General features: G+C 32.4%; 5 protein-coding genes, 2 long non-coding RNA genes and 2 pseudogenes across 9 annotated transcripts in view; 6 read left to right on the forward strand and 3 right to left on the reverse strand.

The window, feature by feature from the left end:
- Positions 1-1749: 1749 nt before the first annotated feature.
- On the forward strand, positions 1750-3576 carry LOC149059948 (uncharacterized; annotated as a pseudogene).
- Positions 3577-5053: 1477 nt separating this feature from the next.
- LOC107172777 (uncharacterized) lies at positions 5054-8878 on the forward strand. The gene is made up of 2 exons (XM_089227020.1): positions 5054-7456; positions 7601-8878. Exons 1-2 carry the CDS (start codon positions 5054-5056, stop codon positions 8876-8878), a joined length of 3681 nt encoding a protein of 1226 aa, XP_089083146.1.
- Positions 8879-9247: 369 nt separating this feature from the next.
- LOC107168892 (uncharacterized) lies at positions 9248-10222 on the forward strand. Its single transcript, XM_015518440.1, has one exon. The coding sequence runs from the start codon at positions 9248-9250 to the stop codon at positions 10220-10222; it is 975 nt and encodes a 324-aa protein (XP_015373926.1).
- Positions 10223-15263: 5041 nt separating this feature from the next.
- Positions 15264-34257, forward strand: LOC107168897 (uncharacterized; annotated as a pseudogene). The gene is made up of 10 exons (XR_016189371.1): positions 15264-15789; positions 15991-16185; positions 16668-16739; positions 16851-17055; positions 18183-18441; positions 25319-25482; positions 26736-26828; positions 26915-27227; positions 27434-28164; positions 33732-34257. The product of XR_016189371.1 is annotated as an uncharacterized LOC107168897 (transcript).
- A 945-nt stretch (positions 34258-35202) lies between these two features.
- On the reverse strand, positions 35203-37518 carry LOC149059949 (uncharacterized). The gene is made up of 4 exons (XR_016189372.1): positions 37380-37518; positions 37240-37305; positions 36828-37081; positions 35203-35370 (listed from the first exon to the last, which is right to left on the reverse strand). It is a non-coding gene; the product is annotated as an uncharacterized LOC149059949 (long non-coding RNA).
- Positions 37453-41263, reverse strand: LOC149059950 (uncharacterized). Of its 2 annotated transcripts, none has more exons than XM_089215823.1 (8): positions 39615-41263; positions 38688-38890; positions 38471-38593; positions 38234-38368; positions 38039-38161; positions 37873-37968; positions 37691-37804; positions 37453-37590 (listed from the first exon to the last, which is right to left on the reverse strand). In XM_089215823.1, exons 1-7 carry the CDS (start codon positions 39731-39733, stop codon positions 37731-37733), a joined length of 873 nt encoding a protein of 290 aa, XP_089071949.1. In that variant the 5' UTR covers positions 39734-41263; the 3' UTR covers positions 37453-37590; positions 37691-37730. The 2 variants fall into 2 exon arrangements, with proteins under 2 accessions (XP_089071949.1, XP_089071950.1); XM_089215824.1 differs by having other exon boundaries at positions 38948-40430.
- LOC149059951 (uncharacterized) lies at positions 41262-46652 on the forward strand. Its single transcript, XM_089227033.1, has 3 exons — positions 41262-41432; positions 41933-42214; positions 43344-46652. The coding sequence occupies exons 1-3, from the start codon at positions 41262-41264 to the stop codon at positions 44169-44171; spliced, it is 1281 nt and encodes a 426-aa protein (XP_089083159.1). The 3' UTR covers positions 44172-46652.
- Positions 46653-62556: 15904 nt separating this feature from the next.
- On the forward strand, positions 62557-64521 carry LOC149059952 (uncharacterized). The gene has a single exon (XM_089217124.1). It carries the CDS (start codon positions 62557-62559, stop codon positions 63391-63393), a length of 837 nt encoding a protein of 278 aa, XP_089073250.1. The 3' UTR covers positions 63394-64521.
- Positions 64522-67398: 2877 nt separating this feature from the next.
- The window catches only part of LOC107170558 (uncharacterized), a 15786-nt gene continuing 11095 nt past the window's right edge, over positions 67399-72089 (reverse strand). Inside the window, exon 6 of the long non-coding RNA XR_016189624.1 lies at positions 67399-69087. This is a non-coding gene — a long non-coding RNA (uncharacterized LOC107170558). The remainder of the gene's footprint in view (positions 69088-72089) is intronic.

The raw sequence follows: 72089 nt of genomic DNA on the forward strand, positions 1-72089 counted from the left end.
AAGAATATCAATATACGATTCAATACAAGCCGGGAGCAAGTAATACTAATGCCGACGCTCTTAGTAGAATTCACAGAGTTGTCACTAGAGCAAAACAAAACACTAACACCACTGACTCTATTCAAAACATCGAAAATCAAGTAATACCTTCAGAAATCTCTATTTCATTCTCAGAAACTCAATCAGAACTTCCAGAACATTCAGAGTCTTCACAGTCACAAGGAACAGATGAGTACAATAGTTTCTTAACAGCTGACTCAAGTAAAAAAAAATCTACGCCAAATGTTCTCGAAATCCAAGGGAATATTTTTGACGGAAAGCTGAATACATCTCTAGTAATAGGTGTATCGACAGATTTTAAAATGACACAAGGATTAGCGTTAGCTGTGCGAAGAAAATTCGGGAACATCACCCAACTACGTAATCTAAACAAATCCGTCACGGAAATTGCCTCATTAGACACAGAAAATACATCAATATTTTATCTAATCACAAGACAACACTATTGGCAAAAGTCTACATACCAAAACGTGTTTCAAAGTCTCATAAATCTCAAGAAAATATGCACGGAACGACAAATTCTACATCTGGCAATGCCGCGTTTAGAGTGCGGTCCGCAAGGATTGAAATGGGAAACCATTCGCTCCATGTTATGCTATATATTCCGGAATTCTTCTACTACTATATAAGTGATGGTAAAAGAGCAGCCGACACAAGAAGAACAGCTACAAATACTGAAAGAGTTCCACGAAAATCCTATGGGTGGACACCAAGGAATTACTCGTACTTATCGACGAATATCTCAACAATATCAATGGAAAGGTATGAGACGGATGATCAAAGACTACGTCTTATCATGTACAGTTTGTCAATTTAGCAAGACAACTAGCCGAACAATCAAAGAGCCTATGGTGGTCACGACCACTGCATCTCGTCCTTTTGAAAAAATATTCATGGACATTGTTGGTCCATTACCTAAGTCAGCCAGCGGAAACACATTTATCCTAACATTACAGGATGACTTATCAAAATTTGCATGGGCAGTCCCCATGTACAATCACGACGCCAATACTGTGGCACATCATTTCGTTACTCAATTCGTATGTCTGCATGGACTTCCACAGACTCTAGTCACAGATTGCGGAACTGAATTTCTGAGTAAAGTCTTTAAAGAAGTATGTAATCAGCTAAAGATCAAACAGACTTCGACAAGCCCTTATCACCCACAGAGCAATGGATCATTGGAAAGGAGTCACAGAACCTTAGGCGAGTACTTGCGTAGTTTTGCAAATAAAGATCCTCAGAATTGAGACGCACATGTTCCATTTGCTATGTTCTGCCACAATTCAACAGAACACTCTGCTACGAAATTCCAACCCTACGAACTAGTCTATGGAAACAAACTCACAGTTCCAAACTCATTTACTCGGAGCCCGGAACTCCAGTATAATTATAATGATTATTGTCATGAATTAAAGAAAAATATGCAAGAAGCTCATCAATTAGCTAAGGCACAACTACAAACTAGCAAGATTGAATCGAAGAATCGTTACGACCAAACGCTAAAATCTCTAAACATAAACCCTGGTGACAAAGTAATGATGCAAGAAAAGCAAAGCAAAGGGAAACTAGCGCCGAAATGGCTAGGACCCTATATTGTTATAGAATCTCACCCAGACTCTCTAAATCTAACAATACAAAAAAGGAATAAACTAGTCACTCTGCATAAAAATTTATTTAAAAAGTTTCATGAAAGGAATTAAACTATGTTTCAGAATTAGCATGATCACTCTACAACCTATACAATCTTCAATCAAGAATCTCGAAATGAGTGATTTTAACAAACCATTCACACCAATGTTTAATGTAACATCCTTTGGAAACAATCAAGGACTGTACTATGAGTCACATGGAGATATCAGATTATCACATCTCAGTTGGAATTTGGTAACTTACCTCGATCTCGATACATGCATTTCGAAATACGCCATGATAATGAAATACTACGAAGCAACTAAAGATATTTGTAAGAAAATGACAGAAAATTTTGAAAGCGTGGAAATATCTAACACTTGTGAACTATTCATACAACAGTTTTCTCGAGCAACATTACCCTACTTAAATGAAATTGACGCAAATCATCGTAGTTTGATGTTAATCATTGGTTATAAACAGACAGAAGACACTAGGATTCGCCGAGGATTGGGATCTGCCTTTAGGCGTGTGGCCAACGTTCTACATGGAATATCCTCAAAAATCGATATTGAATTCATAATAAGCAAAATAATGGAGTTAAATAGAGCCAAAACTAACAGCCTAAACTTGATACCAGAGAAGATAAGAATAGTACAAACAGAAGCAAATCACACTACACAGCAAAGTGAAAAACAACAACAAAAGCTGGAGGAAAACCTTCAATTCTTACAACAACAAACAAATAATAGTATTCAAAACATTAATAAACTAGAATTTAAAACCAGAATATTAGAACAAGTTTTTACATTTGAAGTAATATTGAACGAGTATGCATATGAAACTCAGAACCTCGTAGCCGTATTATATGCAGCAGTAGACGGAAAATTACACACTAGTATGTTCACACCACAAAAGCTATACAGAGAATTGTTAGAAATAAAAATGGAAATACCTGTCAGAAATACTCTTCCATTGGAAGTTAACACTGAAACTCTAATCGAATTTTACAGAATATCCGAAATCACCATAATTCACAAAAACAATTATTTAATATATGTTATGGAAATTCCTTTAATTTCCAGCGATGAGTATACTATGTATCAACCGATACCATTACCGATACAATACAATGGGAATACAATAATACTAATCGATCCAGAATTAGACTATATAGGATTTAGCCGAGACAATGAACATTTCCTAACGCTAAGATTAGAACAATGGGAAAAATGTATACAAGCAACACCCTCCGGGTTATGTGCTATCTCACTACTCACAAATCATCAATCAAGCTCGAATAATTGCAAAGTCAAGTTTTTATCCCTACATTCACCAATTCGGCATAAATTATCTCAAACTAACTCCTGGATATATTATAGTCAAACCGAGATAGGAACTATAACTTGCCAGAATTCACCACAAACATCTAAAATTGAGATTTCAGGGGTAGGAAGGCTGACTTTATCTCCCTTATGTAAAATCCACATAGGAAATTCTATACTTTTCACAACTAATCGACCCATTAAGAATACCCAGTATGATATTATACCAGATAATAATAAAAATAACTTAATGAAAAAATTGGAAGAATCTGTTAAGAATGTTTTGCCCCAGAACATTACGAGCAACATCCCTATTAAAAATCTTAACCATTTAGCAAACATAGCATCTGATATTAGTAAGCTTCCACACGTTTCCTCAGAACCACTATTAATATTAAGAATTGAATTTTATGTAATAATTATTTATGTATTTTCTATATTTTTAACCATAACAATTAGCATAATAATTTATAAATTAAGAATTAATCGTATTAAAACATACAACCCTGAGATACCAGATAATAAATCAAGTAGTAGTTAGGTTGAAATTCAAGTATAAAATTAATTATTTGTAAATTTTATTTTTTTTTTTTCTTACTGTAATGCACTGACCTCCTCAGAACATTTCGGATCCTCGCAGACACTCAGGATTGGGTGAAACTCGGTGGTCATAGGACCCCCGTGTTTCATTTAGTCTGGGGGGTGTTACGAACCCCTGAATCAGATTATTATAAATATGAATAATATTACAATATAATATTATTCTACATGATATTTTTAAGACCATCAGGAATAGTGTGTGTTGTACGACGGCGAGACCGTGGAATCCGCTGACATAGGATTTTGATTGTGACACGGAGCGTCGTCGCATAATACACTATACGGGAGGCCAGTCAGTCTTATAATTACGTCTGAACCGATACATTGTTATTAGCCGTAGTAACTAATAAAATATAATTTTTATTTAATTATTTTGCGTACGTTATTTTATTTTGTTGTGTAAAATCATAACAATACCTTGGTTCAGCTTTTCTCATAAGTTCTAAAAATGCAGGCTCTTGGACAATAGAATAAGCATGGCAACCTTGAATGATAAACCTTGATACACTATCATTAAGTGCCTTTACATTTGGATTTGTTTTTGCCCGTGCTTGAGTTAGGTTTATAATTTGTGGCATTGTCGGTTGAGACATTTTAATTTTTTTAGAAGCATTTTCAGTCACTCATATCATTAAACTTTTCAAATATTTTTTTATGTATTTTTAGATGATTTATCATAGATTTAGTTTGACTACATTTCCTTTTTATTTGCACTCCACACTCTAAACATTTACCTCTTTCAACACCAGACTCATCTTTGTCACCAAGTGTGAAAAACTTCCAAATTAAACCTTTTTGTCGTTTATTTACAATAAGTATAGATGCATTTTCTGTTGACTGATTAAATACTGGATGCATATTATTAGTCGATGTTGATGCAACTGATGTATCTAATTCCTCATCAGACATATCAAAAGGCACACTTTGAGACGACATAGTGAACTAAAAATATTAAATAACTGTTTGCGCTCGAACTACTCCCTTATCATTATTATTCTGGTTATTTATTTTTGTTATGTCGGTGGAAGTGGGCTTAGCAGCAGCAGCTGTGCGACCTAACCTTTAAGTCCACAAATTGTTTCTGTTGTTCTTTATTGTATTCTACCAATATTATTTTATTACATTACAACATAATTATTATATTTTATCATTTTATTATACAGTCCATTACCAACTCTAAATTTGTATATTTATTCAGTGGAGTAACCCTGAACTATATTAAAGCTATATAGTAGGCTACGCCCCACCATTTGGTCCTACGGGTAGCCGGATATTGAATTTTCTATTATAAAGTTGTATGTAATTGTGCTCATTCAATAAAAAGATCACACTTGTTTGTACCTTTAATTGATTTAGGTTGTTTATAATTATTTTATTCTTTTTTATTATTGTGAGATAAGCACTTGGTGCATTCCTATAAGTTGTATACAGTAACGATGGAGGCAGCGGCGAAGAGGTTAAAACTGGCCAAGAAGAAGTTAAATCAAGTCAACCGTGAACTATCTACAACAACACTTTTCGGCACCCAGTATGATGCTACATCTTGTAACATAAATGAAGTACGCATTCGGTTGGAAGCATTAAATACTTTAGCTGAAAAATATGAAATGGCTCAAGTTGAAATTGAAGAGCTTGATGATTCAGTGCAGGATGATCAACAATGTGATGAATATATAAATTTTAAAAATAAATTATACCATGCCAAAGCATTATTAATGCAGCTGATAGAAGCCAATGCAAATAATACATCAAGTAGTCCTACCTATAGTGAGCTTACCAAATACAAGACTGAAAATACAATGAGGTTACCACCAGTGGAGATTCCAAAATTTGACGGTGATTGGCAACATTGGACGTCATTTATTGATAGCTTTAATATTGTATTCCATAACCATGAGAATCTAGCTCCTGTTCAAAAATTTCATTATCTCAAAGGTTATCTTGTTGGTCAGGCCAGTGATGTTATTCGGTCAATTCCCACCACGGGTGAAAATTATTTACAAGCATACAATACATTAATGAACCGGTATGATAATAAAGGTGTAATCATTCAATCTCACATCAGATCATTACTCGATACACCTAAAGTCCTAATAGCATCGGCAACAAATTTAGAAAAGTTACAGCATCATGTCATGTCCAATGTCAATGCGCTCAGAGCATTAGGACAACCCATAGAGTCTTGGGACGCATGGTTGGTCACACTCATTTGCAGTCGTTTGGATAGTGCCACAGTGGGGGAGTGGCAACTTCAATACAATAAAAAAGAATTACCAGTGTTTTCTGAAGTTGAGGCATTTTTACTCAATCGCATTGCAGCTTATCAGGCAGGAGAAATGAATGTTGTATCTACCATAGAAAAGAAAGCTGTTGGAAGAGTGTATAATCCTAAGTTGCAAGAAAAAAAGGCCTTCCTTGTAGCACCAGCTCAAAAACCAATTTATACAATTAAATGTATTTTGTGCAATGAAGGTCACAGATTGTACCTGTGTAAACGATTCGATAAATTACCTGTTCATGAGCGACGTGATGTTGTCATGAAAAATCATTTATGTTTTAAATGTTTAAATGTTAATCATCAAGCAAGGTTCTGCAAATTTTCAAACTGCTCTAAGTGTGGAAAAAAACATAATATTAAATTGCATTTGGAAGAGAGTGACGGATCCACCACGTCTGACCAAGATGATGCATCTGGTACACTTGAGCAGCCACTGTGTAACGCTGAAGGTTTAGCACAAGTAATGCACGCATCTGGTGACTCGGTAATGTTAGCCACTGCTATTGTGCTTATTAATGATATAACAGGTGTATCTAAGCGTTGTAGAGCACTGCTGGATTCAGGGTCACAGATCAACTTCATCACTGACGCTTGTGCTCAATCTCTTAAATTACCAAGAACAAACTGTCATCTACCAATTGTTGGAATAAATTCAAGGCGTTCAATGGCTCAAAAATTGGAACCGGTGTTAATGTTTTCACGGTTTGAAAATTTTAGCACTCTAATAGATTTACATGTACTTCCATCCATCTCAAATACATTACCGACACGGCCCTTAAAACTAGATCATTTTAAAATTCCAGAAAAAGTGAGAGATCAATTGGCAGATCCCAGTTGTGGAGATCCTGGAGACATACAATTATTGCTTGGTGCAGAGGTGTTTTATACTCTATTTAGTGGTGAAAGGTTTGAAATTGAAAATAGTTTAATATTTCATAATACGGTACTCGGATGGGTTCTTACCGGCAAGGTATCTGATAATCAGTTTAATCATATCAAAACATGTATGCATGCTTGCTTCAGTGAAGGAAGAGTTGAACCAGCATTGGCATTATTTGTCACTAAATCAAGAAGTCGTCGGATTGATGAACAGAAGGTGGAAAAATATTTCAATGATACTCATTACAGGGATGACTCTGGAAGGTTTGTTGTGCGGCTTCCAATAAATGCTGATATTGGCACACTGGGTGATTCCAGTTATATGGCTCAACGTCGTTTTTTAAATTTGGAGAGGCGATTGTCTAAAGACAAAAATCTTGGTATTGCATACCATAAATTCATGTCGGAATACTTAGCCATGAATCATATGGAATTAGTATTAGCTCCAAGTCCTGATAAATGTACCTATTACCTGCCGCATCATGCTGTAATGAAAGAATCTAGTATCACAACCAAATTGAGGGTTGTTTTTGATGGATCTGCCCCATCTAGCTCTGGATTATCCCTTAATGATATTTTATATCGAGGTCCCAAGGTTCAGCCAGACCTATTGGATATTCTATTAAGATTCAGAATGTATTCTATAGTCATATCGGCTGACATTGCTAAGATGTACAGGCAAGTACTTATACACCCTGAGGATCGCTCGTTACAAAGAATTTGGTACAGAGAAACTCCGGCACAGTCGTTAAAGTAATTTGAGTTGCGTACAGTCACTTACGGTACAAAGGCTGCATCCTTTCTTTCTATACGGTGTCTGTTGCAGTTGGCCACTGAAGTTGAAGATCCAGATCTAAAACGTGTCATATCTAGCGACTTCTACGTCGATGATTTGCTTACCGGTTGTGACACTGTGGATGCATGTTACTCACTTTATGAAAATATTAATTTAGTCTTGGAATCAGCTGGATTTCCGCTTCGGAAGTGGTGTTCCAATTCAAGTTCATTAATGTCTCGAATTCCTACAGATACGGATGATGCTACATATCGGTTATCTTTAACGGATCAAGACACGGTTAATACACTCGGTTTAACTTGGCAGCCCAGCACAGATACTTTTCACTTTTCCCTTGGGCATTGGAATCCGCCAACACACATGACAAAACGTTCCCTTCTGTCTGATATTAATCGTATATTTGATCCCATTGGACTCATCACTCCTATATTAATAAAAGGCAAGATTTTCTTGCAGCAATTATGGTTGTTAAAATTAAGCTGGGATTCAATGCTGTCAGCAGATCTACAAGCACGTTGGATTAATTTTTATTCCAGTCTTAAATCGTTGGACAAGTTGTCTATTTCTCGGAAGGTCATAATCGATGGTGAATCTACTATTACATTGCATGGGTTCTGCGACGCCTCACAAGCAGCATATGGCGCTTGCGTCTACATTCGAAATCAATCTTATGATGGTTCTACCAATGTCAATTTATTAATGTCTAAATCCAAGGTGGCTCCCATGTGCACAACTACCATTCCACGACTTGAGCTGTGTGGTGCTCTCCTTTTATCAGAACTCATCGTTGAAATTCAAGCAGAACTGTCAGCCATAAATGTTAAATTTAATTCATCGGACATAGTGTTGTGGACAGATTCCTCAGTGGTGCTTGGATGGATTCGATCAGCTGTTCAACTAAAGTCGTTTGTTGCTAATCGAATATCACAAATTTTGGAGAATACTGAGGCCAAAATGTGGCGTCATGTTCCCACCTCTAGTAACCCAGCAGACTTGATAACTAGGGGGACCAACGCAAGCACTTTAGCTGATCCTAATCATATCTGGTGGATTGGACCAAGTTGGATAGTAAATACAGAGGATTCCTGGCCGGCTGAAATACCTCTTCAAGAAGATCTTCCAGAGATACGTCCAATTAAATTATCACTGGTGGTTACACATGTTGATGCAAATTTTATTATTGATCGCTGTTCAAACTGGAGGAAGTTAATGCATGTAACTGGGTATGTGTTACGATTTTTGTTCAATTGCAAAATACCCAAGTGTAGAAAAGATGATCGTCGGCTTGGTTCATTAAGTGTTTGCTGAACTTGATGAATGCCAGTTATTTTGGCTACTTCGATCTCAAACACAAGATTTTGGCTCGGAAATAAGTTCACTGACACTTGGAAAAGAAGTTAATCGTCGAAGTTGTCTTAAATCACTAAATCCATTTCTTGATGGTCATAATTTAATACGTGTGGGAGGCAGATTGGCTTATGCTCCAATACCTTAAAATCAAAGGTGTCCAATTGTTCTGTCATCGAAAAATCCAATTGTCAAAATGTTGTTTCAACATGAACACATTCGACTACTTCACATCGGTCCTCAAGGACTCTTAGCTCATATCCATAGGAAATACTGGCCTATAAATGTATAATTTGTTTTCGGTCTAATCCACAGATGCTCCAACCTGTCATGGCTCCCTTGCCTTCAGTTCGTGTTACCAGATGTCGGGCATTTGAAAATGCTGGTGTTGACTTGTGCGGGCCTATCAACATTCGTAGTGGATTGAGGAAGGTCACGCCATTAAAACATTATATAGCCACCTTTGTGTGCATGGTTACGCGTGCAATACATTTGGAGCTTGTTCGAGACCTGTCTTCAGATGCGTTCATTTCTGCATTATTCCGGTTTATCGCCCGTCGAGGTCAGTGTTTAAAGTTATATAGCGACAATGGCACTAACTTCATTGGCGCAAAGAAGATACTTTTGTCGTGGGCATCTAACTTAACTAAAGAGAGCAAATTCAATGATCAGCTGTCTGAATTGGGCATTGAATGGCAGTTTATTCCTCCGTCAGCCCCGCATTTTGGCGGACTGTGGGAGTCTGCAGTTAAATCGGCGAAACAACATCTTGTTAAATCTAGTAACGGTGCTCTTTTAACTTATGAGGAAACGAGTACATTGTTGTGTAGAATTGAAGCAGTCCTCAACTCTAGACCTCTCACTGCAACGTCTTCTGATCCTTCTGACTTCAACGTTCTGACTCCAGGGCACTTCCTAATTGGATGTCCATTGACTTCTCCACCTGAACCCAATGTATTGAATGTTCCTGAAAATCGGCTCAGAAAATTCCAATTGATACAAGCTCGTGTACAATACTTCTGGAAAAGATGGTCTTCAGAGTATTTGCCACAGTTGCAGCGCCGTGGTCGTTGGACCTCAAATTCTGAGAATATATCAGTCGGTGATCTGGCTATACTGAAGCAGGATAACATCCCACCATTTCAATGGCAGATGGTTCGAGTAGTTAAGGTTTGTCCGGGTGCCGATGGTGTTGTTAGGGTAGTTACAGTTCGGAATGCGGTTGGTGCAGAGTATGTTCGACCTGTACGGAAGTTAGCTCGGCTTCCCAATCAAGATGAAGATGGAGAAGATGCAGACTATTAGTCATCAACGCCCACTATATTGTTACATATTGATTAACTATTATTTATGCTATTGAGTTATTTACTCAATTCTTATTTTTTTTTTTTTTTTGGCACATTTGTATATATTGTCATTGAATATTCATTTAATTTTTAAGCTCTCTACTTGAGTTATTCTGTTTATTTGTCGTAAAATTATTCTAAATATTCCAATCACTATTCATGTTACAATACTTCTATTAGTCTTATCCTGGAAAGTATCATAGACTTTCCAGGTGGGGGAGGATGTTTGCGCTCGAACTACTCCCTTATCATTATTATTCTGGTTATTTATTTTTGTTATGTCGGTGGAAGTGGACTTAGCAGCAGCAGCTGTGCGGTGACCACTGTCCACCGGCAAAAACGGCCGGCGTCTTGATTGTGGGTTATCATTTTTTCATAGTTTGTTTTTTTTTGTTGGTTTATATGTCTATGGCAGTCATTGTATCAATGCCACCAAATATACAATGATTGCTTTGTTCTATATAATCGTGTGCATGACACTAAATATCGTTCCTACGTTCAGATTATTACTTTCTTTTCGGTATGGTCTGTACTCTGTTGTACCATTTACTTCACTTTTTTTTTTTTCGGTGCTCTCGGAACAGCAACTTGTGTGACTTACTGTTCAATAGATTTCTCGGTGCTCGGTCGTATGCGTCCATTGACTCCATTGTTTTTCATCATCTACACGTGATTTGTTCTTTATTCGGTGAATGACGGTTTTTTTGTTATATTTGGTATGTATCGTTCGGACACCCTTTGCTGCGGTTATTAAATATTGTTATATTCACAGGAGGTCATTTTTACATATTAATCGTCGTTGATGATCAACTCATGGTTTTGTTGTTTTGTATGGTTTGGCTGCTCCTTTATATTGTTGGCTGCAGAGTTTATATTGTCATTGAAGATTTCTTCGTAGTGTGTTTAGCGGTGATTATGTGAGTGCGCCAGATCAACCTGCTATTTTTATTGTATTATTTATTTATTATATACGGATCTGGGCACCACATGGCACCATAACCATATTTAAGGTACGTGGTGCACCACATGTTATATTTGATTAATTTATTATTATATTGTTATAGTTGTCATATTATATTATATTATTATATTGCCATATTGTATTATATTTTCTAAGGCACAAATTATTATTATATTTGCCATATATCATTGTCTGTTAATATTCATACATATATGTACATTTGATATTGTTAGTTGTTATTCATATGTACTGGACCTTTAAGTCCACAAATTGTTTCTGTTGTTCTTTATTGTATTCTACCAATATTATTTTATTACCTGTGTGATTTTTTTATCATTTTATTATACAGTCCATTACCAACTCTAAATTTGTATATTTATTCAGTGGAGTAACCCTGAACTATATTAAAGCTATATAGTAGGCTACGCCCCAACAATAACAAATATTCAGTTATTCACAAAAATTGGTATGTCATATTGGCATTTTTTAGAATATTACTGACAGAACTGTCGTTTTTATGAATCATTTATGTTGATCCATTTTTTATTATCTTAATATTTATTATTTACATTATATTTGGTATGTACTTCAGTTAAATATTCTTAGACATATTATTAATTTAATATTTTTAATAATTATAAAATACTAAATTGAGTAAATAGTATATTCAAAACTATTAAGTTAATATTAGTTAATACTGTTAATAGTTATTACTTATTATACTCATTTAACAAAAGATTTTTTTTATAAGAGTTTGATAAAGGTAATTATTTAATAATTATTAATAATATTATGTTTTTAATCAGATTTGAAATTAATAATTTTATTAAAATCCAGACAAATGCATAATACGTCTATAGGTACCTACTATTTATTGTTTAATGTTTAATGTTTATTATTTATTTAATTCTACAATGTAGGTACTTAAATAGTTAATAATATATCTAATCATATTTAATAAAATAGTATTTATACCTACTTTAAATATTTATTTAGTATTTACCTTATAATCGAATTATTTTGACAACATACAAACTATTTGTTAACACACAAAACTATATAAATATAAAATGGTAGACCACAAACAAATCAAATGCAACACCACAATCGAGGTACGTAATCGAATGACAAGCATTAAAAATAATTATTACGACTAACGGCTGGTGGTTAGTGTGTGTATTTGGGTGGTAGTGGTAATCAATCGGTATAAACACTATAAAAGTATTAACTATAAAATGTCGTTTTCATAATAATAAATATATATAAAATATAGCAATAACATCCTAGAATTCTTATCGCGAATACTCGTATTTGGGTTCTCTCAGTTATTTATAGTTTCAACATTTAATAATTATTTTTACATAATATAGTGAAACACTGAAACAAGTACTCGATTCAATTCGAGTATTTGGTTCAAGTCGAGTACTCGATTGAAGTCGAGTACTCGTATTAACGAGTACAAAATTTTTTTTAGTCGAGTACTCGAACACTATTAACTTGGTATGAAACTGTATATGGTATTATAATGGACCTATTCGCGATGCACCTATAGCTGAATTTCACTCTGGTTTATCAAATTAGACAGCACATAAAAAAGTAACAGTTCTGTATAGATAGTATTTTTTTTTTTTATATTACCATTCATTTTAATAATTATAGTAATACTTATTTCTTTATATGAAATGTGAATTTTGTTAGTATTTTATTATTATTAGGTATTGCAATTATAACTGTAAGTTTTTAAAATACATTTTTAAAATACAAAACTTGTTACACTCTTTGGATGAATAGTTTGATAATTTACTTTGAAAAATATCAAAAAACTATTGAATTTGAATAATTGGAAATAATATGTTAATTGTGAATATCATAGATCTAATTATGACTTATAGATACTTCCATAGACAGAATTGTTTTATCAATTTCACTATTTAAGTATTTTACAAAAAGTATTAAGTAATAAAACCTTTAATAATTAAAGTTTAATTATTAAGTAGGTAGTAGTCAGTAAATACCACATACCTATTAATGTATATATTACGAATTATAATATTTGTATATTGTATAGCACTTGGAGTAATTTTCATTTTTTGTAGAATATTGGACTATCTAACTATAAAGTATAAATAATATTTTACCACTATGACCGTCATAGTTTTTTGAACTAGTGTCTACTACATACTGCAGTACTACTGTCTACTGTCTAATGAGTAATGACTAGTATAAAAAATAAAATAAATTAAAATAATAAATATTGTGTTATCACTTATTGAAAATCTAATATTTTAGCCCACCACTTATTTTATTTATTTACAAAAGTTAAAGTGAATTTGTATAAACGTTATACAAATTTGTTTTCCCAGTGCCCTGAACAAGTCAACAAGAATCATTTTTGGATTCACACTAGGATCAATTAATTAAATTGATTGCCCTAAATATCTAGATATCCGTTTATTTCATGAAATCAGGAAAGTTGATGATCAAAACATTAAATTTGGCCGTTTGAAAGCAAAATTAATAAAAATGATTCTTTTTCACCATGAATAATTTAACATTTATTTATTTTATTTTTGTTTATTTTAATTTTTATTATAATTTCACTTACTTTTATAATATATTTATATATGCATATTTATATTGTCTATAATATTATACTTATATACATAAACAAATACCTGAAAACTATATAAATTAGATTGGAGAATTGGACTTTATATCCACTATGGTACTCGGGCACTATTCAATCTTAAATATTTTATAATTTAAATAAAATGTTCAAAAATATTTTAGAAATAAATACAAATTTCATTGAAAAAAAATCATGGATTAGAAAAAAAGCACCTACTTTAATAAATTGTTTGAGAACAAATGATAAGGGATTATGGCCTATCCATTCTTTATTATTTATGTAAACAACAGTCAATAAATGTTTTAAAATTTAAAGTTTGAAAATGTATTTTACCTATTATTGAAGGTAACAAATTTACTTTATTATTTGACATTTGTTAAATAATTTATAAATTATTACTGTCTAATTAATTTAAAATGTTGTTAATGATCTATATTGAATAACTACATATTATTTTTATAATTTATAATAATAATATATAAACATATAAATTAAACAAGTGTATTATAATACAATTCTGTAGATACTATTTTATTATCAATAAATTATATTATTATATTATTATTTGTTAATAATACTTAAGTATATTTAAAGGAACAGTTTCTTAACTAGGTAGTATAGATTGTAGCAGGTGTATAGGTATTTTGACAAATTAAAATAATATTACATGCTTAATATAAAAGCATAAATACCTTTACATGTTGTAAAATAAAATAGTTTTATGAAGCTTTTTTCTTTTCTAGTCACCTTCATTATTGAAGAAGTTAATATTTTGCTATAAGAGTGTATTCTTATATTTAAATATGTGTGTGCAATTAGGTTGATTAATTTAATTGTGTGAGGTCTTGCATGTCTGTTAGATAGTATAGACTATAGAGTATAGACAGGTCTGTACAGGAGTTAACATATATTAGGTACAGTGGTTAAACTCCACAACTATTTTCTATAAAAAAAAGTGTAAACAAATAACAAGTAATAATAGTTTTATTGTATAAATAATATATATATTATATAATTTTATATAGGTAATTAATAATAATATACCTTTTATATAAAATGTTAAAGAACAACAGACTAGTTTTAACAATTAATTCTTTCATTGTTTAAAATTTTAAATCATACATCTAAAGAATTTATATTACATAAATATTTTATTCAAAAAAACGTATTTTTAAAAATATACAATCATAACTTATTGTGACAAAATTACAAAAATCAATATCAATGACATAAAAAAATAAAATACATTTAAAATATTTTAAACAAGAATTCAAATTTTGGTGGGATTTCGGCATGCATTTAACCCACTATAAATGGCGGATAATAACTTCACATAATATCACTAATTAGCAATCTAGTTTATTATCTATATCTGTAATAATCAAAGACAGGAGCACCGCTTATCACTGGCCCATCGTCTTTTGTTTTCAAAGTTGTTGTACGTCGTGCAGAATATTTTTTTTAATTTTAGCGTGTTGACTAATTAATACATAATTACTTTGCGATATTTAAACTCTTTTTTTATTGATACAAAATATAGTATCACATAAAATTAGTTTAAACATTTTATTTTTATTGATTCCATTCATATACATACATTGTACAGTGCTTGGTGATGTTACCGTAAACACACGACGTATGTATTCTGAAAGCATACTATACTTTTAAAAATGTTATAACAAGAGATCCAACTACCTAACTATTTTATAGACGAATAGATTAAATACTACGTCATCTATAAAAAAACTTCAAAACACGAGCATCAGAATACATGTGTCGTATTCATTCCAAGACCAAGTGATCAATGCTGACAAAGTCCATCGGTTCAGTTTTTCATTATTTATTAACACTACATTTAAAAAATGCATAAGTGTGTAGTGTGCGGTAATTCTACTACGTGGACTAGGGACACTCGTCCTGAAGTTCTTTATCATGGGTAACTATCTATTGTTTCTAGAAATTTGTTCGCTCATACTGATGTGAAACAAAATATATCTAGAGTTTAATGCCATATGATAGAAATGATTCATGGACAATTTTAAACTGGTTTACTTAGTGGATTTCTATGTTTTGTTCATTTTTTACTACTTGAATATATTAGTTGTTATTGTAATGATTGATGTTTGCTTTGATATAGTTTTCCTAAAAATGAACAATTAAGAAGAATATGGCTTAAAGTTTTGGGATTCGATCATTGTTATGATTGGCAACGGATATGTAGTGATCATTTTTTAGATGAAAACTATAGACCTGGAAAGAAGCGATATTTATTACCAAATACTATTCCCCAACCTTATGATAAAAATTGTGATGCAAATGATGTTCTTTCTAAGTAATGACTTTTGATCTTTATAGTTAAATTGGTACTTTTCTGTTATTCATACTACCGTGAGTTTCAATTCTGTTATTTTGACTACCCCACTGATGATGTGACTAATGTCAGTTCACACGATTATCTGTTAGTATGGATCTTTGGAATTTATTGAACAGTGAAAAAGATTTCTTGAATTTTTTTTAAGAAGAGGGCTTACTTCCAAAACACCATGAATGCAAAAATGGTCATAAAAAAAAAACTACATTTTCAAAAATGTAATTTTTTGGAAATACAATGTCTTGACATGTCAATATTAAACCAATATTCATGACTTGTATTATTTATTAAAAGACGGAACTATATAGTCTGGCAGGTAGTATCGGGGAAATATAATAATTGAGATAACAGAATTGTTTAGTCACGGCATCGAGAGGTAGTAGGGATAACACAAAAGTACCGTTAAATTTTTCATTTTCAATAATATTTTTATTTTTATATAGTTATATTATCCAAAATAACAATACAAAAACTGATATTAATGAACTCGTACTAATGGAACAGAGTCTTTTAAGGTGAGTTAATGAAAATTTTATTAAACTAGATTTTGTTATTACAATTATTGAAAAATCTAGAAAATTGACATATTCTGATGAAAATTATTAGATAGAATATGCATTTTATAGAGAGGAAAATATTAAAATTGCTTTTATAAATAATAATAAATTACCAAGAAGGTCATATGGAAAAATTAAACTTACTACAACTAATGAAAGTATGCCAAGGCTCCAAACTGAACGATATGGTGGACAAATTCTTACATTTATTGATGGTGACAATATTCAAACAGTCATTGAAAGAAATATTGTACCAGTATTAACAACTACTAAGGTAAAAATACTATAAAAGAGTCTTTAATCTTTTTAAATTCAGATGTCTTTTGAGTCGCTAAAATGTATTAAAAAATATTTTGAAGGGCACCATAGTTTATTTGTAAATTATTGTTTAAGTACAAATAAGTTGATGTTATTTTAAATTGGTGTCTTAAGGTTTATTGATAATAATTAATTAACTAATATAAAATTGTAATTAACATATAATTTATAATATTAATTAGGAGGGGGGGGGGGAGGAGATTAAATTTTTTTTCACAAATATCTGAAAATTGTTTTGTTATTTATAAGTTTCGTGGATAAAGGCACAATCTAAATATACCACTGGTTGTTATACATCTCAGTTTTGCCAAAAGTGTATCAATTTTGAATTTACTGTCCTGATAGTGTTTTGAAGCGGCAAATTCTCTCAGTATTGAATTTTTATGATTTATTGTAAATAGTAAAAAAAAAAAATAACGTAGTTTTGATAAATTATATAATAAATTGATAGTCAAGATGTATTTAAAACTTATTTTTAATTTATAAACCATAAATTGTAAAAAAAAAAAAAATAGTAATAGCACAATATTTGCTGAAAAATTTTATAATTAATAATTTAAAAAAAAAAAATATTTTTTGGATTGATAATTATTATTATTCATTATTTTTCTGTTTGACACAAAAATGTTTGTAATTGCTAATCTATATTTTTTTTGGTTACTTCCTCATCAATTTGGTACAATTTTTAACATTGAATTTAAATGTTAGTTTTACTTTATAAATGTAAGCATGTAGTTGATTACTGGTAGTTGTAGAATTTTTTCCTTAAAAAAAAACTTATGGAAAACCTGTATCCTGTAAAATAAGATAGATTAAGAACTTCATTTCAGAAATATTTTAAATACAGTAATTCTTTTTCAAATAAAAATACATTTTGACCCAACCTCTAAGTAAATGTTCATAATTAAATTTATTAGTGTCATGTATTGATATTTGATGATATTTTGTTTAGGCTCATTTAATCATTAATGTATCTAATTTAATACCTAATATATAGACTCTGAATTTTATATTCAGTTATAAATTTTCTCTAATATAAACATTTATTTTTATAAATGGTTATATTATGTTTTAATTTTAAAGGACTTCACTTTGGGAAATGGATTACGATGTTCCGTTAAAAATTGCTTCAACAGACATTCAGAACATCTTAGTCTCTTTGGATTTCCAAGTGATTTTACTTTAAGAAAAAAGTGGATAGAAAATTGTGGATTAAATTTTGATCCTACTAAAAATAGTGTAAGAGTATGTAGTGTTCATTTTGAAAATGATTGCTTCACAAATTCAAAAAAAAGGAACAGATTGAGACCTAAAGCTGTTCCGACATTATTTTTAGATAATGGTAAGAAAAAAATTAATAATGTTTATTTTATTTTGTATTATGTTTTTAAATTATTAATTAGCATTCTATTAATATAGTTTAGGTATGTATAAGGTTTTATTTTAAATTAGGTAATCTTTAAACTATTTCTTTTAAAAACAAAAATGAACAATATAATAAATGTTTTATCCCGAGGTTTTATCCTTCAATAAAAAAAACAAATATTTTATTAATAAATTAGAACAAAACAAGCCCATGTGTTAAAAACATCAGTTCATGACCACAAAACCGTTTAATTAACATTAATATATATATTTTTAATAGTGTTAAATGACAATTGACAATCTGTAATTTATTAACTATTAATTATTAAATATGAAGAATGTATACTGTATTTTTAATTATTTTTTTTACGTAAATGTAAAATATTATACTTCTTTTGCGGGCCAGTAGTTTGACCACCACTGCTGAAGGAGATAGAGAAGATCTTGTTGCAGTTTTTAATAAGTTGTAGTAAGAAATTAATCTTTCAACATTTGCCGAATGTGGTTTAGCAGATAGAATGCGAGCCCATGAAAAAATATAAAATTAATAGTAATTTCTATACACATTAATTAGTAAAAAATTAAAATTAAAAATAGTAATATATTAAAATTATTTACCACAGCAGTACTAAGAGATTTCCATGAATCATTAGATAATAACGATTTTAGACAATTGTTTATCTTTTATACATAGTATCCCAGCAGATTTTTTATAAGACGCAATAAAATCACCCAATTCAAAATCAGGACAGATTACTAGATGTGCTTCTTTAAGTTCTTCATCACTTACTTTTTCTAAAACTTTCAATGGAAGCCATTCAGATGAATAAAGACGAATTGTTGAGGTAATTAACAATAATACGAGTATGTTAAATTGCATAATTTTGTATTTGCAAGAACAAATGTTTATCTGATACCTACATATAAATTATGTTTCTTTTTTCTTGATTGTTGACTTTTATTAAATAATTCAATGTTATGAAGTTTAATGATATTTTTTTCAATTTCTGGATTATGAGTTACAATTATGTTTTTCTTGAACACATACTCCCATCCACCCAATAACAGACTTACTTTTAAATTTTCAATCATTTGGACAATTGTGTTTTTTTCTTATTTCTATATCAAATATTAATACATCATCCGTTTGAATTTTCTTTTGAAATCTACTATAAAAATAACCAAGGTTTGTTAAAAAGCAAAGCAACATCATCTTGTCATAATCTGTCAATATTTTATAAAATCCTTCTGATCTAACATCATTATCTTCGAATTTCTTTAAAAAAAAAAATATTTATTTAAAATACGCCAATTTTTTAGAATTCCTAGAAGTAAGTTGTATGTAAATTCAGTCCACCTCACTTCAAAATATTTTGGCTACTGTGAAAATTCATACCTTCATTATTTGCTATATCTTTTAATTCTTTGGTTCTGAAACCAGATTGATGGAAGTATGAAGATATAGCCTAAACATGCAACAATAAGTTTATGCACTTCAATTACATTAGATGTCAGTTGTCCCCATGCTAAGGCACTTTTATGCACAGCACACCACATTTTTAGTAATGGTCCTTGAATATTATTTGAATATCTATTTGAATCTAATAATGCCCATCAATTTTTTTGTCCAATATTAACACTTGCACCATCCGTTGCAGTTGAAGACAAATTGGATAAAAAAATCTTCAAATTGCATTAAATCTTGTATTAAAGATTTAACTACTTCATAATATCCAATCACTCCTTTTTGAATAGGCTCTTTAAAACCTATAAATACTAGTTCAGAATCTCCATTTGTTGTGATTATTTTAGCCAATACATGAATGTTGTCAATCTGTGTTCTATCAACAGAACCATCAACTCTGAGAGATATAGCTAGTGCTGTCTTCAGCTTATTCATTAATAAAGGTTTGTCTGTTTCAACTATTGAGTTAATTAATTAATTATGTGTAGTTGAATTAATGCATTGTAAATCATCTTCTTTAATATCAATTTTTTTAAGGGGTTCTAAAAAATTTAATTGACTTTTTTTAATTTGCACAACTTCTCTTGATGGCCAAGACCAAGCACTGAGAGTACCTCTTTTAGCTTCATTAAATACTATTCAATCATACATTTTCAATTTTTAGAGCTAATGTTTCATTATGTTTTAAAACAAGTTTATTTTAAAGGTGCATTAATATTAACTTCTGATACTGATAAATTTTTCACATTTTCTACTTTTATACATTCTTTATGTTCAATAGAAGCTAAATGATTAATTAAAATTTCATCTCTTGGAATTGTACCTAACTCAGTACAAATAGGTGGCAAATGATTTTTTTGTTTGGTATGCAATAAAACAGTAGATTTATGTTACATGAATGGAATATCTAATCATGGTATGACCTTTTTCATTTTTTACTTTTTCATAACAAGGATCCCATTTAATTTTGTTTCTAATTATTATTAGGTATTTCAGTACTACTAATTACAGAAACATTTCTTTTCACTTCTTCTATTTGAGTAACATTAACTGTTGAAAAGTTAAAATAATTAAACTACCTATGTTAAAATAAATTTAAAATAATAAAAAGTTGATTGGTAATTCAAATTAAAAATTGTTACTAAATAGTAAATATTTACATTTAACAATAATAATATAGTTATTGTACTTATAAATAATACAATACGAATTTATACATAAACCGTAGGTAAAAAAAATTTTTTATTTGAATACCTATCTACTCGTATCCTGTTAATTTGCTTAATCAAGTTTGTTCATACTTATTTAACCAAAATATAATAATAAAAAAATATAATAGGTAATCATAGGCTTATACTGAAGTTTATATTTTATCATCATATGAAATGCAAATCAAAATAATTATGAAAAATTTATTGTATTATTTATATACACATTTATACATATTTATTATTTTCCAAGTAGCATTGACGTTTACTTAAAAAATAATAAAAATCAAACTTTCAATATCATATTACGTATTATTGTATTATTGTTATTTTATATTTTATAGTATAATACCACTAATACCTATCATCAATTTATAATATTTATTATTTTGTATGATTCAAAGTTAAATACAAATAATAATAAATTTTAAAAATACTGATGATAATACTCAATATAATATGTATATTATAAAAATTAAAAATGAATAATAATTACTTTTGTTTGGAAATTTAGTACATTTCTCAATATTTCCATCATCCTCCGCTGTTCGTTTTCTAATAATAAAATGATCCATAGTAGTAGGTATAGCACTGTAGTAGTGTAGACGTGTAGTACTATATTCATTAATAAATAAATAAATATTTCTCGATTATAGTACCTGCTATCTAGTTTTCTAATTTAATAGTAAAATAAAGGAAAAACTAAAAAGGCGAAGACGTGAAGTTAGGTACTATAAACATAAAAAAGCGGGTAAGTGGGTATCGTTCTGCTGAACATTGGGGGTGGGGTGGACCTCTGACGAAGGTAGGTTAAATTTGAATGCAATAATAGGTATCATTGTATACGAAAAACGATTCTGAACGGAGACGGTTTATCTGTCTAGGATATATTATAGATTATTAAAAATTTTAAAATCTTAGATTTAAAAAGAAATTTTTTTATGAATTTCTAGCTTAAAATAATTTGCGAATTTCCGTGATTTTTACGTATGTTGTCAAAATTAAAATTTGAACGCATGTAAAAAAAATTGTGGTTATGCATTTCTTTTATTTTTCAACTGCTATTGTAAAAATATATTATGAGCCTTGTATTAAATTCTCAAATCTTAGAATTAAAAAGAAAAACTTTTATGAATTTCTATCTAAGATAATTTGAACATTGCCGTAATTTTTATGTATTTAGTCAAAATTTGAACTGTAAATGCTTATAAAAAAAATTTGTATATATTTTCAGAAAAATTGAAAATTTCAGTTGTCTATAAATATCTCAAAACAAGTTAAAAGATTTGAAAATTAAATCATATAAAGAAAATTCCAATCTAAATAATTTGTGAAATTTTTAAGTATTTACGACTTATACTTTTTGAATAATTACAAATATTTAAAATCATTTGAGGATAAATCGTTATCGTTACGCTATTTCATAAAAATTTAAAATTCAAACGCACTTAAAATTTTTCCTATAATGATGTTTCGAGTTTTCTCTATAGCTACTTGAAGGAAAACTAATAGAAAACTTAGTGTTGTATTTTTAATCCTTAGTTATTAACACAAAAAATTTTATGATTTTTTAACTTCAAAATTACTTGCAAATTTTCGCGTTTTCGACAGATTTCGTAAAAATTTAAACTATAAACGCTTATAAAAAAAAATTGTGACTAACGATTATTAATTTTTTTTAGCTAAAATAAGAACAACTCATAAGGAACCTTGTATTAAATTTTCAAGTTTTTTTGGTTTTCCAACATTTTTTTACCGGCACTTTAAAAAAAATTCTAAAAAAAAATTGAAAATTTCAGTGGCCTATAAATAACTCAAAAAAGTAAAAAAAAATTTGAAAATTAAACTGTATATAGATAGCACTACCATAAACATTTGGTGAAAATTTCAAGTATTTACAGTGATTAGTTTTTGAATTACAACCATATAAAAAAAAAATCGATTTTTTTGAAAACTGTTGGAAAATGTTTACTTTTGACCTCTATAATGCACCAAGGATATTTACTTTTACATCGGAAACCACTCCCAAAGTTTGAAATTGAAGCATTATTTCGACAAGTTATGCAGTACACAGACACAGAAAAAAAAAAAAAACACACATTGTAAAATCAATACGTTCATCACTTCGTTCAGAATCTAAAATAAAATAATAAAATGATTGCTACTAGTACCTATAACAGCTAAGTGAACCAGAATCTCAGAATCAGAAAATATTTATTTATTTTTCTATTTTTCTGATATTTAATTTATCACAAAAGAAGTTTTACCACGTATCTATGGCATGCGTATACAATTATAATATCTTAGTTCATGGTATCATAGTATCATACAACCATAGCGTAATAATGAAATAATATATTACTCTTATACTTTATATATAGCTTATAGTATTGATTAAAATTTAAAATATACATCATGCTATTCTTAGTTTTTTTCAATGACATTATCAAAGCCTTTTATCACACCACACACACACACGTCATACATATACTTATATATATATAATAATTTATCGGCTAAAATGCACTTTACCACGCCCCTCACGAATTTCAAAAAAAAAATTTTAAAGGCGTGGTTTTTATACTGATTTAGGAATTTTTTGAATTTTTTTGCGGAAACCATTATTTTGGAAGTTATAGCCCTCCAAAGTTTGCGATTTTACGTTTATACACATCCGCGCCACACTATATACTATATACTTGCAGAGCAACTCTAGGTTTTGACGACTGTAGCCGGCAGACGAAGGTGGATTCCTTTAGTTTGAAGACCGGAGCCATTTGTGTGTTACTTTAACTAACAAGGTTCAGTTTGCTTGTTAGGTCATTCGTCTACCCGTAGGGCAGGTACCTCCCCCCGCGACCCCGAAGGGGTCCCCCCAACTGGTTAGCTATTTAAGTCCCGGGGGGTTTGGGGTCCGAGCCCCCATCTAGCTCCAACCGGAGCCGGCAGGCGAAGAGTGCCACTATATACTTATATTACTTAAACTGACAAGGTACAATATAGTTATTAGCCTGTCTACTTGTTGATAATTGCAAAATAACTTAATAAAGCTTATTTTATTTTCATAAAGATAATTTAATTAACAATTTAGTAATAATGAGATAGTTATAAAATAGCGATATTGATATAAATGTAGAACGTAGTCCAATTAAAATTGAGCGCAATTGGTGTTGAGCGTATGCGTATTAACGTAGAATCGCAAACTTTGGAAGACTATAACTTCCAAAATAATGGTTTCCGAACAAAAATCCAAACAATTTCAAAATCAGCGTTGAAAAACACGTCTTTTTAAAAAAAAATTAGAAATTCGTGTAGGGCGTGGTAAAGTGCATATTTTGTTCCAATTCATCAGTCAATAATATATTTTTTTTTTTAGGGGTTTATTGGGCCTCTAAGACCATCCCGTCTCACAACCAAGTTTCCATCCTTCTCTATCCAAAGCTAGATTTCTCCAATTGGAACAACCTCCCAACTGCTCAACGTCCTTCTTTACAACATCTTCCCAGAGGCCTTTTACCTACAGGGTTTTGTTCAATCACTGCATGTAAAAGTGGATTTTGGCTCCTCCAAGGGCCAGCCCACCGTAGTCTTCTGCTTCTGATGACCTCCAATATGCCCGCACTACCATACAGTATTTCCAGCTCTATGTTCTTTCTTCGTCTCCACTCCCCAGTTATTTCGTCTTTGACCGGGCCATATATTTTCCGCAACACTTTTCTTTCAAAGACCATGAGCCTATGCTCGTCCATTTTTCTAATTGGCTATGTTTCCGATCCATACAATACAACCGGTCGTATTAAGGACGTATATAATCGTTCCTTCATTCTTCGCGATACTGTTCGTGAGCTTAGTACCTTAGTCAGTCCATAATAGCATCTATTCCCGGCTTGAATTCTTGCTGCTACCTCGTTTGCTACATTATTTTTTTCGGTCAAAATAGAACGTAGATATTTGAACTGTTCTACTCTTTTAAATCGTAGTTATCCACTCTTATGAACTGACAGAAAGGTAGTTCCCAGTCAATAATGTAACCATAGAATAATAGGATAAATAAATAGGATAAAACCGATACCACCGATATAGGCCTCGGTTCAAGTATTGGCTCATCCTTAGAAATAACTGTGAAAAAATGAAAATAAATGTTAGTTTAATTTCTAAAACATGATGTATAATTTTAACAGATGTGATGGATACAAGAAATATTTTATCATCAAGTTTACGTGTCAATAGTGGGCTTATTCATGCAAATAAACCATCTTGTTCATCCTCAAATTATATTGCAAATGTGGAATCTAATCAAACTCCCTTATTGGTTTATATTGACTCGACTACTCGTTACGCTAAGGTTTAAAGTATAATTAACTTTACATTAATAATATCATATTTAATTATAAGAATAATACATTTTTTTTATTCTTATTTTATTTTATCAGCTTTGAAGGCCTATAGCTGTGAAACAAACTTCCACCCATTTCTCTCTATCTTGAGCCACTTCATTTAAGTAGTTTATTCCTAGGTGTTTTTTGTCTTATAAAATATTTATATGATCTTCTCAGAAATATTTCGTTTTTGTTTAAAATTAAGAAAAACTTTAATGTATGCAACATAATTAATAACCTGTTATGCATTAGATGTTAGTTTTTAAATTGTGTGCTAAGCAATAATATATATATATATATATTACTCGGTCTTTTGCAAATTTCTGTCAAATTATTACAAGAACACATTTAAGTTGTTTTCATAGCAACTTATAATTCTTAAAAACATTTAGGTATCTACAATATTTTTTTATACTTGCTTTCAGTTTCAACTTTAATACAATTTGTTTGAATGGCAAAAATTGTGTAAATTAATTTTGTAGAGTGTAACATTTATTAAGTTTATAAGCTATTCAATTTTTATTGTTAATGCTCGAACATTTAGTATAAAATTCCTCATTGTTCTTGCTAAAACCCAAAAATCTATAAATAAATAATCAAAATGTTATCTTTAGATATTTTAAGTTTAGATATTAACATAATTATCTTTTTAAATGAAGAATACAATGTAAGTTATTTTCTTGGAAATCAAAAATATTATTTGTGAGGTAAAAACCATCTGAGATATAATAAATTATATTTTACTACTACAATAACATTATAAAAATATTTAGATAAGTTGAAAGTTATAGCCTACCTTTTTCACGCCCTCTGTATTATTAATTAAACTACTTCGTAACATAAGAAGGCAGACTGTCTTTTTTACTTCCATAAAATCGTTTTTGTATTTAATGATTTATAATTAAATTAGAATTTAACAAACATATTTGTCACTTACTCAATAATGAGGGTTCAGCAGAGCAACTTCAACATTATTTTTCATTTAAATGTACATTTTTGTCAAACTTAAAATAACTATTTATCAAAGTTTATAAAAAATATAGTTTAAACTATTATCAAGTATTGGTTAGCATTATATAGTATATTAAGTATAATTAAATACTTTTGTGAACAAAATTAGTCTTTGTTCAATTAGATCAACGATTTCTTATTTTAATGTTACATAATATATATATGTATATTCATGCATAGGTAAATGTAATTTATTTTATAAATTTAGGATTTTGAAGCTTATTGTTCTGTACCAGGATGTATAACTAATACTGAAACGTATAAAGAGGTTGAAGATATTTCCCTTTTCGCACCAACAAAAGTATTTTTTTTAATCATTCATTAATATTGTTTCGAAATAACTTTTGTTTTGTCTGTTCATTGAAGATTGTATTGTATATTTTGTAGGATTGTGTAAATAAGTGGAGCTCAATTTTAGGTTTACAGTTGACTGTAAACAGTATTGTATGTGAAAGACATTTCAGACCTCAGGACATACTCAAACCCGAATTATTGGTAAATGGTTTGAATGAAAAAGTAAAATCATTATCACCTGATTCTTTGCCGGTACCAATTGATGCTATGCCATCATCATCATCTAATATTATGCCAAAATCTAATACTATGCTAGAATTGAGAACATATGGAGGTAAATTAAAAAGACCAAAAGCCAATGAAGCTGATAAACAGTTATCAAAGAAAATCAGAAACAATGTACCAGGTTTGTAAAATATTCTTATAAATATAGGTTAAAATGTTTCTAATGAATTACCTATTCATAAACATTTTCATTATTTAAAAATAAAAATAATAATTTTTTCATAAATTTATTTATAATACTTCAATGTAATATGCATAAATCAAAAGCCACTTTTGAAAAAATGTATTTATGTATAAATGAAAATAAGAAGTATACTTCTGTTACAGAAGACACATATCAAAACATTTCAACTTGCGATGTAGAACCAACATTAAAATTGAACAGTTCAGAATTTATTGACAATAAAACTATATTTTTTAAACCTATTTTTACCACAGATACACCTTATTCATCTGAATTGCCCAAAATAAAGACTCCAGTAATTTCAAAATGTATTTCATTGGCCAGAAATTCAGAGGTACATGAATCTATTTCATTAGCCAGAAATCCAGAGGTACTACATGATTCTTATTCAGATAATAATTCAAATACCTCAGAATGTATAATAATTGATGATGATACTGAAGACAATGGATTTATTTTTGAAATTTATAAAAGTATTGTACTTCCGAATTTATTTTGGAGGGTTAAACATCTTAGTACACAAAATGTAACAGGTTTTTATCAACGAGACATGTTTGATTTAACTGTGAAAAAGATTCTTTTTTTCAATAGTCTTGTGCCAATTATACAAGTTTATGGGAAGAAATACGAATATAATAACCCTATCACAACAATGAAAGAGTTAGAAAATCTTTTAGAAAAAATTGATGATATTGAAGAATGTTTTGGTATGGATGGAATTGTCCATGAAAGATGTATAGGTTATTTTGAGGACACTTTAGATGATATTGAAATGTGTTCTGCTTGTCAAGGGATCAAAACAGATCAAAGTTTACAAAAAATTAATGCAACCATTGAATTTAAATCCAAAACTATTGAAAGTCTTGAAAGGAAAGTAAGTTTACTGGATGATCATAATTCATAAGTTCTTAAGTAAAACACTCATTATTTCAAAAACTATTAATGTTTATAAAAATATTTTTTTTTACACGCTTAAAATCAAAAAAAATCTTTTTAAAAATATGTATTAATGATTTTTACCATCGCAATTTTTAAATTCTTAACTTTTTTAATGACAGCATACATTCATAGTTTCATTTTCTAAAGTTGAATGTTTTTTGGAGTATTTACATAATGTATAAAATTTCAATTGTGTAGAAATTAGTTTATCAGTTATAAATAGGCAATGGAAGTTGTAGAAAGTAAAAAAGGAATAATATGCACAAAAAATTAATAATTATTTATAAGTATAAAAATTTAAATAAAAAATACCATTTTAATTTATAAGAAATTTATGAATTTACTATTTAAAAAATCTTAAAATTATTGACGCGTATCAAAAATTCGATGACGCAATGGCACTTCAGTAGGGTTAATGTATTGAGTGTCTCAAGTTCAAACCTGTTTTGATGGCCCAAACTATTTACTCTGTTTTCAAACTTTGCATAATCTACAAGTCCTTAACTATTATTATACTTGAGTTGTGTGTGTATAAAAGTGGATTTTAAAATAACAAATACTACTAAAAATTGTAAATGTTTAATTTTTCGTAACTTTCAATTCCACCTCAATAGAAATTCAGGCAAATATGAAATGGTAATGCGTTGAAAAATTGTAGTGCATATGTAAAAACGAATCATTATAAATCAATTCTAATTGATATTAAAGTCATATTCATGAGCCGAATACTATTGAATATTTAAACACAAAATTTTGACAAAATTACAAAGTTTAAAGTTTTAACTATAGTATTTTGACAATTATTATTTAAGTAATACAATCTATTAATCTAGTTAATCTAGTATCTATCAAGGTATAAATAATCAATTTTATGAATCACATCAACAACATTGTATGCGTATGAGCATAGGTAGTACCTTAACTTAACTTTTGGGTGCATCTATCCACATACCTCAGAGCACAAATGGGATTTAACCAGGGCCGGCCCAAGGTATTTTGACGCCCCGGGCAATTTTTTAAAAGGCGCCCTTAATCAAATGCTCTATAGTACATTTAATACTTTTATACTTACCTACATATTTTGTTTTAAATTCTTATATTTATGGATAGGTAAAGAATTGCAAAACTTTTTGGATAGAATTTATTATTTTTATAATTAATATGTATTCAGATTATTTCTTTAATCGTGTACAATATATTAAATATTACTAATAATAATTTATTTTAAATAAACATTTTTTTTCTAGATTTTAAATCAGCAAAATGTTGTATTGCTTCGTTTAGATCTAATTTAGAAACTATATCATTTTCTATACTGATTAATGCTAAATTGTTGAGACGTTCTTCTGTCATTGTTGATCTCAAGTACGTTTTTATTAACTTCAATTTGCTGAAACTTCTCTCGCAGCTTGCAGTAGTTACAGGAATTGTCATCATAATTCTTAAAGCGACCCATAAGTTTGGTAAGGTATCTTGTAATTTGTTATCATAAATAAATGTTAAGATTTCCAATGGACAGCTATCTTTTTTAGAGAATAATGATCATACAATCTCAATTTTATTACACAAATCTATACCATTCGGTTCGCACTGTGTCTTATCTTTATTCTGATCGTCAAGTTTTAAATGTAGATCCTTACACGATTTGTAATGATTTACATTCGTACAATTTGTATTTAATCGGTATTCTTTATTTTATATCAAATTATACAATAGTTTCATTATTTAACAATTTTCACAACAAAATATTTGGTACTCAGAGAGTGTACAGTGAAAATAAGGTATCGGGACTTACATAAAAGGGTGGGAATTATTACATAAAACTCACGTTTATGGTTTGGCAGTTGATTTGAGCGGTTCCCGACGTCGCAACACTTGGAGTGCTGGGTGGTACTTGGCAGCGTACTAAAATCGAAAAAGTCGACAACCCTCAGTGGTGTTAGCTATCCACTGTCCTGATCCCCGGTATCTGTGGTTGCTCCTCTCTGGAAGTCCACTTAATGAATGACAATTATTTCTTATTAGAAATTACTTCTCGGGAACACTAGCCTGTGGCACACCCGAGTATAACGTCAGTTTATTACCGTCCGGTTTGTGCAGGCTAGGATAAGTGCTGTTTGTTGTTTGGTGAGTGTGTCCATGTATAACAGCAGTTTATTACCGTCCAGCTCACAACATTCACCGATCTCGACAGGGACGAAAGTGGTTACTAGCTCGTACTTATGCTATTGTGGGTATTAGCTTCATTTGCAGTAATGGTGTTTTGACTTTCACGTGTTCGGCAAGTTCCGTCATGCCTTTGAGAACTTGGTGGCGGTAAATCGGTATATCTAAAGGTGTTGATGCCGAATCCGAAAACCGTTTGTTGCTAAGTCACTGGGTTTCTTGTGGAAAAGCGTTTTTCTGGCGGGTTGAGTCCTTTTCCGGAATCAGTTGCTCGGCTGCGCCCTCTGTGTTGCGCCTCATGAAAATACTGTACGCTCTCGGCCGTTGTATTCCACGTGATGTGCGCGAGAGCGCGCAGTGGCTAGATATTAGGCTAATACGGTATCGAGATACGAGAGTGCGCCACTTACACGAGGCACTCCGTTTTGTCTCGTTACAGATTTTAATAGATCTTCGTGGCTTTTATTTTATTTTATATTGTATAAAAATCCCCAAGTATCATAAAATTCTTTAATTTTTTCAAAACGTTCAGAAATAGAAGATATTGCTTGGTTTAATATGTTATTAAATACATTCTGTTTGAAATATAATTCTGGGTTTTGGGGTTCTGAAGCTTCGTCTCTAGATTCATAATTAAATTGTTTTTTTCTACGTATTACACGAGTGACTCTAAATTTCGGTTCAACATTTAATTGTAAAGCTAATTTTTCAACAGATTTTATAGCTTCTGTATGTCCAGTTATTCTATAATCTTGTAAAACCTTTGTACAATTATCCAAAAGTAAAACCGCGGTCCTAATATCCATTTTTTAACTTTGCATTAACTTACTAACAAGGTTAACTTTTGATAAAATATCGACTAAAAAATCGAATCTCTCTATAAATTGAATTAATGAATTAGCTTCAGAAATAACTAAATGTCAGCAGTATTTAATTCAGTTAACTCTATCAGTGCATCTATTATTTGTGATATTTCATTTTTAATAGCATTAATACAATCTATTCTAGATTCCCATCGAGTTTCGCATAGTGGCTTAACAGTTAAAGATTTTACATTTTTTTTTTTAATATATGCCAACGTCCAACAGATGCAGAGAATAAAACATAAATTCTTTGAATCGTCCCAAAAAAGTTCTTTGACTCAATAGAACAAGAAACACTGTCTCCGACTACTAAATTCAGTGAATGGCAACCACATGGCATAAAAAAAGCTCGAGGATTTGCTCTTAATATTCGTGCTTGAACGCCTTTATTTTTGCCCTTCATGTTTGCCCTATTGTCATATCCCTGACTTCTACAGTCATTTAGTTCTAGTTCACAACTTTTCAACATACTTAATATAGACTCATAAATTCCTTCACCAGACGAGTTGAATATTGGTTCAAATTCTATAAAATGTTCTTTAATGCACATTTCGTCGGTATCAAAAATTCTCAAAGTCAAAGAAAGTTGTTCAACATGATTAATATCTCGAGTACAACCTAACATAATACTATTATATTTAGCTTTGCGAACTCGACTTAGTATATTGTCACGTGTTAAGTTCCCAATTATATTAATAATTTCATTTTGAATAGTTTTTCCACAATAATGTACATGAGTTTCACGAAACATGACACGACGAACGTGTTTATTTATTACTAAATCAAATTTTCCTATCAACTCGACAAGACCCAAACAATTTCCATTATGATGTGTAAATAACTTGTCCGAATAACCTCGAAATGCTAAATTATTTTTCCCAAGAAAAATTGTAATTTCAATTAATCGTTCTAAAACTTTTTTCCAATGTTCTCTTTCAGCAACTATTTGTTTTTGTAAGCCTGCTTCGATTGATTTGTTTTCTTTAAGCCTTATATTAGTTTCCAACCACATACTAGCACATTTGATATGATGAGGCGAATTCTCGTGTGTTTTTAAATACCCGTGTACATGTTTCCAGTCTTTTAACCCATCTTTGGCTAAATTAGATCGACTCGTAGGATCAAATATTTTACCAAAAAAACAAAATACTGCATTAACTGTTTCGGAGTACACTAGCCATTTTCTTAGATATTTTTCTCCGTTACTTATAGTTCGAAAAAATAACGAATATGAAAAACTACGGTTATTATTATCTTTAGGAAAATTAAAATTTTTCATATAATCAATAGACATTTTGGGTCCTGTTGTTATCAAATAATCTTTGTCAGTAGATGTTAATTGTTCAGGCCAATATGCTATATCATTGAAATGTTTTGAACTAGTTATTACGTCAAAAGATTCATCGATATTTTTTGGATCATTCGGGAGTACCTATATTAGGAATATTACTACATTCTTCGTCATTACTAGAACTATTTTTAAAATCATTTATTTCATTAGAACGATCTTCTAATTCACTCTTAAATGTCATATTAGGGTTTTGTACGTTCATATTAAATTTGAAAAATGATGAAATTTTTGGATATTTTTCAACTTGTAATTGCTGTTCTAGTTTCCTTTTACGATTTTGATAACCACTAGCTTTTTTTGGTGCCATTTTTTGTCTACCAATTAATATATTAAATTAAATAGCATTAATTTATGAGCGCTGTTTATAATTTATTATTACAAAAGCGTAGATTCAAAATTGCTACTATTATTTAAAAATGCTTACATATTTTTGACCGATACCGGTGACACCACTAACAACTGTTCAACTTTACCAGCAAAACAAAAATGAGAAATAATTGTACATCGTATTCATAAATACGAACATTATTACAGATAACGACAATAAAAGGCGATAGGTAAATGTACGATTAATAAATATAATAATAACCAACACAGTCCAATATAGCAACTATCTTATATCTCAGACGTATCGGCTGTAAGGCTGTAACACATACTTTTTTGGTTTTCCCGAGTTAATGATTATATATTATTGTACCTATATTATTTTTTAATTATTTGTAATATAATAATAAAAACTGGAAAGTGAAGTAAATCTATAAAAAAAATTATATAACAGAATATTCTGTCATGGGTAATTTGGTCATTTAGATATAATATTGTCAATACTCAATTTGAATAAATATTACGCTAAAATTTATAAAATATTCGTATATTAAAAGCGCCCTTAAAAAAAGTAGCGCCCCGGGCAACCGCCCGGTTTACCCGCATCTTGGGCCGGCACTGGATGTAACCCATATTTTCTTCCAAACATTGTTTTATTTTATTTTTAATGATAACTTAATATTATGCAAATTATGTTTTTTCAAAAACATTTACTTTCCAAAATAATGAGTGTCTTACGTTAAATAGAAAATCCTTATATAAGTGGCTTATTAGAATATTTTATTTTTTATTTTATAGATCTCTGAAAGGAAAGCAAGAGTATTAGAACTAAAGAAAATAATAGAAGAAAATAAAAAAAACGCATTTTGTTAAGAGCTTTAGAACCATCTGGAATTACAGATATTATGAAGTTTCGTTATTAATTGAATTCTTTAATGATAGTTGTATTTGCTTATTTTTAAGTAGTTTATTGGACATTTATTTTAATTTTAAATATTATAATTACATATTATATATTGCACTTTTTAAATAAAGTGGGAATACTATAATGTTTATAGAATAATAGAATATTCAATATTATAATCTTACTTTATTATTTCATGATAAGGTGGTTTTTCTATACTAAAAAAGTATCAACATTTTAATTACTAAATGTATTCCATTAGTTATGTTGATATTACGTTATTACTTATATAATTTATTTAAGATCGGAATATTTAATAAGTAAATTGGATTTTACTTGACTCTAATGTAATTAATTTTAAATATTACATCATGTAATAAACTTTATTCTAAAACTGTTCATTTTCTATTTATAATGTAATATTTCTAACAATTATTACTCATAAGCAAAAATTATCATCTTGATTTTCTTAATTTCAGACATTAATAATATAAAAATCAACTTCAAGAGTCTGCAACCTTTTTGATTTTAATGCCTTAAAAATAAATATGTCTGTTAAATCAATGTTGTACAAAAAATAAAAATATTATATCATTTATTAATATATAATTTTTAAAATAAATATTTTGTTTTAGCCAACCAATTAATAAACATAGATTTTCTATTACCACTTATTATAGTGATTATGTGCATAAAAAATAAAATAAACGAAGTATTAAATATTGACAATTTTACCTACTTAAAAGGGAACTAAATGCATATTGAGTTAACATAAAATTCAAAAAAAGTAAAACCAAGTATGTTAAGTCCTAGTTTTTAGCAATTTTGTTGGAAGGTATACATTTGTCAAGAGCTATCCATGTATAAGTTTTCATAATCACAATTGCAATGCTATATAACAAATAATATATCAGATAGAGCAAAGATTTAAATTTCCCAGACAGCAAAATAAAGTTATTGAAATATTCCTATAAGATTTGAAAAGCAACGTATAATGTTATAGAAACGTTTATATCTTATTTTAATAATATTACTGGAAAGTTAACATAAAGTTATATAGTCATGTTTTGTCCACCTTTTTAATATTAAATTAAATTTAAATTTATAAATTTATCGTAACATTAGATTAATAATGTTGTAAGAATGTGTCTATACTTGTATTTTAAATGCTATATAACATTCAAATGTATTTAATGTTATGTTATTGAAACATTGATTTAAAGTGTTTTTCATATTTATTATTTACACTGACTAATTGTTGTTTATTGTTTATACTTGTTTAGGAACTTAGGGTAACTCCATTACATGGTTATAAAGCTAATATTTTATTATAAAAACACAATTTACATTTACTTCACTGTATATTGTTAGGTAAGACATATATAATATACATAATTGACAATTATTTATTTTTTTCTGCTGCAGCTAGTTTGTTTAAGATTCTGAACTTTGAGTGATTTAACCAATTGGCCATCGGGTCATTAAAATCTTTATCAATTTTTGATTTGAATTTTTGGTGAATTCTCAATACATCTGAAACATACAAAACAGTTATAGATTTAGTTCACACCTTTTCATTTAATACATTCAATTTTTTTTTAAATATAATTCATATAATAAGATAATTAGAGATAATAATAATATTTGTATTTTTTTATTATTATTTCATAATTCATAATGGTCAAGTAGGCGTAGGTAGTACAGGATATAAATAAATTGGTCTTTGTGATAATATATACAACTTCGGTTACAAATTATGTAAAATGTGGTATTGTAAATAAACATATTTACAAAAGAAGACATCAATAAATTATCTATAATGATTAAAATTAAAATATATTAACTCTAATAGCTTATGCAGAGTACTTTTTTTTAATACAAATGTTAATTAAAATGTATAATAAAAAAATACCTAATTAATTTACAGCTGATATTATTGCTGAGTTTTTGATTTCAAGTAATTGTAAATCTGTAATTGAATACTCAGACAATTTAAATTTTGTCACAATAGTATTTAATATTAAATGCTAATATTATTAAGCAATAGGTACATACTACAATAATAATACATAAATTCCACAATGTTAGATGTGTCAGGTTGTGGCTAATCTACTTAAATGTTTTGCTTGGAAGCCTATTTACTAGTCATATGTCAGATAATATACTAATTATTGTTCATACATTTAAAATACATACCAATCATTAGTTGATAAGTAGGCAATTTAGAAAAATTCATTTTTTGTTTTTTTTTCTTGTAGAGAATACAGTGTGAGGATATCATCACTAAACATACGGCTTATAAGACGACGGACACTATCCCCGACATCTTTGGTTCCTACTAATAAGGATAACTTTGATACCCGTATAAAAAAAATTTAACAATAATTATGAGATAAAAAAATTAATATATTATAATATCATATAGGTATATATATATATTTAAATGTATACAGTATAAAAAATTATTTAGAATTCATCTTTATTAATTATTATAAATATATTATATTGAACTTATGATGGTGATAATTAAGGAACATATTTGTATGTAAATATCAGACTCATATTATGCCTATTTATTTGAATAAACTATAAATTATTTTAAATGCAACAAAAAAATATGCACAATTTAAAATACAATATAAATTATTATTGTTCTCTAGTAATAATAATCTTTTTTCAATTAGTGTCTCCAAAGTGTATATATTTGAAATTTGATCATAATGGAAATGAGTATACACTAATTGCAGTATAACCAAATGTATTAAGCTACTATTTGTTGTGAATTTAGTTAAAATAGATTGTTGGTTGTAATGGCACAAAATATTCCTTTAAGGAGTTCATATACAATTATAACAAATTTTTACTGAATATATATATATATTCTTTAGTTAGTTATATATAATAATATATCTAATATCTATCTATATATACATAATAAATATATAACTGACTAAAGAATAGATATCTGATATCTTGTATTATAAAATTACCATTTCTAATTTAAACTGCTTATCATTCTGTATTTTACAATTGAACATTTTCATTTCTTCTTCATTAGTTATTGGAAACACATCATCCAAACTATAACTGGTTGCATATTGAGAAGCTAATTGGATTGCTGTTTTTTGACCAGAGTCATTTAAAAATGAATGTAATGCTAGATGTGTTGAGTTGACCGTTGAGTGTATTGCAGCTATTTCGTTTTTGAATTTTGTTAATGAGTTAATAACAAAATTTTTAAAGGCTGTAACAAATAACATACAATTTATAAATATAAAATTTTATATAAATCCATGAATAGTATATGTTTATCCTAACATATAATATGTGCAGATTAAACATAACATACTTTATAATACCAAAATATTATACCATAGCAAAGTGTTCCTAGTTAAAATATACCTGAATCAGTCATCCCAAAATCATATTTGGTATTTGTACCACTTCGAGACACTGCAGTAGTTGGTTCTATAATTATTAATGATTACATAAATTAAAGTACATTGTATGAAAAAATATATCAATAAAAAATATAGTTGTACCTTTAGATCCATCTGAGTTTTGTGAGGGAAACAACTTTTTTTATACTATGTGGCGTGTGCTGGTTGGGAATACTAGTTGAAGACATCTGCTGCTCTAAATTTGGTAAAGATCTTATCAATAATTGTCTTCCTCTTTCACCTTATGTATTTTGTCTTATTGGGGAGTGCAAAATAAACTTTTGTTTTGTGACACTATGGTATACTACTGGATCTGTTGAAAAATATACATATATTATTAGTGCCTATATATAGTTAAACTTAATTAAAATTAAAATATATTGAAAAATAATAATATTTATAATATTATATACCATCTGCTTTTGTAAATTTACAATGGTCAAGGGTTTCGACTTAAATGGAAGATAACAACTGTGTAATTGTTTCTTCATGTCCGTGCAGACCATTTGTTTTAATTTCCTCTAGAACTATATTAATCAATTGGTCATTACACAAAATGAATAATATGTAAATAAAGTTTAACATTATTGTTTACCTATGTTAGAATCAGAGTTGTTCATAAGAGTTTGTAAATTTTTGTAAATTTTGTCAAACACATGTTTTGATTGATTATCAGTTTTTCTCATTTTACCTACAGAATTTGAATATTAATTTTAATTTTTTAAGTATAGGTACTTAACTCTTATTTTAGTATTACATACCATCTACAATAATCTGAGGTTGTGAATAGTCAGAGCCATTGTGAGAAATCTCAATATCTGAATCATTATTGTCAATTTTGTCAAACACTCGTTTTGATTGATTATCAGTTTTTCTCAGTTTACCTACAGAGTTTTAATGTTAATTTTAATTTTTTAATCATAGGTACTTAATTCTTATTATAGTATTATACATACCATCTACAATCATAAGTTGGGAGTAGTCAGGGTCACCGTCGGAATTGTCAATATCCGATTCAGGAGTATCATTATTATAATTTATTTTAGTTTTTAAATTATAATTTATTTTATTTTCTATTTTTCTGATTTTACCTATAAAAATAACAATACTTTATTATTCATAGCATTTATGATTATATCTTTAACATTAAACTAAAAACAACTAAAAATAAAGTTAAAAAAAATAACATTTACTTGGCTTTATCAAAGGAGGACTTCCAATACGTTTGGATTTATTTTGTAAATCTTCCTCGTTGGCAGATAATTCAGACAGAATTTGTGCAATTTTCGACTTGCTTTGAGCTCCTTCTATAGTTGCTACACAAACCAACAATAGATAATATAATTAAATAATATATAAATTTAAATGTTATAGGTAAAATCAATTTATATTTCAAAAATATGTAAATACCATATTTCCTTCCAAGAACCCTTGCAGGAAACCACTTATAATTATTTTTGTCAGGATAATCTTGTTTTGCAATATATTTTTTCAAATTTTTTGATGTAAGCGGCCAAGCACAGGTTTGATTTTTTTTATACCAAGTTTCAGGTACTGCCTCTACGGCATTGTCAGTAACAAAATGAACCACTATCCACATAATTTGAATTAATCTAAATAACAATTTTGTTAATGTACATAATTATCAAGTAAATATTTTAAAATAATACCCGAATAATGTAGCTCTGAAAAGTTGTCCGAAACTAGACTCCAAAATAGGGGTAGATAATTATTTAGTATATACACAAATATTTATGCTATACATTTATAGAAATATACAAAATATTATATTATAAATACAAAATAAATTATTTTTAAATGAATAAAATTAAAACTAATGTTTTTTCAATACAAAATAATAGTAGGTACTTATAGCTATTTTTTATGTCTCAAAATTAAAAATTAAAAAATTAGGTATATTACATAAAATAAATAATTAAACATTTTATAATACAAAAAATTAAAAACAGTGTAATAGGTATTTACAATGATGTATGTAGTATTGGCATTGCAATTAATTTATTATCATGTTTAATGACCATTTTTTTTTTCCAAATAGTCCCAGCATTTTAGCACATTACTAAGTGCGTGTACTGTATATATATATATCAAAAAGATTTAATTAATATATTTATTCGTTCATAAAGGAAGATATGGTTGCAGTTAAATCGGTAGAAGGAGTTGGTGGAGAGGGTTGTGATGGTTGACTGGAAGTGGCCTGAGCATAAGTTTTAGAGGGGCCATCTGTATTTTTTTCTGGCAAATTTGGTAATGGTTGGTTTGCTTTAACATTATAATTGTTTACATTGTGCTTAATATTATCGTGTAAAAACTTACTTTTGGTTGGTGTTTTTCGACGTTGTAATTCCCTGTAGACACTGCAACCTCTGTAGTTTGCTGGGTGGTCGCCGGAACATAAAGCACATTTGGCTGCTAAGTCTCGTGATTTGGTACATTCAGTGGACGGATGGAATGCGCTACAGCGGACGCAGCGTGAAGGATAACCGCAGTAAGATCTTGTGTGGACGTATTCTTGGCAGTTCAGACATTGGCTAATAACTTTTGGTTTGTAGGGCTCTTCGACTTTGATCTTTGTGTGGAGAAAAGATGATAATTCAAAGATGTTGTTTGAGTGATGAGTGGGCTCAAGATCGACAAAGAATAGAGGTAGTGGGGTTTTACTGGTCTTGTTTCGGACATTTATGACATTTCTTACTTCGTAGAGTCGCAATTCAAGTTCACTTTTTATTAGTTCTGTGGGTGTAGGTGGCTGTAAGTTTCGCAAGACGACACGAGTGGGCTTGTCCTCCTTTAACTGATAAGTGTGATATAGCGCTTTTTTATCCTTCAGATAACGGATCAGTGTTCTATATGCTTCAGGATTAGCGGTTTAAATTTTGAGACTATCTGCCGAAGACTTACAGAAAAAGTTATCGACTCCGATTAGCTCTATTAGTGCTGCACACATATTTGGAAAGTTAATTATACCTTTCATAAAAATTGGTGGTGGTGGTTTAATTGAATTGGCAGTGTCAGGAATTTCTGGAGTAGAGTTTTGTGTGATGAGAGGTTCAGTTTGTAATTCTTCATAACGATTTTTTGTTATAAATAATCTTTTACTTTTATTTATAGTAGGATCAGGTGAACATGGATTGAATGAATCTGATAAATTTCTTTTACTAGGCACATGTGTCCATACGGCATTTGAAGATTCGTTAGTATTGTTATCACAAAGTGAGCTCGAACTGGTGGCATTGAGCGTAATATTATTTATGTTAAGTTGTTTGTTTAGGCGACCTTCCTGTATAGTCGACTTTTTTTTTGTATTGTTATTATTAGCTTGAGACCAAATACGAACATTGTTTTCATCATATTTCAATCATATTTACATGCTTCCCGTCAAACCCAATTTATTTGTGGATCAAGTTCAAAGATTATGTATGTGATGATATTTTGTATCAAATACGGAATAGAATGGAAAATCCAAACATACAAATCAGTGAAGAAATTTACAACGAAGTATTGATTTCAATTGAGAACATGTGCTTTATGATGTCAAACAAACTATTAATTCAATTAGGCCCGACCTCGCCCAATTGTCCAATGCATGGTGCTTTTAAACAAAAGGTGCACCGAGAAAAACTGTATGATCTCAACACTTTGAAAGAATTAATTCAAACAAATCTTCCACTGTTGAATGAACAACATAAATATGTATTTGATACTCTTATGAAAGTAACAAATGATGAAACTGGAGGTATATCGTACTTCTTAGATGCACCTGGTGGTACAGGAAAAACTTTTTTGATTTCATTAATATTAGCAACAATTCGCTCACAAAATAAAATTGCATTTATACTCGCTTCGTCGGGAATCGCAGCAACTTTACTTGAAGGTGGTCAAACAGCCCATTCAGTACTAAAATTGCCATTAAATATGCAAAGCAATGAAACTCCAGCCTGCAACATTTAGAAGAACTCTGCAATGGCAAAGGTTTTGCAGCAATGTCAATTGATTGTTTGGGATGAATTCACGATGGCACATAAAAAATCGTTGGAGGCTTTAGACAGAACATTAAAAGATCTACGGAGCAATCATAACCGATTTGGTGGTGCAATGATTTTATTAGCAGGAAAAGGTCAAACATTGCCAGTTGTTTGATAAGCGTTAAGACGCCGTCCGTACTATCTACCGTAATATGTACGTGAGTGTAGCGAGTCAGTCACTGCTCCGAGTACGACAGTAGTGTACCGAGTTCGACCGTCCGATAGTCGATACCACATAGTTACCGTTCACTCTCTACCGTAGTACCGTTACCGTCTATCATCACCTGTCTATGGTTCACCTCTCCCGGCACCTGTCCACTACTCACCGTCTACCATCACCGTCACCCGGGACTGCTGCCACCGTCACGGTTTTTATATATATTTATGTGTATTATTTATTATTTATTGTGTTAGCCGTAATATCAATTTAATACCCTTTTGCTGGCCAGCACCTATTGTGCCCTCTACATTTATTTTACTTTCTGTTTTGGTTTTGTTAAATAGTAGGCCGCAGACCGGCTCTTTTGAATCATAACAAATCGTGTTATTTATTATTTTTGATACGATTCTACCAAGCATCTACCATAATTGTTTTTAAACCTAATACAGTCCACTTTACCCTTGAAGTACCGAACACCAGTGATTCCGCGATCAACGCTAGCTGATGAACTCAATACATGTCTTAAGTCCTCCAATTTGTGGAAACTTGTCAAAGTCTTACTTCATTTAAGCAAGAATATGCGTGTCGAGTTACAAAATTACCAATCTGGAAACATATTCTCTAAACAACTCATTGACATTGACTACAGTTTAATAGTTCGCATCGTCGTCGTAATCGTCATCAGCAACAGAAACTTCGCCGTTCGGATTGGAGCTCGTCAAGCGTACCGGGTTAGTCAGCTTTCCTATATTTATTCCTTTCCTCCGGTGGTGGTTCCTCGCGCATATAGTACAGTATAGGTAGTATATAGTTTAACGCTATGTCCTAGCTGGTGCGTGCACGCACCGCAAATCGCAGTGCGGCGAACGCATGCGATTTCTAATAATTTCTAATAATAACAAACATTCAGAAATAGATCGGACTGTCCTAATTGCCGACGCATGCGTTGAATTCACGATATCGCACCGCAGTCGCAGGTTTGAAATACAAAATAGTTTGTTTTTTGCCGCATACGATAAGCGTCGTCACAAACAAGAATAGATTGGTTTTGATTACTTAATTTGTTTTTTATTAATCACATTTTTTATGGCCATGTCGTACACAGATGTAGAAAAAACAGAAATGTTGATTGGTGCCGTAAGGCACATTTTAAAATATTTAACTGAGAATTAAAAAGAAAATTTTTTATGAATTTCTAGCTTAAAATAATTTGTGAATTTTCGTGATTTTTACATAATATGTTGTAAAAATTTGAACTTTAAATGCTTATAAATAAAAATTGTGACTATGTATTCCTTTTATTTTGCAACTGCTATTGTAAAAATATGTTAGGAGCCTTGTATTAAATTTTAAAATCTTAGAATTAAAAAGAAAAACTTTTATGAATTTCTATCTAAGATAATTTGAACATTGCCGTAATTTTTACGTATTTAGTCAAAATTTGAACTTTAAATGCTTATAAAAAAAAAAAAAAAAAACACACATCATGGTAAAATCAATACATTCATCGCTCCGCTCAGAATCTAAAATAAATAAAAACACACATCATGGTAAAATCAATACATTCATTGCTTCGCTCAGAATCTTAAATTAATAATATTTTATTTTATTTATATTAATTATTAAAAGTAACAAATAATATATATATTATGTTTAATTCAACACGAAATATTTCGATAGCATGAATTTGCGTTTGATTTGAGTTTTTTCCCTGCTTATTACACGTAGTTTTAAAAAATAAAAAAATATATAATTGTAACTCTATTTAGTTATTATACAGTTATTTGTTTTTCAATCCAATAAAAAGATAAAATATGCCCAAAGGTTACTAATTACTATATTATATGTTAATTTATATAGGCAATGAAGCAAAAAAAAAAATGGAGAAACTTAAGAGATCAGTACAAAAAAGAACTGAAAAGAGTTAAAAAACCGAAATCAGGATCGTCACAAGATGGCCTAGAAAAATATCACGGGAAATGGTCGTATTTTGTGTCTATGCAATTTTTGAAAGACGCCGAAACTCCTAGAAATACGTCGAGTACATTTTCCGATGATTGTGACGAGGATACTGAGCTAGGACATTCAGACGAACAAACGAACGACTCAAACGAAGATCAAGAAAATGAGGACAATATCGAAAAGGAAACGACACATAGTTTTGAAGTTCTGGATTCATTATTACCTCAGACTGAAGCACAGACCAACTTAACACAATCGGGGAGAAATTCGCCTATTTCTGAGTTAAACTACTCAACAAATAAATCCAGTGGACGAAAAAAAATGAAAAAACAGCAAGATGAAATGTGTTTTGAACAACAATTACTACAACTTGAAAAAACAAAAATTGAAGCTTTTATAGACTCATCAAAGAATGCAGTAAAAGATGATGAGGACATGTATTTTTTTAAATCAATTCATCCTTATTTCGGTAAAATGACTCCACTACAAAAATTGAGAGTAAGGACACAAATCCAAGAAGTGATTATGAGAGAATTATCTACACCATCATCTCAACCTATGAATAACAATTTAACTTATCCTTATCAAACATTTCCAATACATGTGCAACCTATACAATCATCACAACCTATGCCATTCCAACCTATTCATCATCCTATGCAGTCTTTAGCGACCGAACAGACTTTATCATTACAATCTGCAGATCAACCACCAAATTATAATTAATAAGTTTTTAATTATATAGTAATATCATTAATATGTTTTAAATAATTTTTATTTTCATACCTAAATTATTACTTAATTAGTTTCACAAACAGTATTAATTGGTTCATATAATAATTATACTTTTTTATTTTTAAATACAAAGGTGAGCTACCTATATCTGTTGAGGTATTGATCTATAAGTAGTATATTTTTTATTTTATATTGTCAAATGACATTATATTTTATAACTATACCAAGGTAGGTAAATTTTTTATTTTGTCTTTTATGAAAGCAGATTATTAATATTATTTTAATGTTTTCAATAAAATAATCATTTTTAAGATATCATTATATGGGTAGTCAGAAAAAAAAGCCACGGAAAAAACACCTATTTGCCCACCTTTTATTTATTAGTGTTACGCCGAAAACTAAAATCGTCAAAAATTAATCTTGTATAGATGTACTTAATCTGATTATCATAATCATGAGAATATTAATAGTTTGACATCTGTTGCCTATGTTATATTTTCCTAATAGTAATCAACAGTCGTTCTTCAACAGAGATTGGATCTTGAAAATTTGTGTACTCTCTTTGACAAAGTGGTGTTATATGTTGAGCAATGTAGTCAAATGTGTCTGTAGTCATTCTAGTGTATGCACGAAACATTATTTTATCTGTTCGTAATTGTGGATACAGTTGATGGAATTCTCCAAAAATAAATCGATCTTTATAAATCACATTTGGAGAAGATCTCTTGGACTTTTTCCTCATTTTAAGTAATTTATACTTCAGATAAAAATTTTCTATTAAGAGTAAGCTTCGTTGATCTTGAATTAACGACATAATAGTAAATTACAGTTATTTTCACAAACAGAAATCTGAATATTAATTAACTTAACACGTTGATAACACTATACGTCTTCTCAGCTCAATATTGTAGTTGTAACAAAGTACAAATCGTATGCGTTTTCTCGCATATTTCAGTGCGTCAATTTTGCCATGCTTGCGGGAACTAGAATTCAGTGCGGTGCGGTCAAATATCGCACAGTCTACTCGCATTGCGTGCACGCACCAGCTAGGACATAGCTTAAAGTACAAGATGCAAGTCACAACACTCGGTTGGACTTGAAATAAACAGATTCGAGTACTCATATTTTTACACACGTTCAGAGTGCGTATAACAATAAATAATGGCGGACATAGACGCATTATCTATTCGTCGTGGTCAATTAAAAGGTCAGCTCACCCGGTTTAGCACCTGTTTCGTGTATTTATTAGTTTTTTGTTTTGTTTTATGCCTGTATAGTAGTGCCAATAATTTGTGAGTGCCTATTGCCGTTGCGTTGCACTAGTGTTGGCAGCACTTCGTTGTTATCGGCGCTGGCGGTGGTGCTTACATAGTTATTGGCCATATTCGTTATTCTCGTTATGTTTCTTTTAAAAATTAGTTCTCTTCTTTTTCGTCCGTCCTTAGGACAAGTCGTAAGGTCTTCCTTCTTGGTGGTAATTACCCCGTAAAAATTTAATATTATATTATTATGTAACAGCCTTTTTTCTTTAGTCGTGCATGAAAACCTCGTGTATGGTTCTTTTTATATTGTTTTGTTGGCTGTGATCAACGTTGGTTTTCTTGTTCCTATTGTCTGGTAATTATGGTTCGGCAACTCTAATTTGAATATTTATTAATTTTGTATTGTTAGCATAGGGTTGTCACTTTACCAACAATTGAGCAACTTTGACATTTAGTGTCTTGACGCGGTCCCGCGTAACAGCCGTTTGAATTCAAACGGCCTGTGCGCGGAAATCCGCGCCGTCTATTCTCTCTGTCAACCGCCAATCGACGGCGGTCGACACCGACACGCGATAAGCGCGCCTGGAGATGTCGACCGCCGGTACCGCGAACCGCGTTGTAGCAAGTCAGTTCTACGACCGCGCTAAGAGTGACACGCACACCACGCACCCACCGTCCTCGCCGTGTCGCACACACCTCACCACACAATAGTGTCTCCCATTGTGACTTTTTTTTGTATCGCGCATTCTATTTTTCTTTGTCTGTCGCGGTAGTTTTTTTTGTGTATAAAAACAAAATAAAAAAAAACCAATCATCGCACCTCAGCGACCAACTAAAACGTGTGTTTATTCTTTTTTCTTTTCCTATTAAACCACTATCACTCTCACACTTGTGGGATCCGTCCAGGACCGCCACAAAATTGGCTCCCCGTACAGGAATCACCGGTAAGTAAACACTGTTTATCTTAACTTACCCCATACTACCCCCATTACATTTCCCTGTTGTGCAACTCGCGGAAAAATCCCCGATCCCATACGACGCAAACGTGGTTTGCAGGCGGTAACGGAAAAACCCGGCGTTACGTAACATAACCACAAAGCACGTAACGACCGACCGACCACGCCGCCCGACTTACGGACGCACCGATCTCAGCGCGCGCGACACCGCAAACACACGGAGTAGGATAGGTAGGAACGCTAGAGCGCGACAAAGTCACACAACCACCGCCAAGCACCACCACCCGCAACGTCATCCGCGATCACCCGGGACGGAGATACAAATAACTGCCGCCGCATTCACGTACATTTCACCAGCCCCTCCAAGTTTGAAAACCTTTGTTTATTATTCACCAATAATTAGTGTGTAATTTGTGTAAATTTGTGCGAACATTTTCAAAATTTGTGCGATAAAGGATTTTGGACAAATCCAAAAAATCTTTGGGGGGGCTGAAGAAATGTTCTCCGGCCCCCCCTAAGTGTAAAAAACCTACTTTTCGGGAATTTTTTTTTACCAAAAATTAGTGCGCGATTAGAGTGAATTTGTGTGACCGAAATGAAAATTTGTGCGCCCCTCCTTGGCCCCCGAAATTGCGTTCAACCGTTTTGACCATTTCCCCAGCTCCCCCTCGAGGGCGAATAATCGACTTTTCGGGAATTTTTTTTTACCAAAAATTAGTGCGCGATTAGAGTGAATTTGTGTGACCGAAATGAAAATTTGTGCGCCCCTCCTTGGCCCCCGAAATTGCGTTCAACCGTTTTGACCATTTCCCCAGCCCCCCCTCGAGGGCGAATAATCGACTTTTCGGGAATTTTTTTTTACCAAAAATTAGTGCGCGATTAGAGTGAATTTGTGTGACCGAAATGAAAATTTGTGCGCCCCTCCTTGGCCCCCGAAATTGCGTTCAACCGCTTCAAAGCAACCTATAATGCTAAGAAAACCTATCGATACTAATTTTTATACCTTTAGTGTACTTGCCATTTGAAAACATTTATTTGTGGTGGACTTGGGCTAAAAACCTAACAGCCGTGAATAGCAGCTCTAATTGAGGTAAGTTCTTCATTTTGAATATTTTTAATTCTAAGAAAAAGGATACGAGTAAGTATGCGCAAACAGATTATAATATTATGTTAAATGTCCAAGATTATATTTAATATTATAGTAATAGTGTGTGTAATAATAATAATTAGTAATTTATTGATAACACATTTTTAAGTTTTAAAAAAAATAATTAACCATGATCAATAAAACATCATTGAATTAATTAAATTAGAAAAACGTAAAAGACAGAATAATATATGGTATGGTCAGTTTATTAACATCGTTGTGACCTAATCGTAATTTTATTGTTAAGGAGATGTAAGGTATCGTTCACAAGTTTTAGGATATTAAAGTAAAACATCCCATCCAAAAAGGATATGACAATATTAGCCGGATCATTTGGTGTGGGTTTATAAAAACCATGATAAAATTGATCGTTTTTCAATAATATTTTTGAATATAATGCATTAAAAAAAAAAAATTTAAAAATTTAAAAAAATTAAACTTTTAAAATTTATTATATTGTGTATACAAGAAATTCGCAATTCACAACTTTTGTGTCTTTGACAGGAATTGGTTTTTTTTTCATGTCATCAAATTGTTCCCAGTTGCTTGACCCTCGTTTTGCGAAGGCACAATAATGCCCTGTTGAATTTCTCAATTTAGATTTTCCGGCTTTGAAGCTGAGTACTCCTCTAAGCTCATAGGTTTTTGAGTTATGCAATATAATTTGTGGAATATCACATAACTTTTCCTTTACCTGAGCAGCTGCTTCACAGCTGCGATCTTTAGAAATTGCCTTTTCTCCTGCAATAATATTATAAAATATAATTCAGTGTGTATAAATTCAAAGAAGTTGTTGTACAGTAATTTTTCTCTTCGTACTATTAATATTATGTATCTATACACAATACACATAAAATAGCAAAGTATATATTTTTTTTTGTTTTTATCAAAGTTCAACATATTCATTTTATTTTTATAATAAGTATAACAATACTAATAGTATAGTTGTGTTTGTATTGATAACGGTTTGGCGTTAAAATAATAATTAGTTTATCTACACAAAATATAATTTAATTAAAATGTTTTTAGAGGTGATAATAGAAGTGGTTAATATAAGGTATCTAGATAGTATATAAAATCGATTTCGTTTCACTATGTTACAATCATTGACCGGATATTAAATATGAAAATTGTTATGATTTTTGCTAATAACGTTTATTCCCTACTTCATCATCATACATGATACTCCTAAAATGTATTTATTTACTTTAATATATAAAGAAGATTACCTTCCCAATGAAGGACATCTATAAACAGATGCATATCTGAGAATTCAGATATTATTTGTTTCATCCCATCACAATAGATTCCAGACACCTCTTGAGTACATTGTGATTGTTCAGTGGGTTGGCGATTATCAATAAATTGTTGTAAATTGTTTATATGACCATCTTCCGTTTGATAAGTCAAATACACTAGAGTATTATATTTTGTTTGACAATTCGATGTACACCGTATCGTTTCTTTTATAGTTGGAAATTCTGTTAACATTGAATGTATAACGTTACCCATAGTAGAATCACAAATAGCCAACGTTGTGTTATATTCCATCATTTTTAATTCCGGATTCAACTTGTTAATTATAATATCAGCTCGTTCTGTATATGTTGAAGACGTAATACCATTCTTTAGGATTTTCGAAATAAAATTCAGAAATTGACTTTGAACAATAGAATCAATTTTCTCGGAATATGGTTTGCTATCACAGTATGATACCTGAAAAATATATAATATAGACTTTTACAACAATTCAAAAATGAATATATATATATAACGATAGTCAAGTTTATATTATACCATAATTAATGAAGCCAATGAGTCAAATGCACATGTATTTGTTAGTATGATTTTTCCTTGTGTCACTTTAGATTTACAACTTTTAAGTTCTTCTGAACGGGAGCCATTTTTTAGAATTGGTAATGATTTAATTTGTCTAGAGTTATTTAAATTCAAATGTCTTAAATGTGGATTAGGTTGTAGGTACGAATTAGTTTTTCGTTGTTTCTTATTTTTCCTACTCCAAGTTTCACATGCGTTATTCTCCTCATTAGTTTCTACAAATGAACACATGTGGCAAACTCGCATGTCATCATTACCAGGTACACAAGTTGAGCATGTGGAAATTGCATGAACAGGTATTCCACAGTAAAAACATTTATGTGCTCCTGTATCCATACCTTCAGAGCACAGTGGACAATTTGATTGTTCAGGAATTATCAAAAAATCATTTTCCTGTTCAGATAGCATGTTTGTGTTTTCAACTTCTTCCAAATTCTGACAAATTTCTATATGTTCTTTGTTTCCTGTTTGAGAATTTATATAAGATTGTCTATTGATATCGTCATTGTTGTTTGATGCTAGTGAATTTTTTGTTGAGTGGATTAGAGATGCTCCTTTTAGTGAAGAAATATGACGAGGTAAAAAGTCTTCAATTGAAATTGGTAAATTGTCTTGTTTAAAGGTGATGGTCTTAAGTTTTTTGAAACTCGACTCTACTGCGGCCGAACTAGCAGTTTCATCACCATACCCATATATTGGAACCATAATAGCTGACCATAGAGGCAAGAGTTTCATGCATTTTATAATATATTGAACCAATGTCGGTAAATACATGGCATTTATCCCTGTTCCTTCTTTTAAATAATGCTTGCTTTCTTCATAAATGTTCTCAGCCCAGGTTTGGAATGGATTGTATCCAAGTAGACCGTCCTCGATATTCTCGATATTCTCATGTTCTTCTTCCAGTATGGATTCCTGTGCATCATTGAACATTATTTCTTCGTCTTCATTTATAGTACCTTAAAACATACCAATTCATAAAATTCAATATTTCCTTGTTTATTTTTTGTAAAATGTTTATTTAAACAACCTGTTGATGTAAAGTTTATCAATTCTTTTTTATGTGTATCACACGGAGTAGCTAATCCAGTGTTTATGTCAGATCCATCAGTTTCATTTGTAATTACAATAAAAAGAGAAATCAAAATTTTTCTTAAATCCAAAATATTTTGACATTTCACCATAAGTCCAATTACTCGAAGAATGACTTCCCTGACACGTTTGGATACTGTTTTCAGTGGTTGCCATTTAGTTAATAACTTAATAAAATGTGCAACGTCCACTCTTATGAAACATCTTAAATAAAATAATAAATTACTAAACATATTAATAACAATAATTATAACCATGTGTTAGGCATAAATAACTAATATTTATTTTCCAATACAATCATCCATAATCTAGATGAAATAATAATATAATTTCAGGCAAAAATTATCTGACTATAATCTTAAAAGATTTTTATTATCTAGATAAAATAACTGACGAATATTAAAAAAATATTTAGATGAGATTTAATAAACCTAATGCCAAACACTGTTTATAGCAAAGTTAAGTACAACTAAATGTATTTATTGGACAAGCTGTAAAAAACTATAAATATTATTAAATAACTGTTATGTAAAATTTATAAAATTATTTAAAAATTATTAATAATCAAATAAAATAAAATAAAAAAGTGGGTAAGTGGATGTCGCTCTGCTGTACAGTAGGTTACCAGGGGTCACTGTATAATGGAAGGTATTAATTTTGAATTCAATGATATAATATCATTGTATAAGAAAAACGATTCTGAGCGGAGACTGTATGTCAGTCTGGGTAAAAGAACATAAATATTAAGCATTTCTTCCAAATTTGAATTTAAAATGTCTGTAAAAAAAAAACTGTGTTTATGTATTTTTTAGATTTTTTGGTTACAGCATGAACTATTTATGAGGATCTTTGTTTTAAATTGTCAATCCTTAGTTTTAATAACTGAACATTTTATAATTTTTTAATTACAGTGATTGATAATTTTCGATATTTTGATAAATTTTGTCAAAATTTGAACTTCAAATGCCTATAAAAAAAATGTGTGCCTATGTATTTTTAATATTTTATGACTGATATTATAGCATTATATCAGGAGTCTTGTATTAAATTTTCAAGCTTTTTCGCCCAACAAATAATAATAATTTTAATAATAATTTTTATTGGTATTTATAGAGAAAAAAAACTAAAAATATTGAAAACTGACAATGTCCGTAAACAGCTCAAAATGAGTCAAAATATTTTTAAAATTTTATGGTGTATAGAATATGCTAATATAAACATTCAGTCAAAATTTCATGTATCTAACGTCATTTTTTTAAGAATTACACCAAAAACCAAAATCGATATTTCCGAAAACAGATTTTGTGTAAAAATTCCCGTTTTTCCTTAATTTTTCTTTTGTTTTTCCCGGCGCTTTTGAATACTATTGAAAAATTTTTACTTTTAACCCCCCAAAGTACCAACTAGATTCATTTTCCTATCAGAAAAGATACTATTTAAGAAAATCCAAGCACTTTTACTGTCCTAAAAGGTGATGACAGACACAAAAAAAAAAAAAAAAAAAAAAAAAACACACATCATTGTAAAATCAATACATTTTTCGTTCCACTCAGAATCTAAAACTTAAAAAGTGGTGTTTTTGGATAGTGGTGTCTTTTTAAACTTTGCAAAAATTTCAAGTCATCATATTCGAAAAAAGTTTCTAAGAAAAAGAGTATATTATCGGTATAAAATCAATTCGTTCTCAGGTTCAGTGAGTAAACGTAGTATGCTACTTTATATTTTTCATCTTCGAAGAAAATAAATGAATCATAAATATGTTTTTGGGGGATTAAACGTCTAATGATTAACGTGTTATTATGCCGAATACCAATAATACATACATTTCAATTAAAAATATGTCAAGCTCTCAAGCGCTGAGTAAAACAAAAGTTTTAATATTTATAAACGACACCCTCGAAGTAAAATCTGAGTCCAATTAGATCTCAGGAAAGGTATTGAGTTTATCTTTATGTATAGGTAGTATAAACATTTTTGGTCAGAAAGCTGTACACAAAAAAAAATTAACATCATCGTAAAACAGCCACTACCTCTTTCACTCAGATGATAATATTTCATTATAGTTACATACTTGTATAATACAGAATAGTTAATTAAAATAAAGGACACTCATGCATTTTAATTGATTTATGCTATACATACCTTGGTAGCCAACGAGATTTTTGGAGTGGTAATTCATTTAAAACCAAATCAGCACAAACGTTAATATAATCATTCAATAATGAGTACTGAGTGAAACAATGACTTATGGCTGACAGTAGCGCTAATGACATATCACATACTGTTTCTTTAGGTGGTTGAACATTACAGTTTAACCATTCAGATAACCATATAAAAATAGTGGAATTATTATGTTTTTCACTTAACATATTAGTCACAGTAAACCCACGTTGGTTCACCTTGTCATAAGCAAGAGCTTCATATAAAAATATATGTTTAGTTTTTTCTACTCCAAACTTGTAAAAGTTTTTAACTACTGAGCCTGTAGCATCCATTATCAGTCGTGGGTGAGTGATATTACGACAATAACTTCGGTAGATATGTATTTGCTCACTACAATGATAATTTAAAAAAAAATGGATACACGCTAATATTACGAATAATATTCTTAAAGTCATCCTCATCTCTCATAACTGATAAGGCTGTTAACGTATCCTTGTGCCTTTTCCTTGCTTCAAGGTTACGATATTTGAGGATTCTCAAAGCATTACCTGATGGTAAAATTGCAGGTTCTTGAGCACCTAAATATATATTGTGTATAATAATTACTGTATGTAAAAGGATATATCCCTATATATACAGCGATTATTTTATCATAAAACACTCGTTATTTCGAAAAATATTCATGTTTCTGAAAACATTTTTTTACATAGTTTCAAGTTGTTAAAAAACAACGTTTTTATTAAAAAAATTATATTTTTAAATATTTTTTATCCTTTTATTTTTTTAAGTTTAATACATTTTTGAATGAACACATAGTTTTAATTTCATATTCTAGAGCAAATTAATTTTCTGAGTATTTTGATATTATAAAAATCGAATTTAGGGCGAGTAGTTTATGAGTTATAATACGGGGTTACCCCACAAAATGTTTGTACACTAATCCGCTTGTCTATGTATCAAAATAATCATAAAATTATTCTGTTTTGGAATATGAAATTAAAACTCTATGTTGTCATTCAAAAAAGTAAAAAACTTAAAAAAAAATAATTAAAAATATAATTTTTTAATAAAAACGTTGTTTTTTTAACAACTTGAAACTGTGTAAAAAATGTTTTAAAAAACATGAATACTTTTTGAAATATGAGTATTTTATGATAAAATAATCACCCTAAGGATTGTAATCTTATAAAAAGTACTGGTTAAATTATTATTATACAGTCGAGTCTCGAAACTCGAATTTCAATAGTTGTAGGTATAACGTTTTAATTCTAAATATGGATGAATGCAAAAATTGTATAACGTTTAAATTATACGTTAAAATCATAAAGTTTCTATAGAGATTGAATTTAACTTAATTAAATAATTTAAACAATTTTGTAATAGGTACCTACCTATTTTCATAATACGATTAGCCTCTAATTCCCTATATGTTTCACTTGACATTCCGTTTACAGAAAGAGACGAAACTGCTTTATCTTTTGCTGGCCCTATTATTCGTCTTTTTTTTGCCATGTGTTTCTCATGAAAATGTCCTTTATATGTACAATGCATAAGAACCCTAATATTTTTTTTTATATAAAATATTTGAAATTTCTGAAATTAGGTATAATAATAAACAATAAATGTATTACTTGGCATTTTCTGCTGGTCTTTGAGATACAACACCTTCAAAGTATGATTCACAAACTGAGCAACGTCCTACAACTTTAACATATACTTGTCCATTAGGAAAAACTTTTGCTCTTTTGAAGGATAAACAACAAGGTAATTCGGTGTGTATCCAAAAATGTTCTGCAAGAACTGGAGTCCAAGTACCTTTTGGTAAAACTACATATGAACGTGAAGTCCGAATAGGGTTATTTTTATCAGACAATTTATAACTAATTTCTCGAGGTTGAATTTGTTGCCACTCATCAGCTGATAAAGTAAAAACAAATTTTTTTTGCGGGATACAATCGTCATCATTACTCGACTCTGTAAATTCATCTAAGTAAAATATAAATCAATTAATTTAGTTTATTCGATCGAATAAATGTATAATACTTGTCACTTTGAATAACATACCACTTTCAAGATCATTTTGAACTCCTATTATTGTTTCAGGGGATATTGGTAAGGTTTTTTTCGTGGAAAAACCTAGTTTTTCCCAAATTCCGTGGGAAAGTATTTTTAGAAGTGCGATAAATGTTATCATTAATATCAAATTAATAAAACTGATTACATACTTAAAAAAAATTGTATATTATTCTTACATATTATTAAGCACGCACAGATGGGCGAAACGAGTAACCGCGATAAACTCGGTGGGCCGCGTAAAATTTGGACCAGCTTAGTAAAAATCTACTAAAATACATCCGACATATTTCAATACATAAAATTATATATATGAATAATATAAAACAGTAAATGCGTATAATACTTTAATGAAAAATGGGATGTTTAACTTTATTATGGCCGGTTAATATACTAAAACTCGTGACCATTACCTTACCTATTCTTACCAATAAAATTACGATCAGGTCACAAAAATGTTAATAACCTGCTTATACTATGCATTATTCTGTCTTTTACGTTTAGCGATCTATGTTGTATTCATGAACAAAAACTATTATCTTTACCGTAAGAATGTAATATTTTTATGATTTTTCTAATTTAATTAATTCAATGATGTTTTATTGATCATGGTTAATTATTATTTTTAAAACTTAAAAATGTGTTATCAATAAATTACTAATTATTATTATTACACACACTATTACTATAATATTAAATATAATCTTGGATATTTAACATAATATTATAATCTGTTTGCGCATACTTACTCGTATCCTTTTTCTTAGAATTAAAAATATTCAAAATGAAGAACTTACCTCAATTAGAGCTGCTATTCACGGCTGTTAGGTTTTTAGCCCAAGTCCACCACAAATAAATGTTTTCAAATGGCAAGTACACTAAAGGTATAAAAATTAGTATCGATAGGTTTTCTTAGCATTATAGGTTGCTTTGAAACGGTTGAACGCAATTTCGGGGGCCAAGGAGGGGCGCACAAATTTTCATTTCGGTCACACAAATTCACTCTAATCGCGCACTAATTTTTGGTAAAAAAAAATTCCCGAAAAGTCGATTATTCGCCCTCGAGGGGGGGCTGGGGAAATGGTCAAAACGGTTGAACGCGATTTCGGGGGCCAAGGAGGGGCGCACAAATTTTCATTTCGGTCACACAAATTCACTCTAATCGCGCACTAATTTTTGGTAAAAAAAAATTCCCGAAAAGTCGATTATTCGCCCTCGAGGGGGGGGCTGGGGAAATGGTCAAAACGGTTGAACGCAATTTCGGGGGCCAAGGAGGGGCGCACAAATTTTCATTTCGGTCACACAAATTCACTCTAATCGCGCACTAATTTTTGGTAAAAAAAAATTCCCGAAAAGTCGATTATTCGCCCTCGAGGGGGGGCTGGGGAAATGGTCAAAACGGTTGAACGCGATTTCGGGGGCCAAGGAGGGGCGCACAAATTTTCATTTCGGTCACACAAATTCACTCTAATCGCGCACTAATTTTTGGTAAAAAAAAATTCCCGAAAAGTCGATTATTCGCCCTCGAGGGGGGGCTGGGGAAATGGTCAAAACGGTTGAACGCAATTTCGGGGGCCAAGGAGGGGCGCACAAATTTTCATTTCGGTCACACAAATTCACTCTAATCGCGCACTAATTTTTGGTAAAAAAAAATTCCCGAAAAGTCGATTATTCGCCCTCGAGGGGGAGCTGGGGAAATGGTCAAAACGGTTGAACGCGATTTCGGGGGCCAAGGAGGGGCGCACAAATTTTCATTTCGGTCACACAAATTCACTCTAATCGCGCACTAATTTTTGGTAAAAAAAAATTCCCGAAAAGTCGATTATTCGCCCTCGAGGGGGGGCTGGGGAAATGGTCAAAACGGTTGAACGCAATTTCGGGGGCCAAGGAGGGGCGCACAAATTTTCATTTCGGTCACACAAATTCACTCTAATCGCGCACTAATTTTTGGTAAAAAAAAATTCCCGAAAAGTCGATTATTCGCCCTCGAGGGGGAGCTGGGGAAATGGTCAAAACGGTTGAACGCGATTTCGGGGGCCAAGGAGGGGCGCACAAATTTTCATTTCGGTCACACAAATTCACTCTAATCGCGCACTAATTTTTGGTAAAAAAAAATTCCCGAAAAGTCGATTATTCGCCCTCGAGGGGGGGCTGGGGAAATGGTCAAAACGGTTGAACGCGATTTCGGGGGCCAAGGAGGGGCGCACAAATTTTCATTTCGGTCACACAAATTCACTCTAATCGCGCACTAATTTTTGGTAAAAAAAAATTCCCGAAAAGTAGGTTTTTTACACTTAGGGGGGGCCGGAGAACATTTCTTCAGCCCCCCCAAAGATTTTTTGGATTTGTCCAAAATCCTTTATCGCACAAATTTTGAAAATGTTCGCACAAATTTACACAAATTACACACTAATTATTGGTGAATAATAAACAAAGGTTTTCAAACTTGGAGGGGCTGGTGAAATGTACGTGCCGCATTCGTAGTCGCGATAGTCGACCGGACAGCGCACACACGCGCAACCGCGACATACGCTGCGAAAACCGGTTAGTGTAATCACCCCGGCGCGCACAACGACAACAGACCCACTGACCTACATTCGGACGGAAATAGCACCGATAAGCGGTCAACAGCACAACAACAACAACAATCGCTGTATAGTGTGTTTACTATTTTCCCCATCAACAACACCGGAAACACAGCCGGACGAGATGTCGGGAAAATACATAAACGAATTGACCGTTGCGGAGCTCCGCTACGAATGTAAACAGCGCGGGCTACCGGAAGGGGGCGCGAAAGACGCCCTCGAAATCCGGCTGACCCAGCATTTCGCGGACATGGATCTGCAGGCCAACTCCATCCGGTTTCAGCCGATGGAGACCATGAGGGCGGCCGCAAGTGACTCGGACACGAGCCAGACGCACCACGCCGGACTAACTGAGAACACAGCGGACGACCACACGGACAACCACCAGCCGCAGAACATCACCAACCCGCCGCCCACTCAAAACAATCAACAAGCCACGGACCTGATAAGGCGGGCCCGCGGCATACTGCAGGAGGCGCAGCAACCGACAACGACACCGACGCGTGCAGACAGTTTGGAGTCGCGACTGGCCATGCTCGAGAGCTGCATGATGCGTTTTGGTGACGACCAGCGTCGCATAGCAGAGACGATGCGACGCCTGGAGATGGGCATGTCTCAACAAACACCGGAACGACAACCGGAGGTACCATCACCGTCCCGCCTCCACAGCACGATGTTATCTGGACAACACCGGAGCACGCCGGAAACATCGGCGACCGATAACACTCGCGCGGGCACACACACACACACAAACACGTCGACCACCACGGACCACGGATCAAGTTACACCGCGACACGCGAATCACGTGCCACGGATTATCAACGACCCGAACACGCACCCGACCGGTCAGTACGATTTGAAAACACGGCGTGTCATCACAATGCTCCAACACCAACCCACACATATGAACCGCAGCAGTCTATACTGATACCGTACGACGACGTACGTACAGCGAGATTTTCACTGCCAGAGTTCCACGGAACCACACCCGAGGACCCGGTGCGGTTCATACATAAGGCGGAATCGATACTATACCAGTCACGTATAGATAGGTCGGGCTGGACAAACATTATTGAACCGCAGTTAAAGGGCGCAGCCAGTACATGGTGGGACACCATCAGGTTACTGGACCTCACCTGGGATGAGTTCCGCGCCGAATTTTTAGAAAAGTTCGACAACGCGGACATACAATCTCGACTGCGGGCCGAGATAGTATCGGTTAGACAAACGTCGACGCAGTCACTGACGGAATTCGTGATTAAAAAAAATCAACTCGCGCGCCGCATCAACACCGGGCTACCTGAACCACAGCTAGTCAGTACGATAACCGGATTAACGCGAGACGAATACCGCACGCACATACGGCTGCAAAGACCAGCGACATTCGCCGACCTTCGCCGGATCGCTGGCATCCTGGATTACACACCGGAACAGACACCACCACCACCGCTATCTCGACCGCAACCGAAGCCGGAATATAAAAAAATCGGACAAGCCCGTGCAACACGGCCGACAAACCAGCAGCGAGCACGGGATGGTACAGCTGGAAAGCCACTACCGCCCAACCCGTGCAAATACTGCGGAGGGCCTCACTGGAACAGTGACTGCCCCGGGTACACACCGGCGTCGGGAAACGGCAACTGAGTCGGCGGACATTTGTCCGCGCCGCCGTCTCTCACACACACACACACGCAACAACGCCACCACCAGCAACACTCGGCATTACGGACGGGGATATAACTGTCAAACGCGCATCAACAAGCTCGGCGTCATCAGATATATCACCCGCCCACACACACATAATTTCATTAAGTAGTAGGTCGTCATCACCACACACAAACACACAGACCACTACTATGAAATTCACGCGTGCACCGTTGGAACACACAAGTAGCACAGAGGCAACCGAACCGGACGCTCTGATAATGGCGGTGCAAACCGCTCACCAGAGCACCGGGAACGCGGTTCAGAACCAGTGGCCCCGCTACAGTACACAACCAACGACGAGGAACGAAAAGCGAACATGCCCCGACAAAATTCCGACCCCCGCGGTCGAGCTCGAATTTAGGTCAGGCTTCGTAACAGCGTTACTCGATTCACAAGCACAAAAGTCATATGTAAGCCCGAACATTGCACACACATTTGGCACACTACACCAAGGACAATCCACACACGTACGAATGGCGGACGGACACACCACAATGACAAGTGGTACCGCCACATTCGTAGCCAGGATCGGAGACCTAAAGGTCACTTTCACTGCAGCCATTCTGGACAACCTATACTGCGACATGCTCCTAGGACACGACTTCCTCGTACACAACGAAGTCACCTGGGACTACACAACGAGCACGATCCACCTTGGTACACATAGGAGAACAACGGCATGCTGGAAGGGTCGGAAAAGCCACCACCACCCTACACCAGACGTCGATAATTTGGTAATACATGGTGACATACACACGCGCGCGAAAATAACCGAAGTAATTCGCAACTACCCGGACGTTTTCAGCGGCAACGTAGGTCGCACCAGATTAATCGAACACGACATACTCCTGAAGAACCAAACACCGATAGCACTCAAACCATATCCCTACCCGCAGGCAAAACAGGCCACAATCGACAACATGGTACAGGATATGGAACAACAGGGACTTGTGGAGCAAAGCACATCACCATGGGCCGCACCCGTCGTCTTAGCAAAAAAGAAAGACGGATCGCCCCGACTGTGCATCGACTACAGACGACTCAATGACGTCACTGAGTCCGACGCTTATCCAATGCCGGACCTCAATACGTTGATACGTCAAATGCGAGGCGCAAAAATATTTAGCATTTTGGACCTTAAGTCGGGATACTGGCAAGTACCACTTAACCAAAACGCTCGAAAATACACGGCATTCCGGACGCGTCGGGGTCTGTATCAATTCCGAGTCCTTCCCTTTGGCCTTAAGAACAGCCCCATGACCTTTGTACGTTTAATGAACGAAGTACTGAGAGGGTACCTGGATGAGTTCGTCCGCGTATATCTTGATGATATAGTGGTGTTTTCAAACACTACGGACGAACACCAGTGCCACTTGGACAAAGTTCTGGAACGTCTACAGAGACACGGGTTAACATGCAACACCGAAAAATGCAGTTTCGGATCAACCGAAATATCATTTCTCGGACACCTAGTCACCTCCGACGGCATAGACAAACAACCGGAGAAACTAGAAGGCATCATGCGGTTCCCAACACCAACCAAAGTTAGGGACCTACGGAAGTTCCTGGGCGTCTGCAACTGGTATAGCCAATTTGTCGACAACTACGCGGACACCGTAGCGCCACTAACAGACCGGCTCAAACAGGGTACCAAATGGTCATGGAGCGAGACCGAACAGGCGGCATTCGATACAATAAAACGCGCCTTGTGCGACTCGCCAAAACTGTCGACACCGGATTACGGAAAACCGTTCTGCCTACAAACGGATGCTAGCGAAATAGGAGCAGGTGCCGTCCTTTTCCAACGGGGTGACAGACCGGACGAAAGACGGATAATCGCCTACGCAAGCAGGAAGTTTAGTGACACACAGAAACGGTACGCCGCGGTTGAACGCGAGTGTCTCGCGATAATTTGGGCAATCGACAAATTCAGACCATATTTGGAAGCTCGCCGTTTTGATCTTTACACGGACAACGCAGCACTAACATGGCTCCACCGAGCAAAGAACACAAACTCCAAGTTAACCAGGTGGGCACTACAACTGGCTAACCTGGACTACCACACCACGCATGTACCCGGCGTACAGAACGAGGCGCCGGATATGCTATCACGGAACCCGGCACCCGGGCCACCGGTAGACGAGGAACACCTCGAGGAGCGACTAGTAGGGGTACCCACACCACCACACAACACCACTACTAGCGCACCGGCTGACAATCTGTTCGCCACTACGGACCCGGACAAACCAAACAACGACCACACCATCACACACACTATGCTCGCAACTTGGCAGGCCAACGACCCCAAAATACGAGACATAGTGGACAACGGGACACCGGACGAGCCGGCGCACAGCACCAGAAACGCCACGAGAAAGAATAGCCAATACATTTTTACCGACGGCCTTCTGCGGAGAAAGCTGGGCGAACACACACCCGTAGTCGTACCAAACGACAAAGCACAAAAGGTGATTTGGATATACCACAACCACGTCCTCGCAAACCACCCAGGTTGGAAAGAAACATACAGGGCGGTAAGACAGCGTTTTTTTTGGAACGGCCAGAAAAACGACGTCCGACTGTATGTCAAGTCGTGCCACATTTGCGCGTGTACAAAACCACTGAACGCGCGCGCAGATGACCCGATCGCCGCCAGAACACCGCGACACCCCTGGGAGGTAATCAGCATAGATCTCATGGGCCCCTACCCGCGTACGAGTAGGGGAAAACAATATTTACTGGTTGCCACGGATTTGTTTAGTAGATGGACCGAAGCATACCCGCTCGGGACAGCCACTACGAAGACAATAACCGAAACGCTTGAAAGAGAATTCTTTTCACGTTTCGGATATCCCCGTGTGTGTTTAAGCGACAACGGCCCACAGTTCGTATCGAATGACATGTGCAAAGCAATCGAACGATGGGGGGCCGAGGGCTGGACAACTCCGGTATATCATCCGAGGGCCAACCCAGTCGAGCGCCGCAACCAGGAAATAAAAAAAGGTCTACGCGCGCTACTCATCGACGGGAACCACAACACCTGGGACACCAAGTTAGCCCCCATACTGTTCTCTATCAGGAATAGACGCAACGACCAGACAGGATACCCACCGTCGGTACTTGTCCTCGGCAGAGAGGGCAAGCGACCCGGGGACTGGGCACTGACTCGGACAGCGGACAACCAGATAGAGCACACAGATAGGGACAGAGCGAAACGGGAAAGTGCCGTACTGGACGTACCACCTGTAACAGGGGGCCAGACGGACACAAAATACCGAACAGGTGACTTGGTGTACTACAAAGCACACCACCTGTCGAGCGCGCACAAAAACTTTCACGCCGGCTTCGCACCGAAATGGTGGGGACCGGTGAAGTTACACAGACGCGTGGGTAAAGGCGTGTTCCTCACGGACCAACAACCCGCACGCAAAATCCACGTGTCCTGTCTCAAACGGGCGACGATCACAGCATAACCCCACCCTACACCACCCCACCCACCAACAAACCCATAACTAAATCTAACAAATTTTAGTCGGAACAACAGCCCTACCATGGACCAACAACGGCCGACCACACCGCCAACCGCCATCCAACAAGCGGCCGAGTTGCTGGAACGTAGCCAACAACTACTGAAGGCGGCCAGCATGGAGGAGGCGACCAACACCACCACGGCGGCACGGGTACGGCGGATGTCAACGGCGCAGCTGCAGCGGGATCCGGTGTTGTGGGCCGCCTACACACGGGGGTGGGAGGACCGCACCGAGGTTTTCAAGAGAGCAACAAGCGGCGCTCCCACAACCGTGCTACGGCCAAACAGGTCACGCAGTCCCCGACGGGCGGCAGTACCGGCAACGACGCGACCGACAACCACGTCACGACCGGCAACAACTGCACGACCAATCAGGCCGCTGCTGCAGCACCCGGTACCCGCACCACGGCTGGCCAAACAACCCACGGCCGACGTAGGCAGCCGTCTCGCGCCAACCACGCAGACGCCAACAGCCGTCACCTCCACGCCAACACCCGTACCAGCCTTCAACGCCCGTCAACGCCGGAACCAGCAGCGCCTGCGGGACCATCGGGCGAAAAAACAACAAGAGTCCCAGCAGTTCCGCCTGGAAAAACCGGCACCAATCACGGCCCCCCCAGCCAACTACCCGGCCCGCACCGTGACCTCGGTACCGGAGGTAGTGATACCTGCCGGAACAGCCGGGACCACGGAGCAACCGACCACCGCCTTCTCACAACCCGTTGATATGGAAATATCAGCGGAAGAGGAGGCGGAACTGTTGGACGGGCCGGACACGCACCTTGGTGACGAGGAAGACATGGAGACCGTGTTCGATAACACGTTCCATAGTCTCCCGGCGTCACCTCGGCGGCAGTAGACACGCCGGGGCCACGTCCGCTATCACCAGCCGGAAACACGTGCCGGAACCCCGGAAAAGTGCCCACAGCCGACATCGGCAATCACTCCCCAGACACCGCCGGGGCACGTCCGCTGTAATCAGCCGGAAAACGTGCCCGCGGACAAGGTGTCCACCACAACCACACTTCAACACCCACACCACCGCACCACCGATACTGGCTGGCACACCGCCGTCGTTGGCGGTTTGGGGGGGGAGTATGACGCGGTCCCGCGTAACAGCCGTTTGAATTCAAACGGCCTGTGCGCGGAAATCCGCGCCGTCTATTCTCTCTGTCAACCGCCAATCGACGGCGGTCGACACCGACACGCGATAAGCGCGCCTGGAGATGTCGACCGCCGGTACCGCGAACCGCGTTGTAGCAAGTCAGTTCTACGACCGCGCTAAGAGTGACACGCACACCACGCACCCACCGTCCTCGCCGTGTCGCACACACCTCACCACACAATAGTGTCTCCCATTGTGACTTTTTTTTGTATCGCGCATTCTATTTTTCTTTGTCTGTCGCGGTAGTTTTTTTTGTGTATAAAAACAAAATAAAAAAAAACCAATCATCGCACCTCAGCGACCAACTAAAACGTGTGTTTATTCTTTTTTCTTTTCCTATTAAACCACTATCACTCTCACACTTGTGGGATCCGTCCAGGACCGCCACAGTCTGTTGGTCCAGCATTTGCGAATTGCACCTGGTTCCTTTGTTTTTGTTAGCTGTTTTGTATTCAGTACCATTTGTTCTATGTGGCCACGTAAGTGAATTATATTGAATTGTATTTGTGTGAGCTGCAGCTCAATATTTAATATTAGTAATTTTAGTTGCCTTATTGTTAATATATTATTTGTACAAGGGCCATCTGAGGCGCCATTGATAATTTGCTATTATTATATTGTTATAAAGGCCGTTTAAGGCAAGATTGTAATTGTATTGGACCAAGTGGTCATTTGTATTAATTATTCAATTGTTATATTTATTTCTCCTATTGGATTCAACTTAGCTGTGATTTATTAAAATATTATTATATATTGTAACTGTATTGGACCAAGTGGTCATTTGTATTAATTATTCAATTGTTATATTTATTTCTCCTATTGGAGTCAACTTGGCTGTAATTATTAAATTTTTATATATTAATTATATTGGACCAAGTGGTCATTTGTGCTATTTTATTCACATTGTTATATATAAATATTATTACTGATTTGTATTAGCCATTTGTTGATTATATTGCCAACCAGGCAGTTTATTTTACCATTTTATATTCTTATTTATTTAATTATATTTTTATTTATCATACAGTCCACTAAATCTTTCTTTACATAGCGACAAGGCTCGTCCACTATTATTGTGGTCACCTTATGCGCCAACAGCACCTATGTCAAAGATTTAAAGAGCGTTGAGTTAGAACAGCTAGCTATTCGAAAAGAAAAGGTTAACAACATGTGGGAAGATTTCGATCAAGTACAATCTCAAATTGAAAAAGTGAATGGAATATCAGGAGAAAGCGAAGCATACAGGTCGGATTTTGAAGAATTATATTTCAGAAGCGTGGTGAGTTGTGACAAAATTATGAAGAGTTTATCGAGCAACCGGGACGACAGTGAACAAAAAAATATTCAGGATAACACAGCAACGGAAATCAATTTGTCACTCCATCAATAAAATTAGCAGCACTCGAAATTTCCAATTTTTCTGGCGATTATATTGAGTGGTCGAGTTATCATGATATATTTACAGCACTAATACACAACTCGCTGAGTGATATCCAAAAATTCTTTTATCTACGTTCATCGCTCAGCGGCGATGCGGATAAAAGTGTGCAGTGTATGCAAACTACGTCCGAAAATTATCATAAGGCATAGAAAAGTTTAATTGATCGGTATAGCAATAAAAGAGTATTGATACAAGAAAGTAAAAGTAATATTTCATTATAAAAATAATTATTTTAATTCATATATTTAAAAAGAATGGCAAAATTTGGATTGTAAAGCAATATTATGTTAAATGTATTTAAATGCATTTTTTTTATTTATAAAAACTTATAAAAACCTGGAGCAATACTGATGGAACTAATTTACGGTTGTAAAACATATTCCTATCTAATTTTGGCATCACACTTCTCTTCTCCCGAGGTGCTAATATGGCAATATGAGTTATGACAGCCATCAACAGCTCCAATAACATTTGGAAAAGAAGTTTGCCATAACGCATTGAATTTTTCCACAGTTTCTATTGCCTTCTGACCGCTAGGCCATTGTATAAAAACTCTATTAAGGGTGTTTATTTGTTGCAAACAATTTATAATAACCCCATGACTGGTGCTATCAGATAAATTAAATCGATTTGCTATTTGTCTAAAAATAAATAATTTAACTTCTTACTTCATTAACTTAATATTTTCAGATGTTTTAATTTAAACTAACAGATGTGTTTCACAATTAGCCATATACCATATAAACACCAGTATTTGTTTTTCAATGGAACTTGACAATAGAGGACCCAAATTGAAGATTAAAATCTAAAAAAAATACCTAGCCAAACTTATAAATTAAATAGGCATTAGTTATATGTGTATAACCTCAATACTCTCTCTTGCCAAACGAAAATGAATTTTGAATTCCTTGTCTGTCATGTTGAGTACAGTTAATTCGGTAAAGTCTTTTATTTTACTTCTAACTTATCTGTCAAATCTAATAAACACATTCATTTCATCATCGTCATCATTTAAAGTCGATGTTATAATATCTAAAAAAAAATATAACCGTGTAACTTTTAAGAACACATAATATAGAATATAGAACAGGTCATGCATTTCTAAAAATATTAGAAAGTATTAAAAACAAATATTCTCATTCGGGTCTAAACTAAAGCAAAAATATATCTTGTAAAAATACTTACCGAAAAGTGTTCTTTTACGCGTAGGAAATCCTTGTACAATGTAACAACTAAGTTTATTTTTATTTAACAAAAAATCTTTAAGTAATTGGAGTTTTAAAGAATCCAATTCTTTACGGGTACCCATTTTTAGAGTTATTTAAAAAAATAATAAACAGAAACAGAATACTCGAATGATTAATTAATTTCAACTTTAATGGTTGAATGTTACAAATTATGATTAAAATACAATTTGTAACATTCAAAAAGCGCGGGAACGGCAGCATGTGATAATTTGATTTGAAGGAGGCTTCCCGATCACTACAACAAATTTCTAGTGCAATCGGTATAAAATAATCAGTATCACAATAGTGAATCGGTAACCTATTACCAGCATCGACAACATACACCGGTTTGGGTGAACGAATTTCTCGATAAAGACGCACACGAAGTCACTATTTAATTTAGAACCAGTCAAAGACGAGTCAGCAGAGTGATTAAGAAAACTATATGATTCGTTATCGGGACATTTTAAAGCGCTTGAAACACTAGGCGAGAATCCAAGATTATGGGGAATCATTAATTCTATACCTAATAACTACGAAATTAGACCCAACTACACTGCGGCAATGGGAAATTTAAACACATAAATTAACCCTTTTAAGGGCATAATTCTATGCTTACTTCAGATAAAAAAAAGTTATATTTTCCAATTTCTAAATTTGTTAGGATGTTAAAAATGATGTTTTTCATAACTTCCCTCAATCGGGGTAAATCTGAGGGATTGTTTTTGAGGTGGTAAATATATTTACCACTGCTCATGTATAACAAAGTAAGGTGGTATATTTATTTACCACAGACCATTAACAACTTTTTTATATACTTTGAACTAAATAAATAAATACCCAAACAAATTATAAATATTTGTTATTTATTAAAAAATAAACAAATAAAAAAAAAATCATTAGAAATAAAACACATATACAATACATAATTACACAAGTAATGCTAACTTCACATAGGTAGAATGTATACGGTTATACTATGTATTCTTAAAGTGCATGACGTTGGTTAGGGTTAACCTAACCTAACCCACCCACGTAGGCCAATTTCTATGAAAATTATGTAATCATTATGCAAATTATTGCAAATTGGATTTCAGAATTCGCAAATAAATTTCCCACCCAGAATAAAAAAAAATAAGATGCGGGAGACAACTTCACACAGCCCACTCCCTTTTGAGCTACGAAAATTTGAATAGAAAAGAATAAAAAAAAATCGATTATGAAAAAACAATTGGAATAGAAATAAAAAACCTAAATAGAATAAAACAATTAAAAATTAAAAACCTACATAGAATAAAACCCAAAAGAGAATAAAACAAAATGATTTTAAAAATACAATTAAAAAAGAAATAAAAAACGAAATAGAATAAAAAAATTAAAAAATTAAAAACCGAAATAGAATAAAAAAAATCTAATGGACCCCCATCTTATTTTTTATACCGGGCGGGGATTTTTTTTTTGCAAATTCTGAAAACCGATTAGCAAAATGTTGGTAGCAATTTGAAGTTTGTAGCTCAAAAGGGAGGGCTGCGTGAAGTTGTCTCCCGCATCTTATTTTTTTTATTCTGGGTGGGAAATTTATTTGCGAATTCTGAAATCCAATTTGCAATAATTTGCAATTTATTTGCATAATTATTACATCATTTTCATAGAAATTGGCCTACGTGGGTGGGTTAGGTTAGGTTAACCCTAACCAACGTCACGCACTTTAAGAATACATAGTATAACCGTATACATTCTACCTATGTGAAGTTAGCATTACATTTTTATTGAAACCATTCAAAAACCTTCCAACAATGTTCAAATGGACTAGTTGGACATCGTTGGACATTTGTTGGAGCCTACCCTCCTCCCACCATTTAGTTATTCAATGTCATAAAAAATACATTTATAAAAATCAATTTCTTAATAAATAATGTAAATTAAAAAAAATATATACAATAAAAAATTTAAATATACATTAAAAAGTTGATTTTTTTAAGTATATATATTTTTTAAATTCTTTATTTAGTTTCATTTTTATTATAATATTGTTTTTTACAAAATTTTTATTTCTTATCAAATATTGATTTTTTATTCAGTTTATTTTTTATAAGGTATGTATTGAAGGTTAAAGATGAATAAAAATATTCTATTTTTATAAAAAATATGTATTAAATAAAAAAATTTATATTTGATAAAAATATATTAATATATTAATTCAATAAAAAATCAACATTTGATAAGAAATCAAAAATGTTGTAAAAAAAACTGTAATCATCAAAAATAAAACTAAATAAAGAATTTTAAAAAATTTAAAAAAATATATATTTATAAAAATTAATTTTTTAATAAATAATGCAAATTATAAAAAATATATTTAATAAAAAGTTTCTGTTAAGTTCTGCTAACATTGTAATGCTAAATTCACATAGGTATACATCCTTACCCCCCCCCCCCTCAGAGTCTAAAATAATATTTAATATTTATTTCCAATAAAATACACCTAGTAAGTATACACAATTATCTTATAATTCAAATTTTTCTTACCACTTTCCCAAGTCAAATTATTTTCTGTTGAAACAGGTAATGTCTAATCAGGTATTGCCGTAGTAATACCTAAAGTTTCTTTGATTCCGTATCGTCCTTTATGTACAATAGTATGAAGAGCACTTCCTGCAATTTTATAGTTGATATGGGCACTTATGTCTGCCAAAACACTATTAGTGCCCTTGGCTATTTCTAAAAAGTTAAGAATTAAGAATTAAAAAATAGGCTGCATACTAGTTGCGGTCATGACGATTTTTGAGATAAACAGATATTATAGTTGCGGTCATGCCAATTTAGGTAATATCTTAATTGCGGTCATAGCTTTATTATACTCCAATTCCAGGCGAAATTTATATTATACGATAATCATATTTTTTGATATAATGTACACAGCGTTTATAAATAAAATAGATTAAATTGTATACTCCGATCATAGTTTCAAATATTCGAATAATTTAAACATTTTTAAACATACCTACACATTAAATAATAGTGTGTACACAGTTCTACCCACACAGCATTGTACACATGTCAATATTATAGCAATATGTGTTTTAAATATTTTTGGAAATGTGTTTTAAATTTACGTTACAAACATTTTATACACATATATTCCATTCAATATTAACCGTAACAATTTAAGAAATGTTTTAGCAATGTTTTTCCTTAATGACATTGGAAATATGTAATTTATACATTTGATAAATTGATTGTGAACATATCTTTTTTTAATATTGTAAACACATGGTTTGTCTACATTTTAGCCACTTGTTTTTGAAATGATGTTGGATATATTTCATTGGTACATGAATTGAAATGTTGTTAAAATATGTTCATTACATATGATAAGTATATGGTTTTATCTTATATTGCAGAAACTTGTATTTTAGATGATTCTAACCTATGTGGGTTTTTCCGTAATTTGTAAACATTATTATGCAACGGCCGACGCATGCAGTGACGCTGACGCACTCCCATCGACCGTCTTCTCTCTACACTAGCACTAAACGGCTCAACGCTCGTCGCTCATGTTATTATAAAGTATACACGTGTTATTTGTTGACAATGTAAACTGAATAGACGAATTTTTGTTCAGTTGTTCGAGTTCGATATTTATTATTTATTCTTCTAATGACTTTTGCCTTTTGGACATTCAGCAGTCATCAATAGCTAACTACTAAACAAGTAAGTACATTTTATTTTATTTACATAACGCACTAGCCTCTAAATATAATAAATTGTTTTGATATCACGTCTAGTGTTATGGGTACAGTTAGAGTTCGGAGTAGTTAATTTTAACAAAAGTATAGGAAACTGGAAAAGTATTGGTAGAGTACCTGAACTAGGGATAACTAATAATTGCAGAGCTGGTTTGACGAATATTGGGGCATTGTAAAAATGTTTTTGTGGGGCCTATCTATATTGGGTGTTAGGTGTTACTCTAGGGTTTCAGAGATGGTACGTTTTTAAGCCTAATTATGAGTTTGATTCATTAGATGAAAACACGGTAAAAACTGATAATTTATTTTTTAAATAGCAGGTTGTTAAGTCTTTATACGTGTGGGGCTATGGTTTTGTACCTACCACTGCATTAATATTATATTGATGGACCTATTAGACCTACCTAAGTCGTATATGATGGTTAAATAATATTTTGTTACCTACCTATAATATAATAGCAGGTATTCTTATTTAACAATTAATCTTGATATGTATAATATATTAATATTTAATAATTAATTAAATCTCATTGTTTGTAAAATCACGACCCAAATAATTCCATGAAAATATATTGCGATCTGCTTAGGTTTACAGTATAAAAATGAAGTTCTAAAAAAACAAAAATACTTAAATAATGAATGTTTTATTTAAGTATTTATTATGAATACCTATATTTAATTATAGAAATTAATTAATAGTGAAATTATAAATTAAATTAACCGTATAAACTATGTATGTAGGTAGGTACAGTTCAACTGTTGTTGTAGCTAGAGTACCTATAAGGGCTAAGATGATTAAAAGCTATAGATCAAAAAGAAGGAAAATCCAAGAAGAAATAAATTTATATGAGTCTAATCTTTTTAATAATGACAAATCAACTGAAGATAGCCTTTTGTATAATAATGTCATAGACCAGCCCTCTTGTTCTTGGCAGTCAGATAGGCAGTCAGTTTCTTTAACAAGTGAAACACAAAATGTTGATAACATAGGATTATCATCTAATGATAAGTTAGAATTAGGTATGTATACATATTTTGTATTAGGTGTATTCGTGTATTTATATGTAGTGCAACATTATATATTATTATAAGTAACACAATTTAGGGAGATAAAGTATTTATGTGTATAAGTATTACCATTGGATATAGAGACTATACATACTTACTCAAATACTCAATGTTATTACTTAACACATATTACTGTTTATAATGTAATAATTTATTAATTCCTAGGTACCTATCTATTTATTGAAATTAAAATATATTTCTCATGTGTTACATTAGTTTTGATAAAATTTGCATTGATTTAATATTCTTACTTTAAAAGTGACAAGATTCTCTGAGACTTATCTAATACATTTTTAAAATACCTACTTATTATAATCAAAGTAAATATTATGATTACACACACACACGTCACACACACACACACACACACATATATATATATATATATATAGGTACATTATATATGTATACAAATTATTATAATAAGTACCTAAATTGTTATCAGACTTTATAAACGTATATTAACACTATACATGTTGTTCTACTTAAATTTCCTATAAACACAAATTTTTTTAAAAATTTATTTAGGTAGGTAGTCTTAAAAATTAAAATTGATAGAAAAAATTTACACATTCCTATACTCTTATTTGTTTTTACTAATTTTGTATTATTATTCTTTTTAAATTTTTGAATGATAGCATAAATTTGTAATATAATATTCCTATTTCCTACCAGCAGAATAGTTTTCTGAGAATTTCAATAGGTGCATATTTATATTTATCAAATTTTTAATGAGTAGTTAGGTACCTATTTAATTAGCAAAACACTTAAAGTATCTATACCATTATACATAATAAATAATATAATTAATTATTAATTACCTAATTAAATTTTTTTTAGGATCTCAATCTACTAACTTGATAGAAGGTGTAAATAATTTACCTAGACTTGATGAAACTAATACTG

This window comes from Diuraphis noxia, unplaced genomic scaffold (assembly GCF_037042655.1).
Source record: "Diuraphis noxia isolate RWA-SAM2 unplaced genomic scaffold, SU_Dnox_SAM2 contig0001, whole genome shotgun sequence".
Lineage (NCBI taxonomy): Eukaryota > Metazoa > Arthropoda > Insecta > Hemiptera > Aphididae > Diuraphis > Diuraphis noxia.

What these genes read in the sequence shown, in the direction of transcription:
- LOC107172777 (XM_089227020.1), top strand. Translation starts at nt 5,054, where the DNA reads ATGGAGGCAGCGGCGAAGAGGTTAAAACTGGCCAAGAAGAAGTTAAAT. An exon ending in TTGCTAAGATGTACAGGCAA is followed by an intron (nt 7,457 to 7,600) that starts GTACTTATACAC and finishes TGTCTGTTGCAG; the next exon opens with TTGGCCACTGAAGTTGAAGA.
- LOC107168892 (XM_015518440.1), top strand. Translation starts at nt 9,248, where the DNA reads ATGGCTCCCTTGCCTTCAGTTCGTGTTACCAGATGTCGGGCATTTGAA.
- LOC149059950 (XM_089215823.1), bottom strand. Translation starts at nt 39,733, where the DNA reads ATGTACCAAATCACGAGACTTAGCAGCCAAATGTGCTTTATGTTCCGG. An exon ending in GGTTCTTGGAAGGAAATATG is followed by an intron (nt 38,594 to 38,687) that starts GTATTTACATAT and finishes TGGTTTGTGTAG; the next exon opens with CAACTATAGAAGGAGCTCAA. An exon ending in TCCTCCTTTGATAAAGCCAA is followed by an intron (nt 38,369 to 38,470) that starts GTAAATGTTATT and finishes TTATTTTTATAG; the next exon opens with GTAAAATCAGAAAAATAGAA.
- LOC149059951 (XM_089227033.1), top strand. Translation starts at nt 41,262, where the DNA reads ATGGCAAAGGTTTTGCAGCAATGTCAATTGATTGTTTGGGATGAATTC. An exon ending in AAGGTCAAACATTGCCAGTT is followed by an intron (nt 41,433 to 41,932) that starts GTTTGATAAGCG and finishes AACCTAATACAG; the next exon opens with TCCACTTTACCCTTGAAGTA. An exon ending in GAGCTCGTCAAGCGTACCGG is followed by an intron (nt 42,215 to 43,343) that starts GTTAGTCAGCTT and finishes TAATTTATATAG; the next exon opens with GCAATGAAGCAAAAAAAAAA.
- LOC149059952 (XM_089217124.1), top strand. Translation starts at nt 62,557, where the DNA reads ATGGACCAACAACGGCCGACCACACCGCCAACCGCCATCCAACAAGCG.